Source organism: Pyrgilauda ruficollis, unplaced genomic scaffold (genome assembly GCF_017590135.1).
Source record: "Pyrgilauda ruficollis isolate IOZ18807 unplaced genomic scaffold, ASM1759013v1 scaffold130, whole genome shotgun sequence".
NCBI classification, from domain to species: domain Eukaryota; kingdom Metazoa; phylum Chordata; class Aves; order Passeriformes; family Passeridae; genus Pyrgilauda; species Pyrgilauda ruficollis.
This window is the reverse complement of record NW_024511433.1, coordinates 1242905-1304530: the sequence shown is the minus strand read 5'-3', so window position 1 is coordinate 1304530 and position 61626 is coordinate 1242905. Positions and strand designations below refer to the sequence as shown.

At 37.4% G+C, this 61626-nt stretch overlaps 1 protein-coding gene across 1 annotated transcript; it reads left to right on the top strand.

Moving 5' to 3' along the window:
- Positions 1 to 1908: 1908 nt before the first annotated feature.
- Positions 1909 to 57706, top strand: DTWD2 (DTW domain containing 2). Its single transcript, XM_041459106.1, has 7 exons — positions 1909 to 2197; positions 8400 to 8663; positions 19995 to 20104; positions 23444 to 23538; positions 31293 to 31479; positions 51912 to 52040; positions 54178 to 57706. The coding sequence occupies exons 1-7, from the start codon at positions 1909 to 1911 to the stop codon at positions 54346 to 54348; spliced, it is 1245 nt and encodes a 414-aa protein (XP_041315040.1). The 3' UTR covers positions 54349 to 57706.
- The last annotated feature ends 3920 nt before the right edge of the window (positions 57707 to 61626 follow it).

Here is a 61626-nt window from a genome sequence, read left to right as displayed (position 1 = left end):
CACGAATCACACCTATTTATCACAACACCCTCGCAGTCTGACATACTCAGCTGGTAGCATGGTCACTGTGTCATGTCACCATTGCTTACATCACAAAATTTTACATGCAGAATGGGTGAGATTGGCAGGGACCTCTTGAGATCATCTTGGGTCCAGACCCTTGCTGAAGCAGGATCAGCTAAACCAGGTTGCCCAGGATTGTGTCCAGCTGGGTTTTGAATATCTCCAAGGACAGAGATTCCACAACCACTCTAGGAATTTCTTCCAGTGTTTGACTCCATCTGTGTTCAGATGGAGTTTCATAGTTTACCTGTGTGTTTTGCCTCGTGCCCTGATAGTGGGTGCTGTTGAGAGGAGCCTGGCTTCATCTTCGTTCCCTCCCATCAGTCATTTCTGCACAGGGATAACGTCCTCCCTAGCCTTCTCTTTTCCATATCAAAGACTGAGTTCAATTTCTCAGCCTCTTCTTGTACAAAAACCTCCAGTCCCTTAGTCATCTTTAGCTGTGTGCTGGACCTACTCCAATAAGCTTGTTATGTTCTGGGAAGTCCAGATCTGACCCAACACTTCAGACATGTCCTTAGTAGTGCTGACTAGAGAGGAAGGATCACATCTCTTGATCTCCAGGCAGCAGCGTTAAATGCAGCCCAATTTGCTATTGATGGCCTTTGTATCAAGGGCAAGAACAGTTTGCTGGCTAATGATTAGCCTCTCTGCCAGTTTCTTCTCTACAGAGCTGTTTTCCAGCTAGCTCTTTGGTTCCAAAGGGTGTATTGGTGCCTGAGGCTGTTCTTTTTATGCAGGGCTTTGCATTTACCTGTGTTGAAATGTCATGAGGTTCCTTCTAGCTCATTCTCCAATCTGTAGAGGTCTGTCCTGCCAGAGGCCAATATCCCCAGATATCTTCTAGATGTGCACTGTCCATCCTAAGTTACCAGAAGGGAATGCATAGGTTGAACCCAGCTAAAACCCAAAGCTCTTTTTGAAGTTCATTTTGTGTTTGTTCAGTTTTTGTGCTATGCTAAGCCATGTACATACGTCTTCCATGCTGGTCTGGCTGTGTCAGAAAGATAATTGTCTCTATTGATTTTCTGGGGGTCAGGAAGATAATTATCTCTATTGATTTTCTTGGTGGAGGCCATTTACACAAACAGTTGATCCACAGAGAAGTTTATCTAAAGCAAAGGCCACCCTCCAGTCCCTTTGTATTGAAATAAGTCAAGCTTCCTTTGTGATAACCAGGGTGTCTTCCTACATTTTTTTCTGAACTTTTTCTTGAAAGGGTTTTTTTATCATCAGTCACACCTTTGGCTGCACTACCATGTATTAGCCACTCCTATCAGCTGTGAGCTTTTCTAAGGGCATGCTCTGTTCCAGCACACAGGTCAATGATGAAGAAGTTAAATGGTGTTAGCCCAGTATCAGTGTCTGGAGTACTCCACTAACAGCTTGTCTCCAGCTGGACTTTATTCCACTGGTCATTCCCTCAGCATCTGGCTTTTGAGCCAGTTCTTTTCACTGTCAGTTTATCCAGGTACTTTATCAGCTTGTCTAGGAGGGTGAGACACTGTCAGAACAATTATCAAAGCTGAGGTGAACAACATCTACTGCTTTCCTCTCCTCCTCACTCTAGAGGGCCATCAAGTTGATTAAATAGGATTTCCCCTTTGTAGATCCATCTGATTTCTCTCAATACCTTTTTTTCTTTTGTTTGTTTAGAGATGGTTTCCATGAGGAGTTTCTCTACTGTCTTCCCAGAGGTTGATGTAAGGTTGACTGACCCGTATTTTCCTGGACCTTCTTGCAGAGAGGAGTGACATTTGCTTTCTTTCAGACTTCAGCAACCTCTCTTGTTATCTGGAGATCATCAAAACTGTCCTTGTAATAGTGTCAACCAGCTCCCTTAACATGCAGGAATGCTCCAAGAAGGATCCATTGCATGGCAAGGCTGAGCGCAGCAGCGCCGCTGTGATTTCCCTGCAGCTCATGGTGAAGACCACTGTGAGGCAGGCTGTCCACCTGCAGCCCATGGAGATCTGTGGTGGAGCAGAGCTCAATCTTCAGCTCTTGGAGAACCCCACACCAGAGCAAGTGGATGCCCAAAGGAGGCCATGGTCCTGTGGGAAGCATGGCTGGAGTGGACTCCTGGCAGGATTTGTGGAACTGCAGGGCAAAGAATCTGCATGGGGGCAGCTTTGTTGGCAGGACTTCAGATCCTGTGGAAGGGACCCACACTGGTGCTAGTTCATGAAAAACTGTAGCCAGGGGAAGGAGTCATGTTGGAGACGTTAGTGGGGGACTGTCTCCTGTAGGAAGGGACCCTGGATCAGGGGAAGACTGTGAAGAGTCCTCCCCTTGCAGAGAAAGTGTGTGATGAAGTCACACTGCTGTTGAGGTGAGAAGAGAAGCTGGGAGTGAAGTTGAGCCTGGAAAGAAAGGAGGGGTGGGGGAAGATGCTTTTAGGATTTGTGTTTTGTTCTTGTTATCCTACTCTGATTAATAATAAACCCATTTCCCTAATTTGAGTCGTCACCTGCTATGGTAGTTGGGTGAGTGCTTTCTCCCTGTCCTTGTCTCATCCCATGAGCCTTTCGTTATATTTTCTCCCCCTGTTAAACTGAGGAGGAAAGTGCTAGAGGCTTTGGTGGGCATGTGGGTCAACCCACCACTGATAGTAAAGAGACAACGGTGAATGTGAGATCTGTCAGAAGAGCACAAGTACCTGGTAATAAACTTTCGTCCTGAGATGAGGCAGAAACTGCTAGAGACAGTAATCTTTCGTAAGCATGAATCTGGCTTTCCAGTTCTTAATCACACTCCAAGGTTATGTTAGGGAGATGCTGCATAGTGTAGTTTATGTGGCTATCTCTAGAGTGTCTGTAGCATCAGCATTTGCTGAGAAAGATATTTTGGTAAGTAGTAGTATTTTGCACATATGTCTAACAGAGCATGTGTGAAAAGTGATTATGTTGATAAAATTAAGTCTTATATTTGCTTTTAGATTTTTTGTAGAAGGACTTTGTAAGGGGCACAACTCCAGTTGAGGCCTGGGAAGAGGGGGTTGCCTAGAAGGGAAGAACTGGAGAGAGGAACCGGGATTTTTAAAGGGGTTGTTTTCAGCTGTTGCTTCTAATAGATGAGCGAGTAAATTGGTCTGTGTGTTTCAGTATAGCTGAAGGAATCAGAAATTACTTATCTCTTAACAGATTTTTGGCCTATGGAACCAAATTTTCTTTCTTGTAACTTTTTAATTCATTACTTTTCAAAAAATACAGTGCCTTTGCAATCCTATTGTATCCTTGTGTTGACCCAGTAATTGCTTGCACAGGTTTTCCAAAGTGTTGTCCCGACCCGGGGACGTAATAACTGGAATGAGGCTTTTGTAAGCTAATTATAAAACAGAAAAGCCTGATAAAATATTTGAGGCCTTCTCACTTATAAGTTGTATTTCTTAAAAAAATAGAAGTATTTGTCAAAGATTTCTTATCTCCTTACCATGAATGTATTGTATGTGTTTATTCCCAGCATTCAGTGAGTTGTATATAAATAGGGAATTCATTAGGGTAGACATGCAGATATATTTTTGTTTCCATAAGTGTAGGCATACAGGCAGCTGAGAACGTAAGAGAGACCTCGGTGCCAGTCCAGTGTCTGACCCTTCTCCAGGGCTTTGTCAGCCCTGTAGCCAGAATGAATCACAAGAACTCTGTTGCTGTGATTGTATTTTTTTGTTACTCGATGTGTGCTTTCTTAGCCAGCTTGGGGAAACGTGTATTTGCACTGAGAGATCTAGAGCACTGCACTTAGAAAGCTAGAAGGTGAGTTAAGTTCTTAAGCAAGAAGGTGCTAGTGCCCTCTTGCCCCCAGTCTTGGAGTTGGTAAATCTTCACTGACAAGAAGAGAATCCAGCCACAAGACCACAGAACAAATTATTGAGTTTTATGCTTGAAAGAGAAGAACATTTCTGAATGGTTTTACAGCAGATTGCAGATTATTTTATCAATAAGTGTCTATTTTTGCAACAGCAGAAAGTTATTTTACAAACTGAAAATTTATTTCAGCATTAAGTGGTTATGTTGATTTTCTTGCCACTGGAGAAGCAGAGATATTTGTGCCGTAATCTGTCAGCTCTTCTGAAGAGGCTAAGGAATTTGAACAGGACTGGGGGTGTGAAATCAAAAGTATACAAACTGAAAGTTTCTTCCATTCAATAATTACCCTTTTTGCTTGATAGACATAAATGTCTTTTAAGTTTTTTATTTATTTTCAATAGAAGATGCTCAAGGAGATTTGAGGAATGTTAAGAGGGGGTCTTGAACTTGCGTAATTGGTAGTAAAAAAGATGTGGAATTTACCAACTACAAATTAAGATGTTACTTTTTTTGAAATTGATCAACTACAATATATGTAATCTATACCACATTTCAAGAAGAATAGCTAAAGGTAAGTGGAAAAATTATCAAGCATTAGATTGGAAGTTCAGTGCCTTTTATAATCTTAACATACTTCTGGTAATGTTGCTTTAAATGACTGTAGTTTGCTCACTAAATTCTGTGTCTTCTTTTGGCTAGAATTATAAATATCAAGCTAAACATTGGGGTTTTTTCTTCTGTGTTTAGCAGTTACTTTATATGCAGTAGTTTCTCATACTGATGTTTCTTTGGTGTGTAATACCAATATTCAGTGGTTCCAGAGCTGTTGGTGAATTAAAGATTTTGTGACTTCACTGTTACTTATTTCTGCTGTACTAAATTTCAAAGGCATTTATTAATTTCATACTATATTGTGATCAGATTAATGAGTAGAGACCTTTTTAAGCTGGTGGTTTTGTGCCTCAGCTGACTTGGTTAGCATACTTTTTGATCTGTTGGTGTTAAAAAAGGAAGAAGTATATGTCAGGCTGGCCACATGTGGTGTGCAGATAACTATAGGTTATCCTATAACTATAGGATGTAGCAGCACACCCAAAGACAAGAACTGCATCAGAGAATAATCTTGTTAGTTAAAACAATGTAGTACATTTGATTGGCTTCTATTCTGTAATTACACCAAGTACACCTTTTCCTTGGGGATGGTAGTGTATTATAAAAGAGGTCAAAAATGTTTCAACATTGATCAAGTCTTCCCAGTTTAATTGTAAGGAATACTAAAAAATATGAATGGCTATTTTTCTTGATTTGCTTTTGATTTTTGTAAACATAGCACGAAGCAAAAACTGAAAAAAAGATTAATTTTGCTTTCCATTCTCTGGGGGCTACAAAAGTAGCTGAAGACTGTTATCCATATACCCAAATAAGAGCTGGTTTAAGTGACGCAAATCCAATGATTTTTCATGTAATTTTTGGGGTTTATGTCTGATAGTGGTATATATAAATTTCAGCTGCAGCATTATCTCTTTTGAGGAGAGCCAGCCCTGACATATCCCTGAGTTATTTATTACGTAATGTACTCTAGAGCTTGTTTGAGCATCCTGTGACTAATTGGTCTTAATTCAGTGAGATTCTTTTCCGTTACCTGTTGTCTGTTTTTTTCTTTTTTTTCTTTTTTTTACATTTTCCCTCAGTTTGACTTTTGTTTTTAAAAAGGCTTTCCTGTAATTTCAGGTGCATCATTCACTTCTTTTGTTGAAACAGTATGCGTAGAATTTATTAGAATTTATTTTTTCTTCTGAGTAGTCTGAGAATGATTTATCAGGGTCATCTGACTTCTTCCATCTGATTTTTTTCCTGATTTCTTTCATTGATGAAATTTTTTTTTGTTTGTTTTCCATTTTAGCTGTGATAATTGTTTGTTGGAATCTTCTCTCTGCCTTTTAATGACTATATGTCATTTTACCCCCTGATCTCCCATTCACATTTATCCCTTGCAATGCACCGTGTGTCCCTTTCTCACTTTTTTTAAAGCCAAATAATGTTCTGAACACTGGATTCAGTTTTCACTTGGCACTTTTATAGCTTTAACAGAATTGTACTTTTGCTTCACAAGCTCTGCTGAAATGTTTTCATCAAAATCTTTAATGCTTTTTGCTTGGAATAAACAATCCCAGTTCAGACTCCTGGATCTGTCGGCCTAGTACTAGTCTGTGCTGTATGCTAGAAGCATACCTGTCTTTTGGCTTGCAAGACATGGTCAATAGATTTTTTTTTTTTTCTCTCTGTCTTTCTCCATACAATTTCTGAGTTACACCAATTATGCCTATGATGTATGGTACAAATTTCTTTCTGAATTCTTGAACTCAATTGCTGAATCTATTTAGCATGTCAATATGGAAGACTGCAAACTGTCTCTAACATATGATTTTTATTTAATCTCAAATTTAGTTTCATGGAAATGTCCAGCTGTATTAGTTATGTGAAGGGGAATGTGTCCTTGCAGTACTTAATTTTTTGTTTTCCTGTGAACATGTAAAGAAAATGGGCCAAACGAGTCCTGGAACCCTCATCCTGTGGCTCTTCTGGCACAAAGTAGTAGGTCATCTATGTTGTAAAGTTAACATGAATTTTAACCTAGTGAATTGTCAAATACTTATTGTGGCTTATCTTTATTTCTTTCTACGTGTATTCCTACATGTATTAGTGTTTATGCATTAATAATTGATAGTACAATTTTCTGATAGCTTTTTCCTTTTTTTCCTTTTTTTCCTTTTTTTCCTTTTTTTCCTTTTTTTTCCTTTTTTTTCCTTTTTTCCCTTTTTTAAGCAGTCAATCTACTGTTGTCCAAAAGGAAAAAATATTAAATAAAATTGACTGTGCATGCATCCTACATTTGGAAGGAGCGCCTTTTAATGCAGACTTTTGTGTGAATTGACAGTATCAGCTTATTCAACCTTACAAGATTTATTATAAAATACTTTTATTTTCTTATGATACCATGGAATTGGCATTCTTGCCTGTATTTCTGTTTGACAATTTAGCATTTCTATTTATTCCCAAAGTCCAGTTTAATGAAATTGGAAGTAGGCAGGTTGTGCACTAGGAAGAGAATAAATGGGTTAAATTGGAATGAATATGAGATTTCAATATTTTGATGCTTTTGTCAGATAGTGGAAAGAAAATACCCCTTATCTAAAAATAACCTCGGGGTTTTGGGTTAATTACAGATGCCAAACAGTCTGAGGAAATCTACTGCCAGAAAAGTTAATTAGAGATAAGGCTAGTTTTGTTAACAATGGATTATATTAACAGCTGTAAAGCGGTAAATCAAGACAGTGGTATTTTATAAAAAAGGATGATTCAAAAAAAGGTGATTCAGAGGTTCTTATGGTTTGCTATGAATATGAAACAGTAGCTGTCCAATTCAGTGAGTTTTATATAAAACAGTCGCTGTCCAACTTGTTGGAACTTGTTTTTCCTGGTATTTTTGAATTCAGTACTACACTTAAGCAATTTAGGAATAAGCTGCCTTTCTCCTCCCGCCCTTGATTTATTAGAATTGTTGGTTAGAAATTCAGAAATTCTCTTTGTTAGAATTGTCAACAAATGAAGCTGTAAACTATAAAATCATTATAGTTTAAATTTATTTTGTTTTTAATAGAAGGGCTTGTTAATTGTACTTTCTAATAGCAAGTTTCTTCATTAAAATACCAAAGAAATAAAAATGAATTCCAATTGTGCTGATTCTTCTGGAGACCTATGTCTAATTCTCCTTGAGCACCAAAGTTTGTTTAAAAATCCTAATGCATGAAAAGCAGGCAGCTAATACAGTGCATTAAGTTGACTTTAAGTGACTTTTAGAATATGTCATCTCCAAGTAGGTTAAAAAATAACCCCTAGTGTACACCAAGCCTACTTACGCCTATAGCTGCTTCATGCCTTACAAAAGTGAGCAGGGATGCTGATGAATATGTGCTTTAAACTCAAGTGGTTTTAAAGATATCTAGGCACCCAAATATCATGGAGCTTAAGCCTTTAAAACTACTTCAGTGATGTCTTTGATGTTCATAATGGTACAGTGGATATAATCTGTCAAAATCTATTAAGTTGGTTATGCTTTATTATAATTCTGTTCTGAGCCACTGCTTTCATTTTGTATTCTGTTCACATTGGCAAATGCAGATTTTGTAACTATTGGGAGAGGGGTCGGGGAGGAATTTAGTAGGGGCCCTATCAGAGGGCTAATGAAGTCATGTACCAGTAAAACAAATGTGGGTAGGGGACAAAAGAAAGAGCAGCATGCCCTTCTGCGACAGACTGGTTAATGAATTTAACTGTATGTAACCAAGATGACTCTGGTTCTAGAGTAGGGGGTGGTTACCTTTGTCTGAATTTAAGAATATTAAAGGAGTATTTGAGAGCTTTCTACAAAATCAGGAAGATACAGACTAGATTATAGGTTTACAAAATAAACAAAATAAAGAGAACCTCCCAGACTGCTGAGCTTAAGCAATCTACACTTGAAAGTAGGAGAGGTCTTTGTGGAGGTTTATGCTTTGGGCAGAGCTATTGAACATGCTCCCCGTGCCCACGTGGAGGGAGCAAGTGCTGCACTGCAGGAGGTTAGAGCTGCCATTCAGAGAGACACTGACAGCTCTCTTGTCGTGAGGAACCTCAGGAAATTCAGCACATTTGAAGCTCAGTTCCCACGGCTAAACAAGCCCCGGTATCACTGTCAGCCTGCGTACTGGCCTGCAAGAGAACGACTCTGCAGCAGCAGTGGGCAGCAGGGTAAGCGTGGGCCAGCAGCATCCCCTGGTGGGAGAAGAGGCCCTCTCCTGACAGTTTCAATCGGAGTGTAGTTGTGTTTTGGCTTTACAAAAAACTAATTAAACTTTCTGAGAGTGGTTAAATGCTAGAGCTGGTTGCCTGATGAAACTCTGGTAGGCTAACATTAATTGGCTCAAGGCCTTTGAAATTATGTCTGCTTTGAGTCCAAAGCTGTCCAATTCTGAATTATTTTATGAGTCTGTTTATAGCTTTTTACTGCTGTGCTCTGTTTAAGTTAACGCCAGTGGCATCTCAGACCATGATACTTTTATGAGCGCAAGTTAACTGTTGTGATCCTTCTTATTCCTGTCAACTTCTTAATGAGGTACTCAAGTGCAGTCTAACCTTGTTTTTTTATTAACTTTTATTAGCATGCTTGCTAAATATATACTACACTAGTAATAAAACTAGTGTTTCCAAGTTACACAAGAAAGTGTCATCTATGTAACAGACTTCTAACTTTCTTATTTTAAAGGAAGCATTTATTGTGGGGTATTTTTTCCTAGGACCTGAAGCCTGCAAAGCACCTTGAGTGGTAAAAATCAATGTGGTTCTGAGATTTGATGTTGTGACTGCTGTATTAAGCATTAAAAAGCATTTGTACTGAATTGTTTACCTTATAAAAGCAGCATCTTCCAGTATCTGGAAAATGCTTTAGAATGGCTTAATGAATTTGATACCTGGTTAAGTAAAAGAGATATTCTGTATTCTGTAAAAATCAACATATTTTAAAGAAATAACATTTTACTGTTAAATAACAGGTACACTGTTTTAAAAATATAGTATTTTGTTGCATTATATCAGGAAAGTGACTGCTTTTTAATAAAATAGATGCTAAATCAGAATCAGTGTGTTTGACAGAAGGGCTGCTCTTCAGAAAAAGGACACTAGAGTGCAGTGTAGCATTTAAAGTGCTCTCACAGCTAAGTGGTCAGGAAGTCTGAACAGAGCATTGCACAGGGCCTTTTTGGTATTGTTTTATATTGTTGAGTTATGCTGAAGTTTTCTGAGTGTCTGAACACAATTCCATTCTTCTACCATCTATGGCAAAAATTAATATTATACTAGAATACTTTAACTGAATATTCTATTTCATATTTAACAATTTTCCCCATACAGGTTCTTTGTCATATACTCTGATAACTGTATTTTTGCTTGCATTCAGTTGAAGATAAACTGCAGAATCTTTTTTTTAACAGGAATGTGTATTCTTTAAAAGAGTTTTGTCTGATAGGCATTATCTACTTTCATGTTAATGCTAAATATAATTTAGGAAGGGAATACTGTTGTGTGCTCTGTTTTACCATAGTAAATTACAACAATACCTTCATTTAATAGGGTTTTTAAAAAGTTTTTGAAAGGAATAAAGCTTAAATTCATAGCTGTAAGTGACAGGATATAGCATTGTTGTGTGGATTGAGAGACATAAGAACTTAGCTCTTTTAACTTCTGAAATATGTGTGGACACTGATCTTGCTTTCATGAAAAATCAATGACAGAATTTCTTTGACTTCATTTAGTGCAGAAGTGAGCTTTTAATTTAACTCCCTTTTCTCATCTGCTTGTTTCAAACTAGGACTCAGACTTGGTTTTGCTATTAAAAAATAAAGTATATATTTCAATAGGTTCTGTGTTTAAAACACAGTATTAGATAAGATGAAGTTGCATGAGAGACCTAAATTTCTTATGTGAAATGATCTATTCCTTTTGTGGAGATAGAAAGGGCAGTTTTATTGAAACTTGGTCAATGTGTTTTGAAGATACTGTCTCTCATGTAATTCAAACTTAAAACTGAAAAAGCCCCATAAGCTGGGACTTAGAAATGTAGTGTTAGAAGTTTTTATTCTTGCCTGGATAGAGTTTTGCAGTGTTACCCTTAATGAAAAGTTGTAACCATCCTTTTTCATCAATAAACAAGAAATAACAAAACAACAGTGCAGGAAGATTTTAGGTAAATTTAACTTGAGATTTGTAGACTGCATTTACACAGTTTCAGTTGCTGTTTGAACCCCTCACTGCACCTGGAATGTTCTGTCAGTGCCTCCTGTTAACAGTGTCTTAATCTCAGCTTCCCTGTCTCACTGCAGTTTTAATTAGGAACCTTTATTATACATGGGGTGCTAAAGAACTTGTGTTCCTTAACACCAAGCTGCCAGACTGAGAAGAAGAGGGAGAGTCAGCCACAGTTTTTGAGAGTCATGTGTGGAGAGCCTTTTTGTGCAGTCATGCAAGGGACTACCAAGCCTACCAGACCCAAGATGATGGTATTGTATTATTGGAAATGTTTTCTTTTATTATTTTCAAAATTTTTTGCTCTTTCTTGCTTGGATTGGTGAGTTCCTCTCTTCTCTGGGAAATTCAGGACTTTTTCATGAAATGTTTTGGTTACACAGTCTTTCTGCTTTGTCTTCTCTTGTGGAAGCACCTGAGCTCGTGAAACAGATTGGGAATTATAAGCTGGCAATGTAAGACGAGTTTAACTTCTTAATGTCTCAGTGGCACGCTTTAAATGCCATTACTGCTTCATCTTCTTCAACAGATTTAAAGCTCTGCTAGCTGTCTGGCATCAAGCTTGTCAGGGTGCCAGGTATTTTGCCAGACTGTAGAGCCAAGATGCATGAAAATGTCAACAATCTCAGGCTCATTAGTTTTTGGCTTTCCTGGCCTTTCTGTAATGACTGCAGTGCTGCATAAGCTAAATACTATTTTATTTATTTACTCCTATTAGTTCCAGTGGAAACCACAGCCAACTTTAATGTAAACAGTTAAGCTGTTGAAAGAGTGTTCTCCTATTGATTTGTTGATTTAAGTTATTTACAAAGAAAGCTGCTTGCCAAAGTCTGCTTTTTTGTTAAAAGTTCAGAAACGGATACAGTGTTGATATTTTGTTATGTTCTTCTTTGCACCTTTTGTCTTCTAAAGCACTAGAAGGTACTTGTTGTATTGGATATGTTTTGATTAGGCTTGTAAAGCTACGGTGAATGTACCAGGCTGAAAAAAAAAATCCCCAAACTAACTTGTTTGTCCTTTATTTATGATTTAATTGGTCAGGCAAAAAGGTTATTTGCCTTGGGAAATGGACACATGAGAACAGTACAATTTAAAGGCCTTTAATAAGGTTCATGCTGCCTTTGTCCACATTTTTGAAATATATTGATTTTTGTCTGTATACTTTCAGCATAAAAATATGCAAAAGATTGCTCATTAAGGATAGCACACTCTTACAGGGTTCATACACATGCTGTACTGAAGAATCTACTGATTTTGTTGGGTAACCTGTTGATTCCTGTTGTAGTGTCAAAGTCTAAAGGAAATGTCCAAATTATCTTAAAATTCTTCCAGTAAATTGCAGGTCACTGTAGTGGTGTAAACTTCTCCATAAAAGCCACTTCACCCATAATTGGTAATTCTCTAGATACTATGTCTTCAGTATGTGCTGCTACTACTACTACTTATGATGAGGGTAAAATCTCTTGTACTGTTTACTTTGTGTTGAAAACCACTGTGAAAATAAGGTAATGCAAAATAGGAGAGAAGTTTAGAATGATACATAAGCTACCAGATACTTGGAAGGAAAAATACTTCATTAATTTTAGATTTTTTTTTTTACGAATACACATTTTCTAAAGAGAAATGTATCTATCTATTTATGTATGTATGTTTATTTGCCTAATTTTTGAAGAACTGCACTAACTAATGTAATTTTCAAAAAACAGGAAGGTTTTCTTTAATGAGAACTCACGGCTTGTCATGAACTAAGTGACTGCTTCTGTCTCTTACTTCTGGAAAGTTGCCCTTTTAGTCCAGTTTTAGTCTTAAATCTAGGGAAGTAAGATCTTGTAGTCTTTGTAAGTAGGGTTTTTCATAGTTGTTTCAATACAGACCATTTGAACTTTGACTGAAAATCATTACAAGCTGATTGTTGTTTGGTGCTGAATAAGAAATGAGTTAGTGGTGTCAATCTTGTTTCTAGTAGCTGTCTATCAGCTGCTGAAAACTTAGCTGGTTTTGAGATAGATTTGTTGCTTTTTTCCCCCCCAGTAAGTGCTTAGGACATAATCTGAAATATATTGGGTTGCTCTGAAAACAAATGCTAAAATGAAACCACATATAGTCTGCTCTTGTTTTCTTGTTTACCTTGCTGAGCTTTATGTTCTCCTGCTGAGTGTAGGAGCTGGATAATGGTCTATTCCTTCTTTTTTTTTTTTTTTTTTTTTTTTTTTTTTAATAGTGATTTCTGCCAGTAAACAATACTTAGAGCAAATGGGTCAAACATGAGGTTCTGTGGTGGAGAGCTAAATAATGAATAACACGTGCCTGGGGATCATTATAAATTCTGGGCACCTGTAGAATGATATTTGTGGCTGATAGAAATAGTGGTTTTGTGATTTTCTGAACTAAAATGCACATACTTTGGTAACTTTTGATAACGGACAGCTTTTTATTGCTGTGAATTTCTCCCCTGCCCATTATGTGATGCAACATAACTGTTCATGAAGCAGATGTAAATAGGTGTTTCTTTTTGCCCTTAGTCTCTGCTGGTATTCCTTGATGCCTCTGTGAATTAACTACCTTATTCTTTGTTCAGGTTTTCTGAACTCCAGTGCTTTGGGCAGAGGCCCAAGACTATTTCAAATTTACAAGAAAGCAAAGTTTTCAAATTGATTCACTATGATGGAAAATCAGTGTTTTGCACTGGTGGCTGTGGTTTGAGTGGGAAACAGAAGGCCAGTGGATATATCTTCTCACCATACCACGTAGGAGCAGGAGAACTGCTAAGAGTACCAACTTCCAGCAGTTCTCCTGCTCCTGCGTGGAATCTGAGAAATCTACAAGAAATCTAAGTGCTAGAGAATAGTTCTATGGTCTCCTAGCTGTTCACTAGTACTATGTGCTTTGTTGAGAGGCAGGGAGATGACTGTCTCCCTGTCCCCCTTCTGAACCTCTTTCTGTACCTTATCTCTGAAGTGTCTCTGACCCCATCCCACTGCCTTTTCCCACTGCTGTATCCCTTGACCCAGTTAGTTCCAGTGGGATTCTAGGTCAGTTCAAAGGCAGTTTTTGTCTAAAAGTACTGCATTGCTTTTTGAATGCCTCTTTATACTGCGACCAACTTTGCTGTGTTGATAGTACCTTGTGGCAAGAAGAACAGATGCTGTGTACAATTATGAGGAAAGTGCTATGGAAATGAACTTGTTGAATACAGTGGCAGCCTCTGTTTAATTGGTCAGTTTTATGGTCTTGTTGGTTTGGAAGTTTGTGATACTGCTTTAAATGTCTTCTGGTACAAAATGTTAATCTGGCATATTTTAATGAATTTAATATTTAGTACTGCAGTGGCTTTTCCTGGAACTAGATAGAAAAGTTCTGGAACCTGTACCAGAATGCATTACAGGTTTCAAGTGTAAAAGGAGCAAGATCTATAAGTTAAAAGAGATGAAATTAGGTTTAAATTAGATCTTAGGAATAAATTCTTTGCTATGAGGGTAGTGAGTCACTGGAACAGTTGTTCCAGAGGAGCTGTGGGTGACCCATCTCTGGAAGTGTTCAAGGCCAGAACAGGGCTTTGAGCAGCCTGATCCTGGAAGGTGTACCTGACTGTGTCTGGGGAGTTGGAATGGGATGATCTCAAAAATCTTATTCGCCTCAGGCCATTCTTCTGTCGATCCATTGATACTGTTGGTGTTTCTAGGAAGATGCTTTTTTGTTCTGGCTGGTACTCTGAAGCAGTAAAAGGAGGAAGCTGGTAGTGATATGGTATTATATGAAGTCCTGACATTCAAACTCCAGGGCCTCAAGCTTTTTAGCACAGTGAACCTTTGATATGCATTGGAAAAGGATCTGCAAAATGGAGAGACCCAAAGGACTCCACATGATAGCATGAGGAGCTATCTCAAAGCTCTCTCATGATAGCATGAGAGCTGTGGTAGACCTTTTCATATGAATTAGAACAATATCAACTGAGTTTGTTTATTTCTGTGTTCTGTTGCTTAAAGTTGCTGCCTTTATTGTATTGAAAAGGTTACAAAAGCTTTTGTGCAGGAAAACTAAATTTTCTTTAAATAGTTACCTTTTTACAACTGAAGGCAATTTGTTTGGAAAATAGATTATTCATATTGTTGGGTAACATAGAAACAAATTTTTTCCATTATTGTGTGTAATCTTTGAACAAAAGATTTTCACTGTGATTTGTATTAGATATTTTTCCTGTGCATACACATTTCTCTGTTGAGTGTATGTTTTTACTTCGGGAACAGAGGTATGTTCCATTAAATTCATTGGTTACACCATTAAAAAACTAAAATGCTAAACCAAAACCAACCCCATACACCTGTTTTATTTATTTATAACTTCTTATGGAAAGCAAAACTTTGGCAATATGCCTTTTTTATTTTTTTAAATTTCTTTTTCTTTTTTTCTTTGCCAGGAAGCTGGTGTTATACAGATTATCAAGTGGAAAAGGAAGTGCTCTATTATTGTTCTTGATACTCCCTCCACCTGTGTTTCTAATACTGTGTTTTATGTGGCTATTGACTCCTAATAAAGTTTGTAAGGATTTAATTTTACATTTTTACACCTCATGACCAGTGACTTTCTAAATATTTTGAAAGAGATGGGAAGAAGAAATGGAAGTTGGAATACAATAAAGTCAGAGTAATGTTCTGTGACTGATTTTTCTTGGGAAACCCCATTAAAAATAAGGCTTGAAGTTTTGCTTACATAAAGAATGTCCAAAATAGGCCTAGAAGAAACCCAGACAGTGCCGATGACATGAGAAACTACTGCAGGTATTTTTGATCTGGCTTCTCCAGCACTCAGAGTGCACACCAGAGGTTTGTGTAGTGTCATAAAAATGTTTTGTGTTTAATTATTAGTAACACTTTACAACTGATCTGCATTTTTGAAAACTGCCTGGAATTAAACTGGTGTTTTCACAGGATTATTTATTGAAGGTTTGTACTGTTGAATATTAATGTCATATTAACTTCAGACTGTGTTTTTCTTGTAAATGTTGGGTTAGGATTGTTTCTTCCTAAATGCATAAGTTTATACATATCTATGTATAAGATCTACTCTGTGTATAATCCGCTCTTTCTTTTATGTTCCCTTTATAGCTGTAGTGGTTAAGGTGGAGAAGGCAAAATGTTATCTTAAATAAATTTTTAGTTTTTGTTTGTCCTCTAACATAAAAGTAGGAAAAATAGCATTAGTTTCCAAATTTTAAAAAATAAATGGGCTTCTCCTTTTAAACTTCACCCCACTACCACCCCCCAGCTTTGTAAAACTCCTGAATGTTGTTTTAATGCATGGGAGTAATGGACTTGTGTCAGTATAAAACCTACATAATAGCATTAGTATAAAACAAACATATGGTAACATTGTGGCTTTTCTTCAAATTTCTCAGGTGGGTTTTGTCCTTGAAACCCTTGGTGTTTTGACAAAAAGAGTAGAGAAATCTAATTTACTTGAAGCAGCTATTTCTGTTTTGGCAGGCATGTTTTTTTAAAATACAGTCTGGGGCCTGACCTTGACAATATGTGTTGGAACATGAATATATTGCTACAAGTATTAGTAGTTAATAAACATCAGCTTCTTCTTTATTTAAATATTGGAAGCATCGTTTCTAGAACATGTGCTTGGTACACTTAACCTCTGTATGTTTCCATACAAATGTCTACAAATGCTGAGCATAAAACTGCAGCTTTGTTAGTTTTTGCTTACTTTGGGTTTAAATCCTTGAATAACTTAGCTGTAGTTTTCTGAGTATGGGTGTATGCAAACACTCACTTGCATTCACAGAATGGTGCTTGTTTTCAGAAGAAGACTTTGGACATGTAGCGAGGTAAAGTTCTGAAGCAAGTTGCAGTAAAATAATACAGAGACTTGGAAAGAATTCCAGAATTAGCTCACTGTTTTCCAGACTGTGGTATATTTAATTTTGGAGTATCTCTGCCCAGAAACTAGTAATCAACTAAACCTGGTACCTCAGTCTCCTGTCCAGATTCAGTTCTGCTGGGAAGATAGACTTAATGTTAGTCTGAGTATCATTAATTGAGATATAAGTAATGGAAAGAAAGCTATGAAGTCAGTACATGTACATGACTGTCTTTTTCATATGGAACATTCTTTCAAGCTGTGGAATGATGATTTTTTTTCTTTTAGTCATGCCATTGTGATAGGTTACTTCATCATAATTTTTTAGACTAGAAAAGCTGTATTGAAAAACAGGTGAGAATCCACTGGGTAGCTTTGAGCTGTACTGAAATTGCATACAGGAGAATAATACAACAAAAATTATCCTCTTTAAAATCCTAATCCCAACTCACAAACCTTTTCCTTAATATTCTGAATGCTACTGCTCCTGCCTAGAGCTGATTTCTGATAGCAATCAGAAATTTCCAGAAATGAGAAAAAGATGATGTTCAGTGTTAAAGAATTTCTTGGTGCTGCTTCTTTTCTGTAACATCAGTTGTGTATGTAGGGCAAGAGTAAAACAGCATCTTTAAACAAAAGAAAAAGACTAAATGCCTTTTCTGCCTAGGTGGCTTTTTTCAGAGCAAAGTCAGCTTTTGTGGGGGTGGAACAGAACTTTGTTTTGTAGTGCTTCCTGTCCCACAAATGTGGGCTGGTATGTTGGTTTCATGAAGAAATAATGTTGGGGGCTTTTTTTCTCACAAATAACTGTTAGGTTCCAAAGTAAAATTACAGAAGTAAGGCTTGTGCTCTCAAGATGGGGTTGTAAAAGTATGTATTTAACATAATTAGGTACCTAATTCGGTGGTTAAAGTTAAGTGATGTATATGCATATGTAAGTAATTAAATTATATTGGGAAATTCTTTATTTGTCATAGTCTGTGCTCTGCTCCCTACAGATCAAATTATAGGCAGAATCTATTTTGCAGTTATTTGAAAATAACGTACTTTCCACATAATTTCCTTATTTTTGATTGGGTTTGTTGATTTTTTTTTTTTTCTGTGAGATTAAAAAAGCTTAAAATATCTGTGAAAAATCCAAACCAGTGTGGAAAATACAAAAAGCATATACCAAAGGGAGACTTGAAATTTTTTATTATTAAACTAGTGAATTTTTTTATAATTAAACACCCTGAGGTCAGAAATCACTGGGAAGTTCTTTTGTGTACTTATGAGAGGTAATGAACAGTGTAGTTCATGGGATTGAAGTCAACAGCTAACTGTTTGGAAACAGCTTGCTTTACTAGATTTTCATGCCTTCATCTCTCTTCAGCAGAAAATTTCATAATGGGGAGACCTTTAACACCTTACCTTGTAAGTGGAACCAGCTGTTGGAGTGAACCAGCTATTGAGGAGAAACCAAGGAGTCACACTTTGTACACACACCTGAGTTTCTGATGAACCTGATGATCAAAAAGAGGATGAACTTTGACTTAACAATCAGGGCACAGGCAAAAAACAACCTCCACAGTATTTGCTACTTCTAGGTTGTTATCAAAACAGAGATTTCTGTTTAAATTGCTCATATCTGAGAACATTTGGGAAAATGATTAAGAGATTGCACTGGAGAACAACCCATCAGACCTGGAAGTGCGGTTGTTTTCAGCTGATTCACAATGAAGGTCCCTTGGGTAGCCCACTGAATAGTCAGGTTACTGAGTGCTTAATTTTAGGCCTGAGGCCTGGCCATTAGTGCATCAGAATGTGCCAAATTTATGCTACATTAGCAACAGGAAAATGCCAGTACTAGAAGGAAAAACAGGCAGCAGGCTACTGGATCAGTACACCAGAAGAGTGTATCAGATTAATTTCCAGTTTGCCATTAGGCTGATTTATTGTCTGTAAGCCTTTAAGTCTAAATATTTAACATTCGTTTTTCTGCTGCTTATTTTGAGAAGTATCAATTCCTTGTTTTGCATCAACATTCCCCGCATCTTCATTTTGTGTTGTGACTGGTGTTGGGTAACCTTTAACTGTATATCCTGTGAGAAGGGAATAGCCACTGTGCCTCCTTCAGTAGTTGGGGCTTGAAGTACAGCTTTTAAATTAGCACAGCCTGTCAAGTGATAAAGAGGAGCTTATCAGTTCTTACTGCCTTTTTATAATGCTGCCATTTACTATTAAATAGTAATGTTTGAATGGGGAATGCTTGTACTGGTGTGGATCACTGTAACATTACTTAGTCCACATGTTGGGGTGCATGCTCTTGTGAACAAGCAAACTCATTCTCTGTCAGGCTCATCATTAATTTAATCTGAACCTGTTTTCAGAATTCACTTATTTGAATCACATCTACAGTGATTCATTGCTTACTGTCTCTCCTGTGTGGTCAACGTATGAACTGTTAACAGTAAAGGTTATGAGGAGGGTGCAGGTGAAGTTCTGCTCCGAGTCCCTATCACTGCTGAAAATACTGACTTTGTATGTTTTAAGTGTATAGAGTTTTGTTTGTAGAGATGGTGTGACTTTAATTGATGAATACATATAGTAGTTGCACTGTTAAGAAAATTCATTTTCCTGAGTAGTTGAATAATCTATGCAAAGAGATGGAGTGACATCTGTCCATGTGTGTGCATGTGAATGTGTGTTTTTCTGGAGTGACAGTTCAATTTCTCTGTGAAAAACTTCAAGCTTGCTTCTTTGCTTCTGCTTATTCTTGATCATTCAGCAGATCAGTTTCATACTAAGCATAAGTTAATTTCTTTAGATACTGTTCTTCAGCTAGTCATTTCAACAGCTTGAAACAGTACACTAAAGAATTTTAATTTTTTTTTTTCTGACTTAGATTGGATGTTCCTGATAAGGATTTCCCTGTTTTCATTCTACATGTCTGCTACATATTTTGGCATAGATGGAATTATAGAAAATTAAAATACAGCATGTCTGAGTTTTCATGTGTGTATACTTCTAAAACATTATATTCTAATTAATCATTATAATATACATTGTAAATATTGTAAATATTGTATGTTCTGTTGTAGCTCATCATATTGTTGAAACGGACTTGTTAGGAAAGTGGTAACAGACTTGTCTAATAAGGGTATGGATACTAGTAAGCTGCTTGAAGCTGACAAAAGAATTTTTAGAGTGCTGTAACCGTAACAAAACCACAGGAAGTGTCTGAATACTTTTCTCAAAATGCTGCTTCAATGAAAGCCTTGCCTCTTTATTTTTAGAAGTGAAAGGAGTTTCAAATATAAAATTACATGATGTTTAATACAATGTTGTTAGGGGAAGTTCTTACGGAATGCGATATGTATTTGTGCAATGTAATTATATTTTCTTTCACAAACTGCTGATTGTTTTTATTGTTCTGTCACTCCCTTTTGCCATTTAGCCGTCCTCAGAAGGTGTGTTTGTGTCCTTTCCTGCCTGTACATCCACTAAAGGTCTCCACCTGCTTGTATATAATTCAGCATCCAGCAGAGGTGAGTAAGGCTGTGGTAACTATGGGACTTGAGCTCAGATCCTAAGGCAGCAAATGGTAGGCAAGAGGAAACAGCTGTGCTGTCAGCTAATTGTCGTGCTTCAACCCCAGCCATCAGCTGAGTACCATGCAGTACCACAGTACTTGCCCCTCTGGCAGGTGGGATGGGGATGAGAAGCAGAGGGAGAAAATGTAAAACTTTCTGTGAGAGAGATAAGAACAGTTTAATAAATTAAACAAACTGAAATACAGGAGTAGTAGTACTACTACTGCTGCTATTAATAATAATAATAGCAACTGATGCACGATACAGTGCTCAGCACCTGCTGGTGCCCAGCCCATCCCTGAGCAGCAATTGGCTCGTCCTGACCATCTCCAGTTTAAATACAGGGCGTGACATTCTATGTGTGAAATAACCATGTTTAGCCAGTTCAAGGCATCTGACCTGGACATGCTCCCTCAAGTTTTCTTGTGCAGCTTCTCACTGGCAGAGCATGAGACACTTGAGAAGTCCTTGGCTTAGGTAAACACTACTTAATGTACTGATGTTTTCATTGTTGCTATCAACATTATTCTCATCCTGGATCCAGAACACAGCATTGTATCAGCTACTGGGAAAAAAATTCATTATATCCCAGCCAAAACCAGGGCAATCATATAATGATTTTTCCTTTTAAACTTCATGACTGAATGCCAGTTCATCTGAGGTGCTACATTTGTTGTTCAGCTCTTCTGAATTATTGTACCTTCTGCAATCACACCTTATTTCTGTAATTCTATGCATGCAAGACATCTTAACTGTATAGTCCTACTGGAATTGAAATCTACTTGCCTTTGTACAAATTGTAAGAATGAAATAACATTATGATTAAGTAACATTAAATAAAATAAAGGCACATCGGTGTGGAGGCACATCTTGTACCAGGCCAAGAGTTGGACTCGATGATCCTCATGTGTCCCTTCCAACTCGGCGTATTCTGTGATTCTGTGAACACCATGTCTCACAGAGGTGCTCAGAGTTGATTCATGGAGAAATGTATTTTGATTACTGCATTGGTCTTTTATTGATGTTAATGTTCTGTTAAAAATGAGAATTAAGCTATTCATCTTAGTGATGACCTTATCTATTTCCCCAATGAAAAACTACAGTTCAGCTTCAGAACAGTATGTTTTGTTTTACCAAATAGGAGGACATACTGATGGTTTACTTTACTTTTGGTTTACTTTAGTAGGAGGACGTACATTGATGTTTTTCTCTTTGGCTGACAGTGGCCTATGGAGGTGGATCATTAGGTATTTAGAAATTGTGCCAGAGTTGCACAGATCTGGTAGATGGTGGGTCTGCAAATTAGTCAGTGGAATTCAGAAAACTGTACTCTCATGGTGCAGCTGTTTGCTTGACATTGCACAGTGGTTCAATCAACATGCAAAGAGTCATTTCCTGAAGGAATTTAAGCAAAACACAAAAAAAAATCCTATTTAAAATAAGTCTTCTCTCACAGGGAAATAAAACAGAAGCCATGACATGTTTGGACCCTAAATGGGAAAACTGATTTTTAATGGACTGTGTATAATAGAAATACTCCTCCATGTTACTTCCTATTTTAAAAGTACCTAAATATACACTGAAGTCACTTGCTGGGAAAAAGAAGTTTAAAAATATGCCAGAGATACTGAATTGGCATTTTAATTTTGTTGAATTCCCTGTTCATGGTGGAGAGCATTAGAAAAAGTCTGCAGATTTTTCTGGATTTATACAGTATTCCTGTGTCTGTCTGGAAGGCTGTCGACAGTTTTTTATTATTCAGCAATCAGAACGGCTGTCTGTTACAATGGGTTGCAAGTTTTCTGTTACTCTATATTGCATAATGATAATTCATAAAATAAACTATCGCTGGAAGACCACTATGGTAACTGTCAACTAAATGAGGGCCCTTGACTTATTAGAGATAAGTCCTATTAAATGGTGGGAAGCTAAGAACGTCGTACAGTGCTCTTTGGAAGTGGTCACAAGTGGTTTGCATTACTGCAGAGGTGTACATGACAAAAGGTAAGTTCCCTTTGCTTGTAGCTGCTCACACTCAAAACACAATCAGTCTTGAAGGCACATGAGCCTTGGACTGTATCTGATCCTTCAGTCTGCCATTGCATTACAGATACACTCTTAAGAGTGTTTCAAAAATAAGCCATTAAACTAACAAGGTAGAGAATATCTTTCCCCTGCTGCATGTCAGTCTTATCTGTCATTCCCAACGTGCTTCATTGTTGGCTTTGGAAGTCTGCTGTGGGTTGGATTGAGCCTTCAACTCTGGTCAAATTCTGCTATTGAGACTGGTACTGAGGGAAGATAGTAATGTACAAAGTCAGGAAAAACATTTCCTGTGTTCTGATTAACGTGACTAACATCTTCACATTCACACTATTGAGAGGCCAAGCTGCCAGATGATAGACCTGTGCATGTGTCAGGTGTTGTGAAAGGGAGAGGAATCACAGCAGATCATCTGTGAGAAATTGTACTGTCAAAATTCCATTTTGCATAATAGCTACATGAATTATTTAGATATTTATTTGTGGAGGAATCCAAGGATAATACAGCATTCCATGTCAAGGTGTAAATACTTGGTTTCAGATCAGTGTTATTGCACCATTGCTCATCATGAGACTAATTTAAAAACTAAAAATATAGAAATCCAGCATCAGGACTAGTACAAAGGTTGTGGAATTATTTGCTCCTTATGATTGCTTTTTTTTTACATATAGGTAAATATATATAAGTAAATATAATAATTTTGTCATTTTTCCTTCTTCATGCCTGCTGTTATGATCCATAGGTCAGTGGCATAGCTAGGTGTACAAACCCCTTATTGTCTTACCTTTGCCTTTGATTATTCTTGAAGTGATTCAAGTAGGATGTAGACCATTATGTACTTTTGAAAACCCAAGTGATGTGTGTAACTCAGGACAGAACTCTGAAGCATCTATTTGTAGAAATTGAGCCCTACCGTAGTTTTTTTCTGATCCTGATACTATTTCGGTAATGCTAATGCTATTTTTGCCCACTGTTTATTCAGTGATTTTCTCTGAAGTTTTGTTACTGTTTTTATATTGATAACCTAGTTCAAATTTATCATGATGATTGTAGATTATTTGAGACTGTGTTCAGTGTTGTCAATCAAAACAATACAATTTGAATCATCAAGACTGGGGTTTTTTTCCCAGTTACCTGCTATAATTTTTTCTCCGTCTGTAGTCAACAGAATTTGATAGAAAATGAAAACATTAACAATTCATAGAAGCCTTTCTTGATTTTATTCAAAAGCAACTTTTCTTTTTTTTACAGGAAAGTCGAGTGTTAAGAACGGTACCTTTGCTAGCAGCTTGTCTCCCTCCAGACAAATGCAAAATTTTGGTTGGTCGACGTTTTAACGAAGACAGGTGAGCAGGATTGCCTGTGCATTTTCTGGTTCTCTGTAAATAATAGGAATATGTCTTTCAGTGTCTTTTTAAACAGCCAGCAGTGTTCTTAATTTTTATTTCAAGTGAGCACACTCACTTTTGATACAAGCTTCTGATTTCCAAAGATAGTGAGAAACACTTGATATTCTTCCTTTAGGTGATAGTCTCAGTTCGGTGCTCTTGGAGTGTTCAGATGGCTACTTTCAAACTCTTATCTGTTTCCAGTTCTGTTTTGTCCTAGTACTAGGTCTGTCTTGCTATTCTGTTTTGTTCTTTTTTGATTTACTTTATCTGACTAATCATTTGGTGTCACTGAAGTAAAACTAATAGTTGTGGGAAATTGAGAAAGCAGCCTTGTTGTGAGAAACTCTTTAAAAACGGAAAAAAACTATATTCACTTTCTTCTTCCTCTTAAAATTTATCATAAGAAAGCATAGCTCTCAGAAATTTTAAATTATTTTTTTCTAATATTCTGAGACTTTGGAAAATATTGCTTTCCCAAATAGCATCTTTAATTTTCATTAGATGAAGCTAAATCTTAGAAACCAGGTCTTGGTATGAATGCCAGTGAAGCTTTACTGCATACATTTTTAATAAAGCAAATAGAAATTGTGAATACTTACAAAGAAGATTAATTCTCAAATTGAGTTGAATCCTCAATTTGAGGATAGAGCAACTTTTGTGAATTGTTAATATTTGCTGTTTTCCTTCAATAAAAATTGAATGTTAATGTTAATACACATGACATGGTGATCAAGGGCAGTTGAAATATACAAAAGCATAGGGAGAACAGAGGGGTAGCGAGGGCATCTGTTGTCTCAATTCAGTAAAGTGATTACTTACTCCTGAATACAAAGTTAAGATATAATTTATATAGCTAGATATACACTGTACAGTGTGGTTTTCTGAAACTGTAATTATAAAAGCCTTTACATTTGAAGGATGTCTATTAAAATGCTCTCTACAAAGACAGAAAACTTTAAAACAGTGGAATGTAGCAGGATGGGCAAAAAAAAAGTGCTAATGTCTTTTCCCTGAACTGTTCATAGACTTGTACAACTGCAGTATATTTGCTATTCACTATGGAAATGTTAGGGCAAAAAACAACTATTGTCTCTTATACATGAATAAAATGCAATTTATTGGATTAATGTTCTTTTTAGGCTACTAATAAAATTTTGTAGGCAATTGTTTTTGTATAATAATACTGTTGCACTCAGAAGTAATTTTGGGTGTATATTGACCAGAGATAACAACTGTATCTAATACTAACATGTCAAAAATTTGAATTATTTTGGTACCAGACTTTTCTAAACAACCTTGTCACTATAGTTTTTAAGTTTCATTTTATATTTTGTGACTATTTGGATGGGATGATTTTGCCTTTATTTTATTTTTCTGGAAAGGTAATCTAATCCTCAGTTGCAAATATTCACACTTTGGTGATTCTGGATGCTGTGATGAAATCATAGATTCTAATGAAGGAACACTTACAAGACACCAGATGCAAATATTTCTACATCCACCACCCTGTTACTTAGGACAGTGTGGGAACAATTACAAATTTATCAGCATTGCTCTCTGAAATCAAACCACACAAAGTGCTGGTTCTGTACCTGGGATGGGGCAACTCTGGCTGTGTGTGTAGACTGGGGAATGAGATACTCGAAAGCAGCGATGTGGAAAGGGACCTGGGGGTCCTGGCCGACAGTGAGCCAGCAGTGCCCTGGCAGCCAGGAGGGCCAGGCGTGTCCTGGGGGCATCAGGCACAGCATGGACAGCCAGGCAAGGGAGGGGATTGTTCTGATCTGCTCTGCACTGGGACAGCCTCACTTTGAATATTGTGTACAGTTTTGGTCACCACAATATAAAAGACATTGAGCTGTTAGAGAGTGTCCAAGGAGAGCAGTGGAGGTGGTGAAGGGCCTCAAGGTGAAGCCGTGTGAGGAGTGGCTGAGGTCACTTGGTCTGTTCAGCCTGGAGGAGACTGAAGGGAGACCTCACTGCAGTTACAACTTCTTGTGAGGGAAAGAGGAGGCACAGACACTGATCTCTTCTTTCTTGTGACCAGCAACAGACCGCAGGGGAATGGCCTGAAGTTCTGCCACGGAATATTTAGGTTAGATACCAGGTTTTTCACCCTGAGGGTGGTTGGGCACTGGAACAGGCTCCCAAGGGAAGTAGTCACAGCACTAAGTCTGTATAAGTTCAGTAAACATTTGGTCAATACTCCCAGGCACATGGTGTGACTCTTGGGGTGTCCTGAGCAGGGACAGGAATTGAGTCAATGATCCTTGTGGATCCCTTGCAATTCAGCTTATTCTATGATGTTATGGTTCTATGATTCTATGAAATCTCAGTTCAGTAGTTTAGATCAGAAATTAAGTGGACAACTTGGGAAAATTTGTAGCTTCACTTTAAAAGATACGATACTTTCTAGTGCTTGTTCATAAAGAAGAATTCTTATTATATCAGGTATCAACTAATTGGGTTTTGCCACTTACCAAATAATGTAAAACTGTTTACAGGTTGTAGTTCTTTATTCAGGTAACTTTTCTTTGTGAGCTTTTGTGTGCTTTGGTGTCATTATGCCATCAAACTAAATTAATGCATTTTTGCCCCTTACCACAATCAAGAATGACTAGATGCAGGCAGAGATCATCAGCCTGTCACAGCTTTTGTCATTCTTTGTGTGAAAGTAATTAGTGCTGGTTAACTGAACATGTGCTAATTTCCATCCAAAACTCTACTTTACTGAATCAAATTTCAGATTTCTCAATATAATTTAGATAACATTCTCTCTGGTATTTTTTCTTTGAGTACTATAGACTTCAGCTTTGCAGTAAGTCCAGAATATTTCCTTTCTGCTACTGCCTCCTCCTCGCGCTTTCCCTCTCCCTCAGTGTGTGTGCTCTCCCCAGGCTGCAGTGCCTTTCTGGACATATTCACAGGGAACACACAACGACTTTTGCAGCTTACTTACTACTAGAACCTTGACATGAGCCCAACACATTGTATGTCACATATGGGAAGACCTTCTCACTCTCTACAACTAACTGAAAAGAGGTTGTAGTGAGGTGGATTTTGGTTTCTTCTCTGAACTAACAAACAACAGACAGAACAAGAAAAAAATGGCTCTCAAGATGTGCTTCAGTGAGAGGTTTAGATTAGAAAATTCCCTCACCAAAAGGACTGTCAGGCAGTGGAACAGGCTGCCCAGCAAAGTAGTTGAGTCACTATCCCAGGAAGTACTTAAAGGACTTGTAGATAGGGAGTTTGGGGATACGGTTTAGTGGTGGTCATGGCAGTGTTAAGTGTCCAGTTGGACTTGATTGTCTTTGAGGTCCTTTCCAATGTGAACAGTTCTATGATGGTCCTTGTGCTAATGTTTCTGTTCTTAAAGATTATGCTTTACATACAAAGAAAGGAGATAAATAATAAAAAAGTAGATAAAACAAAAGCACTCTTGCTGGATATCTTTTATGCTTCAGTCCTGATCCTAAAGGCCTCTTTCTGAATATGGAAATGACAGAGGGTAGTTACCTTTTTTTTTAATCCATTTTATTACCTGATGGAAATTACTACCTTGTAGGAATTACAGCAGTCCACAGTCTTCCAAGCACAGGAGTACTGAGAAAGGCAGAGGCACGTGCCTATAACTAAGGTGAGATAGTAAAAATGATAAGAAAAACTGAGAAGTCGTCATTAACCTGATGGTTTTCTACAGATAATATGTTAGCATCTATTCTTTATTAGTAGTACTGTTTGCTACTAAATGGCAGTGTTATACTTTTAAAATTTGAATGCTTGCCTTTCACACTGGATCCATGTTGAATTAAAACCATCTAGAGAGTTTGAGAGCAACTGAGTAGATGTGTAATGAAAATGTATGTGGAACAAAAATGGGATTATGTTTAAATTACACATTTCAAGAGCATGCATCTCAGAAATGAAATGCTACTTAAGTGCAATCATGAGAATGTATAAATCTTCTGTGACAAAGTGGTTGGATATTCAGACATGAATGAAATATCTGAATAGTTCTGCTTAGCAGAGATTGTTGTTGTGCTAGATGGATTACAAAAGCCTGCAATACCTGCTACATACCAAAACTAAAGCTAATGTATAAGAGAAGCAAGTATTGTAAGTATTTCTCTTCTGGAGCTCAAGGCCACAGTTGTATCTTACAGCATAATGTTTAAGTTGTGTCATCTGTTTGAGCTTTATGTTAGCTGCTGGCCATGGCAAGCAGATAAAAAAAATTGTATTGATGTATTTATAGAAAGAGAAAATTAATTATCTTCAGATTGATCTTACTTTTCATTATTGCAATAAAAATCTTACCTGGATTGAAGTAAATTACTATAACTGTAAATGATACAAATTGCTTTTTCTTGGGAAATCCAACTTTTTCTGAAGTCTGAAATTCTGCAAGTACTGCAAAGTGCCAGTGAAAGTATTGGAAATGTCATGGTGTCTGTATAAAGGATTTTTTTTCTTCAGCATACTCTTTATAGAGGATATTCCTTCAATTACTTGAAATCATTCTGTTTTAAGGATAAGAGCAACTAAGGGCCATCATTGGCTGTCGATATTCATTACATATGTACTATAGAATTACAGAATACCAGCATGGAAGGGAACTTCAAGGATCATCTGGTCCAGACTTTTTTAGCAAAAACATGGTCTAGACAAGATGGTTAAACCTGTTCAGACAAATCTTAAGTGTCCAGTGTTGGGGAAGTCATGGAATTAGCACTTGGTGGAAATTAAAGGAGTAGAAGGACTAGGAAGAGGAGACTAGGAGAGTTGAGATTGTTCATCCTGGAAAGGAGATGAGCTAATTGCAGCCTTCTATACAAGAAGGGAGCCTGGATGGATGGAGAGAGATTATTTAGAAGGGCATTTAGTGACAGAACAAGGGGGAATGGATTCAAACTGAAAGAAAGTAGGTTTAGATTAAATATTAAGAAGAAATTATTTACTTTGGGCTGGTGAGGCACTGGGACAGATTGCCCAGAGAGGCTGTGGATGCCCTGTCTTGATATGTTTAAGGCCAGGTTGGATGGGGCTCTGAGCAGCCTGGTGTAGTGGCACGTGTCCCAGCTTGTGGCAAGGAGGTTGGAATGAGATGATGTTTCCAGGTGCCTTCCAACCCAAGCCATTCTATGATTTTGTCATGATTCTATGATCCTTGGATGAGTATGCATTGAAAACCATTGTTTTCAACTGAATTGTCAAATAAAACATCAGTTGTGGTGTTCATAATATGAACTTAAAGAGCTTCATAATCAATACAGATTTGGAATAGTTTTAAGAATGCATTTTTTTAAATCCTCTAAGAGGATTTAAAATCTCTTCTGTCTCAGAATTAGGATAGTTTGCTCTTTGAAGACTCAGTTCTCAAGGCAAACATGAAAACAATGACCAGTTTTAAGCCTTGCATACTAGATACCGTTTAATGAGATGGCCCCTTGCTTTTGATTAGTGTAACAAGATTATTGGTTAAGCTAAAATGACACCAAATTACTGTAAGTAAGGTTTAAAAAATAGTGGGCAGAAAAGTTTCCATGTACTTCTGTTTGCCACAGGCTTATCTTACAGATTTCCAGTTTCTATTTACAGTTATTTTCCTGTTCATTTTGGAAAGACAGATCATTATGTTTTGGTTTTGTTTGTTTGTTTGTTTGTTTGCGTGTTTGTTCTTTGTAGTAGATGATGTTGACAGGAGTGAAACACATAGTGTTGAATCAGTCTGGACGGTTTGCTGGAGGTAGGATGGCTGGCAGTGAGGGTGGTTAGATGGTGGAATACTATTTCCAGGCTTCTTGGTACACTGAATTCCATTCCACATTCATTTCATATACATCCTCTATGGTCCCATTTGAGTCTTAATCTCAGGATCTCAATGTCTTGCACTTCAATCCTATCTGAATTTAACATTCTTAAAATTGTTTTTTTCACGTGCCTCCTCAAAGTGATAATGAAGGTTTAAGTACAGCTTGTATATATCAATTCAAAATCCATTATGAACCATTTCTTTGTTCCCTAGTCCTCCCCACTCCTGCTACTGCTTCCCCCTACAAATCCATGTTATTCTTGCTTGATTTTTGGAGAAGTGGTGCAGGGCCTGGTTCCTGGAACTTAACAGCTCCAGGTGACAGTGACAATAGGAATTCCGCAGTGTGAACTTAGATATTTACAGTGTGCCTGTGTCTGTGATTTTGCACCTAGTGGATTTTGATAGGTATCATGAAGAGCCTACTTCATGTGCTGGCTATTGTTAATCCCATTCCGATACACCTAAGATGTTCTGGTTTCTCTTTCCACTTCACATGGTGTTTCAGCTGCATATAGCTCTTCTCATCCTACCAAATCATTTTACACCTTATAACCACTGAGGTACTATGTAGAATTAATTTCTTACTTGATGCCACATGCTTTGAACAGTCAACCCTTGCTTTGTATTTCTTCATGCTTTCTGATTGAGGCGAGACTGAAGACTGAGAAATGAGTTCCAGACAAGTAATGCAGTCTTTATTAGAAGACTACCCTTTTCTTGGATTCTCCCCTACCAGTCCGCTTGACTACTCCATTCTGGTGAGACCCCATCTGGAGTACTGTGGCCAGCTCTGGAGCCCTTTACACAGAAAAGATATGGACCATGGACATGTTGGAACAAGTCCAGAGGAAGGCCATGAAGATAATCAGAGGGCTGAACACATCTCTTATGGGAAAGGCTGAGAGTTAGAATTGTTCAGTTGGGAGAAGAGAAGGCTCCAAGGGAGACCTTATGGAAGCCTTTTGGTACCTAAAGGGGCCTTCAAGAAAGCTGGAGAGGGACTTCTGCAAGGTCTAAAACAAGGGAAATGGTTTTAAACTGGAAGAGAGTAGTAGGTTTAGATTAGATACTAGGAATAAATTCTTTACCCTTATGGGGGTGAGGCATGGAAAAACAGGTTGCTTACAGAAGCTGTGGCTGCCCCATCGTTGGAGTGTTCAGGCCAGACTAGTTTAAGCTTGGCTTTTGTGACGTGGAGTACTATTTAAATGACAATGTCTTTCACAGGTTTTTATAGGCTAAGACAGTGGTGTCCTTCAAAAACCTCAGGAGTTTCCACATACATTAACTGTACACTTAACAGGTAGTTTTTACTCCTGTGGTACCATTGACAAATGTAGAAGCCAACAGGAAGGAAGAAGAGAGTGTAAAAGTATGGGAACTATAACTCTACCAGTTAGTATTAGTAGTAATTAAAAAAAACCCAAACAAATGGAAATGATAACATTTTCAAAAGTGCCAAGGTATGGACCATGAATTGCTAATATTCTCTTCTATATATAGAAGGTTAAAATGGGATAATTGTGGTAATTTTATACCAAGTATTTGAACAAATTTTTCTAGAATACATGTATTAAATTTTGGTAAACAATTCAAAATGTCTTTGGCTCCAATACACATTAGAGTAGTTATTAAGCATTGGAAAAGATCTGATATATTGCTTTATTCAGCTTTCATCGGTCACTTTTGTGGTTGTTTTTTGACTGCGCCCACTTAGAAGCTGGGGTAAAACCAACAACTTCTGAGATGTTGGAAGGAGAAAGTGACTGATCAGAAAGGGACATTTTAAGTAAAATTTGGCTGAGATGAGTGGGAGCTAATATTTGAAAGTATATGTATGTCATGAAAACTTTCAATAATTACTTTAATTTTGTGTTTCTTTGCATTAAAGGTATCCTGAATTAGCATCTGTGTGCAGAAATCCCAATACTCTAATTTTGTATCCTGGAGCTGAAGCAACCAATTTGGAAGAAGTTGTAGTGTCTTCTAGTCCATCTGTTATGATTATTATCGATGGAACATGGAGTCAGGCTAAAGATATATTTTACAAAAATTCTCTCTTCCGCCTTCCCAAGCAGGTGAGTTATAAATTGTAAAATAAAAATTCAAAATTTGTCTAATGGATTCTTGCTTCTGATCAGTCAGAAGGGAGTGGTTTTCTGAGGATGTTACCAGCTAACAAGAGAAAGACAGCTTGAGCAATTATTTAAGCAATCTGTAAGATTGTAAGAAAGATGATTGTAAATATTGAGGGTTTCTACTTTCTCACTTGAAGTTTGCTTTTTTTGTTTTTGAGCTAGCGTATGTAACTTCACAGTGAATCATTGTTTTGCAAAATTGAAAACTAGTTTGTGTAGAAAATTCTAGTGTCTTGTTTAAGATTGTTGAAATAAGCGTTCCTTTTCCCCTGCATAAGTATCTTACTTTGCAGAAATAGGAAAGCTGAAAGTTGAATTTTCAGCCTCTTAGGAAAGGGTCACACTCTTCTCATATGTGTTCTCCACGTCTCAGGTAGCATGTTACAAATACTGTAGCATTTGACTGTATGAATGGAATAATTTTGTGTCTGTATCTTCAGTATTTTCATCAGACTAGGATTGTTTGTCTATATTTAATTTTTTGACAAAGCTGCCATTTTTATTCAGGGGCTGAATAAAGATAAAAAAATTTGTATTGATGTATTTTTGAAAGAGAAAATTATTATCTTCAGATTGATCTTTTCATTATTGCAATAATTGAAAGTGTATTTTAGAAAAAGTATTAATACCAACAGTTTTACTAATGGAAAAATAATTCCATTCATCATTGGATCATAATTAGTATCCCTGAGGCTGTTAAAATGTTTATTTTATTAAAATAATGGACAGCAAACTTATGGATCATTTTACATACAAGTAATGCTTTCAAAATTGTTAAATCCTGCCTAAGGCAAATTGGAGCTGATAAAGACTTTGAAGTGATAGAACAAGTAAAAATAATGTAAAGGAAATGTGTTAAGATACCACACCAAAAAACTCTTGGAAAATTGAGCATAGTGTTGACTATAATGCATGAAACCTTGTTTAACAAAATAAATAAATATAGAAATAATTTATGTTTAAAAAAATCCATAATACCCAGTTCGTTACTTTACTTTACATTTATTTTACTATTGCATTAGATTTCACCAAGACATTAAGATGTACCTGTGCACTACAAGAAATGAAAAAAACATTTCATGTTTACAAACGTGTTCCTATCATAGGAGGTTATTACACCACATACTAGATATAAATCATGTCTACATGTGATTTTATAGACACCTAATTTGCCCATAACTGTTTTCTGTATGTTAAGATGTTTTGTACAAAATTTTATAGCTATAGGAGCAAATGTAGATGTAGGGTGTTAATCTATAACCCTTTGTATGTGAACATGGATAAAAACATGTGAAGACATGACAGCCCAGAGAGATTTTCTGGATGAAAGTTGATAACTGGGTACTGTGTACCTTCCCTCCCTGCAAGTGGGCACCTCTGTACAGGGTGTAAGACTTTGCAGAAGTAACGACTGGGTATTGGTTTGTCACTGGGGTGAATCACAGACTTCCTTTCTGAGAAAGTTCAGAGGCATTAATTTATAAAAACAGTGATGCAAAGGATGATACTTCAAGCTCTAGGGAAAAACATCAGCAGACAGCTGGAATATAAAAAAAACATTCTTAGGAGATTTGCTTCTTTGTGCATGCTTGAATTCTATATTGTATCGATTGTAGTCTTTAACATTTGCAGCTATTCATCAACACTCTACTTTTTATCTAGCCCTTTTTTCAAGGAAAAGTATATTCTGCTATCCCTATCCTTCTTTTTTATTGGAATTACACTGCTGCTTTTGTTTCAAAGGGTTTAAATTCTTAGAGTAAATGAATACAGTGATACAGTGATTCTTGAAGTATTAAGTTAATAAAAGTATTAATTTTTTCTTAAACTATGGTAGATGGTTTAATCAGTCTGGTAAATATATCAGAGCTAAAATCAATATTTGGTTTGATTTTTATTTTATATGCTACTTGATACTTTCTGTTATTCAAATCACATGGATGTGTTATGATGACATTGTTGGAGTTCCCAAATGCAAAAACAGCTTCCTGCAGGAAAAACTGTTTTCCCATGTTGAAGTGTGACCTGGCTGACTTCAGTCTCTTAGCTCAGATTTAAAGGTTACATTTAGTAGTTTGACTGTTATTTTAGATTTATTTGTGCTGTGCTGTGCCAAGTTAGAGCTTGTGCTGTAGCTGCAAACAGTCACCTGTGAGACAGGTAAGGCTCAGTGAAGACAGCCACTGAGTGTGGAGCAGTGCAAAGGCTGTGTTGGAGCGCTGTGTACACACCTGTGTGTTAGACTAAGTTTGGTCACTTTGTGTTGGAATTAGCTTGAGGCACCTGTGCAGCCCCCTAGAAACTTCTTAATGGTTAAAATTAGCAGTTTTGTGGGAGAAGGTAGTTCTAAAACTGTCTGCAAGTAAACACCAGCATTGTTAGGGACTAAAGTTTGTTCAGCCTTTGGCTGTGTTCTGTTTCATCTTTCTCACTGAACTAGCTATCATGGCCAACAGTGTAGGGCTTTTCTGGCTTTTTACTATTTCTACATTATTTCTTGTGTTCTATGTCATAGTTCATATTTAAATGAACTATGTAAATGGTTCTCTATTTAAAAAAAGTTTTTGCTGATCATATCTTGAAACTTTGGGTTGATATTGCAATTTTCTGAGACAAAAGTGTGTAGAATATCCCCGTGTTTGAAATTCAAGAAGGCAGGCCCCAGAGAGAGGGTGAGGTGGATATGACAACAGCTATATAGAGGGGATATTAAAACTGATCATACCTGTAGGCATTATCTGTAATACAAAAAGAAACTAGACTTATTCAATAAATGGTGATTTGTGCTTTTAATCAATATTCTGGAGGTAGAAAAGAGCTATTTTAGTAATGAAGTTAGCAATTCTTAACTACAAAGACACAATAGATTGGAGGCATTGAAAGGAATATTTTATTGTATTACTTTACAGCTTTGCTGATTTTGGGTAATACAAACTGCTATGTTGAATGATTTTCAAGATACTGTGGGATATTTTAATAAACTTTGCTGCTGTTTTAAATTAGTATTAAAATCTTGAGATCTCCAATAAAAGCTCTATTAATTAACAGCTCAGTCAGCAGAGCATTTTTCCTTGAAAAAAATGATAAAAGAAATTTAAATTGCACTCTTCCAGAAAGCCCCAGAGGAAATATATATATATGAATCTAATACATTTAGCTTTCTCAGAAAAATGTAAATTTATGTCTTGATCCCGAGTCGTTCTTATTGTATGGAATTTTTTTCATAAATTACAAAGCATGAGCTTGGACAAACTTTTTAGCAAAAGCCTATGAGGCGCTGAATCACAGAATCAAGTAGATTGGAAAAGACCTTTGAGGTCATCAAGTTCAATCTAGGACCGAACACCACCTTGTCAACTTGTTGGCACTAATACCAAGCATCACATCCAGTATTTCCTTAAAAGTCTTTTCCCCTCCAGGGACAGTGACTCACTCCACTGCCTCTCTGACCAGCCCATTCCAGTGCCCAATCACCCTTTCTGTAAAAAACATTCTTCCTAATGTTCAGCCTAAATCTCCCCTAGGGCAGCTTTAGACTTGTCCTGTTTCCTCTTGTCCTGTTTTTAATTGTGTGGAAGAAGAAACAGAGCCCCACCTGGGTACAATCTCTTTTTCAGGGAGTTGAGAGTGATAAGGTCTCCCCTAAGCTGCCCTTCTCGAGGTTAAACACCCTGAGCTCTCTCAGCTGCTCCTCATGTGACTTTAATATGATTATTACATTGATTGCGTAGTGTGGCTGTGGGGTTTTGAAGATTATATGTTTAGTCTCTCTCTAAAGTTGTTTACCACCTGTCTTCCCACCTTTTCTCTGTGGCAGTTATGATAATTCCAGATTCTTCCCTGTCTATCCTCCAAAATTCTGTCCCTGCAGCCTGTCTGTCGTAATTTGCTACAACCATTTATCCAGAAGCTTTGGTGTCAGTTATGATATTTCCCTTCTCTCATTGGTACGTACCTTTCCCGTCCCCTTTTCTATTGGCATTATGTTTACATTTTTTCCCCATACCCCTCCTATCCAGCCCTTGACTTGTTAAATGGTCTCCTCCTGGGAAACTGCCCCCCCCAGTAAAAGCTGCTGTTTTTCTTTGTTTTGTGCTCTTTTGCTGCTGTCCCCCTTCGAGCTGCGCTGCTCCCGTGCAGCGCTGTGTCACCTGTGCCGCTCCCATGCAGTTCTGTGTCACCTGCACCGCTGCAGCCCTGGCACCACTCCCATCACGGGAAAGAATGAAGACGGCTTGGAGACGCAAGCAAAGAGTCTTTCCTTCTTCCTTCGCCTTGATCCTTAGACGTGGGTCCACATTTATCGGCCGCACCTATCGGTCTGGGACCTCAGCCAGTGGCCGAATGCGATCCTGCCTGATGGTGGCTAAGGTGGGACACGGACACTTCTGATGTGCATCAAAAGCAAAAGGGGATCGGAGCGTGCGGGTGACCGGTGCCACTGCTCCTCCCACCATTGGGATGCAATGTCAACATAGGGTACCCCTTGAACTAGCACCCTCTGGAGAAGCACATTATCCTGGGATATTTTGCATAGCCACAATTGAGGAAGAGGTCTGCAGGCTTTTGTGCAATAGCTGCTGTTGCAGAGGGGATACAGAGAAGGTATTCATTTACTTTGGACAAGTTGATGCAGTTAGTTGGAGAGAAGAACTAGCCATTTGGCACAGTTCATGTGGTGGTGTATTGTGTGAAGCAATCAAGGCCACTGTGGGTGAAGCTGCTTCTGTTTATGAGGAGATAAGCACAGCATAGTGGGAAGAGACGACTAAAGTCCTGCTTTTGGTGTTCTACTCCTTCAGCACCAAATAAGAATTGAAAAAGTTAACCTGAAAACTATATATATAACAAGTAGACAATCTATCCCAAGTGCTTATTGTTTCATCAGAAGTAGGTAATACAGAAATAATTTTTATTTGTGAATAAGTATTTTTGGATCACTGTTGTAAGTCCAGGAATCTATCCCAAACCTGAATGAATTATTTCTATCACCTGATATTGTTTTCCTTTTTTAAAAATGCAGTGAAAATCTTTTGGTCATCATACTTATGCTGGATAATTATAAAAAATACATAACCATCCCTTAAAGATTGGAAAACACTACACAGTGGTTGTTGGCTTTGCTGGCTGTTTTTTGGAAGGGATGGGAAATAATGAGAAGAAGTTTACAGGCACTTTCTGGATAGTGTGGTTTACTTATTTCTTATTATTTTTGCTATCTTCCTGGTCTTGTGGCTGCCTAAGGTGCAGCCAGCTCAGGACAGGAGGATCCCTGCGTGGCCTGCAGCTCCCTCCCTCCTCCCCCACTCTTGGGGTATTTTGAGGTTATCTTCCTGTGACATTGAGGCAGCAGCTCTGTGTTCCAGGGCTAAATGTGGTGGGATCTGAGGAACTGTGTTCGGAGGCTTTGATGGGCTTTGCACTGAGCTCTGTGCCCACTGGAGGGGAGATTTGTCATCTTTTAGATGAAGGCTTTGAATCCCTTGTTTACTGTATGTGTTTGTGCCTCACCCTGGACCTCCAAGATCCTCCAAGATCCGTCCCAGAGGTGCTGCTTTCTGTGTGAGGCCATGTCCGTGAGTCTTGCTGGCACACATCTGTCCTTGTTCACTTGTCATCTCATCTGGTTCACCCCTGGGGAGGGGACAATAGAGTCCTCCCCTTGCCTTGTCTGCCGTGCTGGCAGTGACTCAGCTCTGGGGGTGGCTCAGTGCCCTTCGGGGCACACTGGCTCTGATTCGGGGCTCAGCAGAGGTTTTGCACCTCTTGGATTCTGTTTTTTTCTGGTGCCCATCTGCTCCCTCCTCAGAGGAGAGGAGTTTTGGGTCAAGAGCAATGCATATCAGTGTGTGTGGTAAGACTGAACAGTGGAGGCACTGGGAGCTGCACCGTGCCATGCTAATGCCAAGGGGACTGTCTCTGCCCAGGTGGAGCAGCTCTCACCGCCTCAGTGTCATCACACTGTATTTTGAGAATATTGAGGAGTGGGAAGAAGAATTCATATTCTGGTATTCAGGTACAAATAACTAGTTTTAAGTGAATGTGGAATGGTGCATGGAAACTGTATTTCCCTATAATTATAAGGGCATCAGCATCAATCTAGCCAACAGTCAAGAAAAATTCAATTTTAGACAGTCAGGTATAGGGCATAAAGTGTAGTTCACTGTTAATTTTTTTTACTTTTTCTTCATATGTTGTTATGTGTAACATTTTTACCTAATAATCAGTAATGCTTTGACATTTTGTAGTGACAAGATATTTTGTAAATATCTTGTCACTACAATATTTTGTAAATACCATTTGCACAGATTATTTAACTTCTTGTTTCTGCCTTAACTCACTGTTAGTCTGAATGGTGTGTCTGTACATGAGTGGGCTCAGTTTAAAGTTGGAGGAAGCTTTATGCTCATTGTGACTTTTAATTATTTTTTTATGTACTCTTCTGCTACTTAATGCGCATAATAATGTCAGCAGTATTGTGCCAACAAATTATCCTATTTATGTATGCATTCATCACAGTATTGCTGCTATTCATATATTCAGTACCTCATTTTCTTTTCCCATCATGCCTTCACTATTTCTAACACATCTGTTTTGTTTCCCTTATACTTTCTTCGCTACATGAAGATTGGTATCATCATCTGAAATCTGGTTTCTTACAGCAAATTTTTAACCTTTGAGCTTTACTGCTTAGTTCAGCTTGCACTGTATGCTTAAATCTGCTTGACTAGTCATAAGCATTTGTAATGTATGCTTGTATTGTCAAGGGCTGGTTCTCAAGCAAGTTGATATTTTGATATCCAACTTCAGATTATGCTTGGGATCTCTCTTGCTCTTCCTCTCTCTCCGTTCTCACCTTCCCTTCCCTGAGGTGGAATTTATTTTCTAAGCAGCTTTCTTGGAGCCCAAGATGTCACTTTTAAAAGATCTGTCTGCAGTCTTGCTAGAGCTTTTTTAAAAAAAAGAGGTAGCCTTGAGATCAGGGAATCATCATTAAATCTGACTTACTGTAACTACTCTTTTGACATTAGAAAATAATTTGTATCTTTCTTCTCCTGCAAGAGAATTCAGATACCATATTGAGAATATATGGTAGAACCATCCAGAAATTGCAAGCACGTATGTGTAAAGACTAATTGTTATTCAGAAGTTTTCACAAACACTGCCTATACCATCATTTTAGTGGACATTTAGAGATATGGAAATGAGAGGTTTTTATCAATATAATCTATTTGCAGTAATCCTTGTAGAAAAACAACCTTTAATGGTCAGAAAGTATTTCAGCTGATGCAAAGCAGACTTTCTATATGATCATTTTTAGTAAGGGCCATGTAATTTAATATTGTAATTATAATTTTGTTAATGTATTAATGTATCTGCATCAGAAGAGTGCAGACTACATCATGTGTATATAAGGTCATGCATGACTTCTCTAAGGAGGAAATGTCACTCCTCCAATGCTCGAAACTTCCAGGACAATTGATACAAAGGAAGTTCTTGAAATAAGGATAAAGTATCCAGAATGATCTTTTGGCCACGAAATTTATGTTCAGCTCTAGAATTGTCAGTTTTCTGAGGAAGGTCATGTGTCAATGCTTTCTTACCCAGTCAACAGCGAAGACAAAGAAAGTCTTAACATCACAGTTTAAGGTTATCACAGTCCCTGATTATTGCATGAGTATTGCATATTGTTGGCTGTGTTTCACATATCTAGGTACACTGCAGTAATACCAATAACCTAGTGGAAAATATGATTAAGAACAGGATTAGGAGCTCCAGGGATGTATGTGCAGTATTGGTCTAGTTCAATGCAACTGTTGTAAATCGGTGACATATCTTACAAATTTACTGAAGCTGTTTACCCACATGCATCATGGCTTCTTCAGAAGCAATCTGACTGAATCAGTGTGCAGAGGTCACATTTTGCAAATCCCTCATCAAATACCCTCAATAGAACTAAGTGTCATATGATGAAATGCTGTCTTGTATAAAAAATACTAAACAAGGCATAAGTAACTGGTCTGTTTTCATAGTGATTGTAATTTTATTTTACAATTTGTAGAGAAATTGTTAGTGGAGCCTGCAGTGAATCCAGGTTGTTCAACATATTCTGAAGTAATACTGAAGGTATACTAGTCAAGTGGCAAAATGTTATCATGACAGTAAGTTATTGAAAGTGTTAATGATAACTCAGTGGAGAGTCCTATAAGGAGTATAAATTTCAGTAACTGGACATTAATACAGCACAGGAAATTCACTGTTGTTCCAGTACAGAAATTCCTTTAATTGTTAATTGGAACTGGGATTCCAATTTGCTGACCTTCTGTTTAGTAGTAGTAATCAAATATGATGTCTGATTAACTTTATGTAAGACTCTTACTGTGCAGTCTCTGTAGATTTACTTCCATCACTTGTAAAGTAATACCTGTAAAGCCCCAAAAAAATGGCTTGACAAGCCTCTTAAAGGGCCTCACAGTTTTTCATGTACTCAGAGTTAGATGCATGGGAGAAATGCTGGCAAGATATCCTCAAGCAGTCAAACAACAAAAAAAGCTTTAATGGCAACTTCAGAAAAGCAGAGAACTCTGGCAAGTTTAAAGCAACATACAATCAACATAAAACACTTCAAAAAACATTAACTTGATGCCCCATTCAACTTAGCAGGCTCCAAATCCATCCAGTTTTAAATGTCTCAAAACTCCAGGAAGAGGAAATGAGAAGAAGAGAGAAACACATAAAAGCTGTAGAAAAGAGCATACAATTCTGGTGTTCAGCTGATAGGAAGTACAGCAGGAAGTAGAGTCAAGATCTGTGCTTGCTTCATGTCCTGGCTAAATTACCCTTTGGTTTTCCTTCACCCTTTCCCCACGTGGGACTTCCCTCATCTGGCTGCTCTTGGGCAAGATGGGCCAGGTGTGGAGTATTGCCTCTGTTGTGCCAGGGACTGATGGCCACTGTAGGGCTGGGATACAGGCCAGGAGGGGCTGCGCAGTGCAAGGCATCGCCCCAACGAAGGCAAGGCCCAGCCTGCCCTTTATCCGCACATGTGCCTGAAATGTTCCAGCCAGCAATCCACCCAGTCTCTTGGATACCCTCTCCAGTATTTGTTTGTACCTGAGTTCATTGCAGGTCACCTTACTTGCTTTTTACTGCCTTGGCAATTAGTTCAAGGTCTTCTGTAGTGTATACAAAAATTTCTTTTGCAAACTGTAGAACCATAGAATGGTTTGGGTTGGAGGGGACCTTAAAAATTGTCTGGTTCCAGCCCTTTCTACAATGGAGGGATTACATCAGTGGACAGGGCTACAGGAAAGGTGTCATCTATCTGGACTCCTGTAGGGCTTTTGACAGGGTCCCCACAACCTCCTTTTCTCTAAATTGGAGAGAGATGGATTAGATAGGTAGACTGTTAGATGGATCAGGAAAACAGTCACATCCAGAATGTAGTGGCTTAGTGAGGGTCAATGGCTCAGTGTCCCAATGGGAATCAGTGGCAAGTGGTACCCTCAGTGGAAGCAGTGTTGAGTCTGACACAGACACAGACAAAGGGGTCAAGTGCACCCACAGCAGATTTGCAGATGACTACAAGCTGAATGGTGGTATGACACTCCTGAAGGATGGGATGTCATTCAGAGGGATATGAATGAGCTCAAGAAGTGCACCTGTGGAAGCCTCATGAGGTTCAACAAGGTCAGGTGGAGGGGGAGTGGTTAGGGAGCTTGACTAAACAACCCTTGGAAAGTCCCTTCCAATTAAAGTATTCTGTGATTCCGCGAAAATAAATAAATAAAAACCCTGAGATTTTTATGTCTTCCTATGTATGATGGACTTCAGTTCAGTTTTCCCCATTTTTCCTATTGAATTTAGGTATTCTTCATTATACAGTTTGATGGGCTTGAAATGAACTAGAAAAAATGTGATCTGCTAGTAGGTGAGGTAAATACTACCATATGCTTTCTTTCTTATATATATTTTTAAGCTGTTTGCTCATATTTATATGAGATCCTAGGAGTTCTGTGGTAAAATGCATCATCATAAAGCTGTTAAAATAGGTTGTACATTTGCTGCCTATTAAAGGTAAACATAATGGTGTTGAGGCAAGACCTTCAGGGTGATTTATGAACTTGTTTGTGGCAATAAACTGCAGAGTTTCAAGGTACCACACAAATGTTCTTACTCAGCACTGCATTTGTCAAAGGGTCTTTCCTGCTGAGTTTATTTACTCCCTTCTGTCTGACCTTTTTGTGACATTCTCTCTCTGTGCATAAGATGGGTACAGTCTGCTAAACATAATTCTATTTGCAAACAATATAATCAGGTTGTTAAGAACACTTACTGTTCAATTAAAATACCATAGTGCTACAAAAAAAAAACCCTCAAAATGCTTCACTGTCTTCAGTACAAAGGAAAAGTGTGCAAAAGGTGTTACCAGTGACAAGAAACTGTGTTCTTTGACCTCATAAACTAGTTAATTAAAAGCAATGATGCCACTTTATAGTTGATGTACTGTCTTCTGAAAAGGCCCTATAAATTTGAAAAGTCAAGGTTATATGCTGTCTAGAACTCCAGTCAGTGGAAGAGAACTTCAGCAATTTGTCAGGCAGGGGGAGCTTTTCTTATTCTCACCTTCTGAGAAACGTGGCCCAAATCTGTTACAGTTTGGAAGATGGTGTGATTAAATATTTATTAAACACAGGCATTTCTGTTTATTTTCAGTTGTTCACTGACCATCATGTAATATGCCTGAGTAGTTGTCAACACAAACTGGTCTTTGAGATGCCAGAGTTTTGATCTTTCACCTAAGTCAATCATATCAACATCTGTTTTAAGAATACTTTGCCAATTTACCTTGTTGCTCTTGTCCAAACTTCATGTTGTGCAAAGTGAGTAGCACTTACTGGATTGTGTTTGTGGTTTCTGTGTTGCCTCTGCTGGGTAAACATGGATTCACAGATGGTATGGGATGTCTGAGAGTAAGTCTTATGAAACAGCTTGCTTGAAACTCTGTCATCATAGGGATTCTTCGGGAGGGCATTCTTAACCCTCTTCTGTAGGAATCAGTGAATGAACATGCCAGCTATTCTCAAGACCTCACTGAGCACTAAGAATGAAAGAAAGGAACTGCTCATGGAAAGCAAGGGACAAACTCTTGCCACTCTTTATTTAAAAGAAAAGACATTAAAAAACCCCATTCCTCTAGGGGTCCACCTGCTTTTTGATTGAAGTGATGCTACTGGAGTTACTAGGTAGGAGTCCCATGGGCTTCCCCTGAAGGTTTTAAATTCTAGACAGGAAGTCATAAAATGCCACCTGGTTTAAAGCAAATTGTATGGCAGACGTGATGAAATGCTAAAGTGTCAAAAGGTGTTGGACGCTGAATTGTAGTTGGCTGTAGGGTCTTCCATCAGCAATTCAACCTGCAGCAATACCAGTACTATCAATGAATGCATAATTTAATTTGCTCAGCTATGCACTATGCATAGCTGAGCAAATGCTGAATTTAATTTTTTTATTTTTCTGTTAATGATGGGTAAAGTCATGAATGAGTTGGTGGAGAAACTGTAATGGTTTGAGGTTCATTGAATAGTTATATCATACTTTTTAACAGTAAGTGGGGTTTGTGGTCTAGTTCTCTGGTATATTCAGATAATAAAACTTTATTTGTGAATTTGCCATTTTCAAGCCTAGAGGATTAAGGAATGGGTAGCATTTTGTTTCTGAAAGCATGTTCAAAAATCAGAGGAATTTCATTGATGAAGCAAGTAGTTATTCTGAAGTGTACTCTGTCATTTACATAAATTCCTTCTAGAGAAAGTTAAAACTTCATTCTAGTTTAGTTAGTGCTCACAGACACAAGTGTAATGTAGTTTACGTATAGCACACAGTCTAACGCCTTGAGAGTGCATTGCAATTAATGTGAAGGAAATAATAAAACCATTTTCTCATCTTCACACAAAACACTCAGACAGAAGTAAAAGTAAAATATCAAGAGTCACTATTGTCATCTGGCTGTATCTTAATTGACTCTTATTCTGATTGCTCTCTGAATTTTTTATAAAATATCCTATTCAATGAGCTCAGGAGATGCAGAGAAAAATATTTTTTCTCATCTCCACAGTTACGAGACTTCAGCAAGTGATTTTATGAGGACTAAATAATAAATAGTGCCAAGAAGTAAATGAATTTTTTTACAGTCCTCTTTTATCTTTAGGCTTTCCTCTCTCTGTTTTTATTTGTTACAGTTTGCAATTTGCATGAGAGAAATTCAATACTAAATTTTGCCATATAACCTAAATAAATGAACAATGCGCAGTTTAATTCTGCAAGGGAAAGAAGTATGATCATGAATAAAGAGTGCAGGAGGCAAATCAGAACCCAAGGCAACAAAGGCCAGCCACAATGGTAGCAGCAGGGAAAACCGTAGTAAGGCTGGTCCTGGAAAGTATGGATTCAACCATCCATCTGTACTCATGGAAGAAAAACACTGCATTTTCACTGACTTGTTCCAAACACATTTTTTATCTATCTGCGTATGACACTGGTGATTTTACTAATAATCCTGCAGGGTAGCCTAGTTGTCCTTAGAGCGAAGGAGGCTCTGTGAGCCTTTATAGTAAATTTTTGTTTGTGCATTATATTTGTTTTTTTCCAACGGTGAAATTTTTGCTGTTTTCATTAAGTAAGTAGTTCATAACCTATTCTGTGTATGATGACTTGTAAGATAAACATAATCATTAACAGCTGTTACCTATTGTGAAATGTTTAAGTTTTTAGCTGCTGTCTTATTACAACCAAAACATTAAAAAAAATTTCAAACTCAAGACAACAAAATGTTTTATGCTAGGACTGTCAGAAATTGCTGTTTGAGAAAACTGAGATCAAAGAGAGAGAACTGGGAATTATCTTGGGTCAGGATTGGAGGCATAGTTGAGATATGATGCTGAGCAATCAACAGCATCCTGTCCTTGTGACATTTAGGTTAATTTGAATGACATTGGTCATTGACATTTTTCTGGTCATAAGTATGTATTTATTACCTCTCAATACAGTGAAATTTTCTTTGTGACTGAAAGGTGTGAGATGATTTTCCAGATGTCAGAAGTGTATACTTCTTTATTCTTGGTGTCATGTTCCACTGTGGGGAACAGGAGGAGTTCTTTTAATAATGATGATTGGGAACAAAATTAAGCCAAGCAAGACAAACATTGCATCTGAGAATCGTTTACTGGTAATGAGAGAGCAAGATAAAAAGGAGTTACTCTACCAAAGAGGGCTAGAGAAGACAGAGCAAGAGGAAGAAAAATGGGATAGAGGGAGAGGAGGCAGAGGGAAAGAGAGGGCATTACCACCAGAGGTCAGGGAGAGCTGTCGTTGTCCATGAGGTGTGGGCTGTGGATGGCTACTGTGGCAATGGGCCACCAGACACAGGTGAGGGGCGCTCAGGGAAAAGGTCCAGAAATCTGGACAGGATCACGGTGAGGATCACGGTTGTGGGCAGGCTCAGAGGCAGGCTGGGTTGGACACAGGTGGTTCAGGCAGAGACACAGAGATGAAGCAGGCAGGGTGCTGCTGGTCAAGGGCACAGGGAGGCAGGGTAGTTACAAAGGCGAGCAAGAGCCAGTGAGGACAGGAGAGCCAGAAGGCTGGGGCCAGGGCAAAAGTGTAAGGTTCAAAAAGCCTCAACTCAAAAGCAAGTTTAGGCAAGCAAGTCTCAAAAAAGCCCCTTGAATCACCAAGCCTCAAAAGCAAAAACACAGCCCCAAGCCAAAAGCTCACACTCATAAAGCATGTTTGAAAAGCCCCCCAAGAGTCAAAAGGCAAGGAACAGAACAGCCCCCCAGAGCTTCTTGTGCAGTTACTTTTTATGCCCTGACTCCTCCCAAAGTCCACCTGCTGACAGGAGACCATTGGCTCAATGTCCCTGGGAAGTGGAGAGTGTCTCTGGGGTACCGTGTCTGTGGTGTTCCCCTTCTGACTGCCTGTCCCATGCGAGACATGAAAAGGTTGCCAAGCAAAGTCTCCCCAGAGACAAGACTTTCCTCCATCTTCTCCTAGGTGCCTCCTGGACACGTGCAACCTCTCCCCCACATGCCTCTGACAACCATTGTTGAGGCATAACAAAACTGAATTGACTCTTCACACTTGGGCAGAAGCTTTGCTTTTATTTTTTTCCCTTTTTTTTCATAATTGTTGTCAAACCCTTCAACAAATGTCTGAATATCCAGGTGCTAGAACAATTCAGGAGCATTGGCAAATTTTGTACCGTTGTGCCCATGCTGATATTCTCATGGGATATGAACATTTTGTAAAAAGTAAACTGGAAATATATTTAATTTTGATTGAATTTGCTTTCAAATAGCTAGATGAATTGAAGACATTTTTATTCTTTTTTTTTTTCATGTTCCATTCTGCCCTTGCCAAAATTATTCTCAGGAGCTTCTTCTGCTGCTTTTCCCCTGTCCAAGGAAGTGCCTACTGCTTTTCACATACAGTAAGAAAACAAGAAATTGCACAAAGCAAAAATAATTAGTAGGTTCCAAAGAACAGTATCATTGCATTGATGCTACATTTTGACACTGAAGTATTTAATTTTCATTTTCAATTTTCTGATATTTGCAGGTAATTACAGTTAAATTGCTGTGACAATACAAGTAATTAATTTTTCTTTCTTCATTTCATGACCCCATTCTCTACGTTCATACTCTGCTCACTGACTGAATTTACTTGCCACACTTTCCTGTTTTATTAATTATTAAAAGAATAGTGCTGCATAAAATATTGAACTGTTGGCTGACATTAATTTTTTAAATGTAAGCAGAGCAAGAGAGATATTACCAGAAATAATTTCTAGTTTTTTTTCTTCTCTAAATACAAAAAAAAAAATACAATGCCTAGAAATTAACTGGAAATGCATAGTCATTTTACAAAGTGGCCTGAATAGCCTATATGACATGTACTTAAATATAATTATTTTTCCATAACTTAATGGCAGTATTAAATTATTTAATTCCTTAGTTATAGGTCAGATCATGCAATTTCAGAAACTGAGACCATAACCAGATGGTATTTCAATTATTTTTTGCAGAATATATAGTCCAGATATTCCTAGGTCAGTCCTATCTTCTCTAATGTCTTATTTGTGAATATTTGCCTTTTCTTACATTTTTCCTGTATGTTAGCTCTTAGTTTTATTGACATTTGGATCTTTCTTATGCTGTGTTCTTTTACAGGAGTTAAAACTGTTCCTTTTGGGTTAGAACTGCAGCTTGTGTGCACTTGGAATTTATTTCAGTTACCTGTTTTAACTGAAGACCAATCTAAAATCTAAAAACTGAAAGAACTAACCTTCTTAGGCAACCCGTTCCAGTGTCTCACCACCTTCTCAGTAAAAATTTCTTCCCAATCTTGTTTTTTCCATGTGTCTCAACACAGTTTCCAGGAGAATCTGCTTCATAAGTTTGCCTGGCAGATGAGACTTCTCCGTAGATCACTAGATCTTCTGCTTTCCATTTTTTTTCAAAAATGGGGTTTATGTTTCCCTTTTTCGAGTCATCAAAGTCTTTAAAGTCATGCCCTCATGGATGGAGGGTTTTGTGACAGGTATCTACATTTTCAGGCTGTCCACTTGTGACAGTTGCATGGCAGTTATTCCCTCCAGTATTTTAGAAAGAGAGTGCTCTTAAGTTGTCACTTTAAATTAAAGCCAAGATTTTGAACAAGATAATTTATTTATATTCTTGATTTAAATTTCAGTAGCATGCTGAGACTAAATTTACTCAGCCTGTCTTCTCCAGTACAAAGGTAATTTTACTTAACTGCATGAGATTTCTGTAGATACAGAAAGCTGTTTTGGCTTACAGGTAAAAGGTGCTTGTGCAAACTGGATACTGAGTGAAAGATCTTCCCCTGCCTGTCACCCATCTTCTGTCTGAGGTTGTTTTTGCAGTAGCTTCCAGAGAATGCTCTTACTGCCTTAAGCACCTTAAAAGCAATTTAGCTTCTAGAAGGATGGGAAAGATAGCAGGATATGGTTGTACTCTTCCTGAGGTTTTTTTTTTTGTGCCTTTTGAATTAGTTTAAAGAAATGTCTGGGTTTTTTTTTCTGAAGGATGTTTATTAAAGTAGTAGAACATATGACCTATGTTATATGCTATATACGACTATGTTATAGTGCCTGTGTTAAGCAGGAGGACAGATGGTACTTTCTTCCTTCATTCTTGAAAAGTTAGCAAATTAATTCCCAAGCTGACATTCAGATTTTCAAAAGACACTATCAACATAAAGAGGAAGGGATCTTAAGTATTAAGATTTTTAGAGAAACCACAGGAAAATATATTATGCCTCTGCCTTTTTTGAGATGCCTGTAGAACAGGCAAGAATTAGTTTAGTGTGTGCTGTGAGACAGATGTACTAACTTTTTTGAATTCTTGGTAGGGCATTATTTTCCAAGTATAATTTTGCATAATATTGGGTTCTCTTTGGAGAGTAAAGCTGGTGAGAATAAAGCTGGTAAGAGTAGTGATGAAGAAATTAACATAGAAAAGATAGAAAGATACTGATATTAAGGAGAGGACTTAGAGCTTTCTGCTAGACCTTCAGTACTATTATTTAAAATAAAAGCAGAAATCAGTTTCCTGTCTTTACTGACTTAAATTTTTAAAATTTCAAACAGCAGGTCTGTGACCCCATCAAGGCAACACTTTTCCTCCCATCAGTTTTGAACAGCTGAACAAGATCAGCTGGGTCTTCAGTTGCCTGGAACATGTCCAAGGAAGGCTCAGGAAGAAAAACGCTGCCCCAAGAAACACTGAAGGGTCACAATTTTTACTGTGGTTCAAATCCTTTGTCAATGCTCAAAGGCTGTAGCATTTGCTAAGGGAATGGTGCATTGGCAGATAAGCCAGTGTTAAGTTAGTCTAACAGTATGTGAGAATTAAGGCTGAAAATTCAGTCTGAAATTCAGGTTTTTGGAAGCAGGAGTCTTGAGTTACAGATAGAAATGAAACTTTATTTTATGTGTTGCTTCCTACTTCTGATGGCTTGAAAATTAAGTCCCCAAACTCCTTCGCACTTAGAGAGAATAGGTACACTAATTTCAGTGTCTTGGCTGAATTCCAGTGAGTAATTGCATTCAGATTATTTAAATTCCTCTCTGGTTTGAGATGATTGAGATAGTTTTTATCTTCTTTCTTGTTATTTTGGTGAGCAATATTAAACTGGCTGGTCTTTTTTCAACTTGTTATTTCTGTATTTTGTTAGAAACTGATATTATTCCATAGTATGCATATGATTTTCAAATTACTTTGAAGCAAAAACAAACAAGTTGTTGTATTGTGGTGTCTATCATTTTATGGAGAAGCGTTTCTAAAATATCATAATTTTTATTTTGAAATGTACTTAAACGGAGTATTTGTATATACTCATTTTGAACTGAGATTTTGAAATCTGGTGTAAGAGGTAGACAGTGTGATTTTGTTTAAATTAACTGTATTTCTGTTAATTTAAATTAACTGTATTTAAATTAACTGAATATTTCTGTAAATTTGAACAAATTTTGTTCAGCTGGATTTGAGATACAGAGGTGACAGATAAAGTATTTATGCACATAGGTAATGCAGGAACATGGATGAGATTGTTGCAATGTGGTGTCTGAAGCTATTAACTGCACAAAAGGCAATGCAAGTTTAGACCTCTTGGTCAAAAATGAAATTAGCCATCTTCCTACTCAATCAAGTCTGAGGGCAAGTAAATATTTCATATGTCTAGGCATTTTTTTTCCAAGAAAATGTCTTCCTGTGTCTGAAATATTTAGTAGCTGTACTAATTTGTTTTGGTTTCTGTATTGTTTCTGCTTTGTTTTACCATTCAGTTTATGCTCTGGGTAATTGGAGTATTTGTTTTTTTGGTTCAGTAAATGTATCTAGTTTCAGATGGGAGCTTTGGTGAGTCTGTCCAATTTGCAGTAGACAAAGACTACCCTGACTGTATTTCAGGTGACTAGGGATCATTTATTTAGATTGTGCCTGTTTTAAACAGTAGGATAAAATCATGCTGAAAGAAGCCTAAGAGACAAACTGTAGCTGGCAGTTGTCTTGATCAAGTATTCTTCCTCTGGTCTCCAACACTGTCTATGGTATTTTAATCTTATTTTAGGGAATATGTAATTTTTCAGAAAAAGTGGATGGGGACACTTGTTTCCATTCTTTTTCTTTCTTCTCATGAAAGAAGAAACTTAGTTGCTGCTGCTGTTGCTGTTAGTACTAGAAAGTTGCTCTTTTGTGCCTTGTCAGTTGTTTGAGAGCTGCAGTTAAGTTTTGGCTCCATGGTTGTGTGGCAGTGTGCAGGCCCCTTTTCATTATAGAAGTGTCTTGCAGTCATTGATAGGTTTTCTTTCTCTGGAATGTTGACTTTTTCAGCATGAGACCCAAGGAATGAAGTATAGAAACCAGCAGGCAGAACTATTCCTAACTCCTAGGAAAAAAAGCCTCAAGGTGCTGTCCAAGGAGGGGGCAGCCAGTGGGCCTGCAGGTGCTCCATCAGGTGGTTTTAGCCTCTGGAGAGTTACTCCATGAACAATGTAGCTGTCAGCTGTTGAGAAAAAGTGTGAATATTGTCTGCTTTTCTGCTCAGGATGTGTTGGAGGAGGGATGGACTGAGTTCACCCTGCTTTTTGATACCTAGGTAGAAGTTTCTAAGTAGGGACCACTTCTTCCAACATAGTTTTCTGTGTACTACAAGTAACTAGGCTTCCTACTCTGTTGTGGTGAAGATCTCTACATGGTCACAGACAGAAGGCATAAAACCAAAGAAATCCTTGAGGAGTAACAAATGAAAATACTATCTTCTTTTTCTTTTCATTACCTACACTGATATCTAAATTCTACATTTTTTTCCCTCCTAAGTAATTTTATGGTCTTCTGGGTTTTCCATACCAAATGGATGAAGGTAGGTTAGAAAGGCTTAATTTTTCTGAATTTTCCTATATTTCAGTAAATTGACTTTTTTAGCTAACTTGCTTGTCTTTTCCAGAATGCCTTTTGCTCTTTTCTTGTTTCCTTTTTTTTTTTTTTTTAATTTTTTTTTTTTTTTATTTTACTATTTTTAATTTCTTTTAAATTGGGATAAGTAAGGCAGTGGAATTTCATCTTACTTATTTATGTCTCTTCAGCAGTCTGGAGTTTTCCTTTTATAAATGGGATACCTTGAACTTTAAGGAATGGGTAATTACTTGTAAGAGAGATGAAGAAAAATGAAATATTTCAAATAAAAGGAAAAATGAGAAAAGTGAAGGAGGAAAGTATTGAATAAAGTGAGGAATAGTGAAAGACTTCTGGCATGCAAAATGGTAACAATATTATGGGCATGGGGATCACTCATTTTTTCGAGAAGAAGAAAAATAAAAGACAATTGATGGGCTGAGTTTAAAAAAAAGAAAATTAACATACTCTTTTATAAGGATGTGTCTGGGTTTTTTGTATTGCACTACAATATTGTTGGAAAAAGAACTGAGAATTTTTAGTTAAGAATACTGACAATGTTGCTAAAACATTATTTGGTTTGCATTCTGAAAAGTGCAAATTGCATTTTACATATATGTGGAGATGGAAATCTTAGGCATAAAAGAATAATATCTGAATTTTCACACAGAGTCAAGTAGTGTAAATTCTGTGTTGTTTCAACCACTGTTTAAAAACCTGGTAAAAGCTTTTGGAGCTTTTGGTTGAATTAAATTTCCTTTTCTTAACATCCTTTAATTTGCAAGATAGTGTAAAGTGTTTATCACTTCAGGCAGAGCCAGTAAATTATTTTCAGACATGATTTTGTTAAACAAATAGTTTTAATCAATCTAATAAACCTAATTCATTGTGTGAATAAATACAGTTTCTAGAAGTCTGAGATTCTTTGACAAATAATATTTTGACAAATAATAATTTGCCAAGATATAACTTCGACAAAAAATATTTTGCCAAGATATAAAGTGTTCATGACTATATGGCCATTGTAGCTTGAATGTTTGTGTGTGTTTAGAGTAATTTAAAAAAGCATCAGTGAATAAATCTGTTTTTGTTATAGCATGTCTATGGCAACTGAAATCAGTTGCTAAAATTTCACTTAGTCTTTCTCTAACAAAAAATTTTATTTCCTTTGCACATTCATACAGTAACAAATGTGCAGTTTTTGTTTGTGATGGTGGCTCATGTGTATTACACTGAACAGTTGCATGGCATTGGCTACTAGGAGACTAAACAGCAAAAAGAAAAGAAGACGAGTGAACACAGAGGGAAAGGGGATGTGTTTTGCTTGGTGTAGAGAACAGGTATCTCATGGGTTATCCTGGCCTGTTTATTTTACTAGAGTTTGCTATTTTTCAGGTGCAGTTAAAACCCAGTATTTCAAGTCAATATGTAATTCGTACGCAACCAACAAACACCTGTCTGTCTACTCTTGAATGTGCAGCTGTTGCTCTTTCCATCATGGAAAAAAATAAGAGTATACAAGAGGTATGTAAACTTAAATACCTGAGTTTTTCTTTTATGAATGGCAGAGGGGCAGTGAAGATACTTAGCTATTAATGTAAAACTTGACAGTTAAAGTCTTAATGACATTTGTAATAGTTTTGTGGCATAGTGAACTAAAACAAGAATGCAGCAATGGATACCATTTTCTGTTTATTAACTGTAGAGTGTTCAAATTACTGTGACTCTTTCATGTTGTGCTCCAAAAGCAAACACAACAAACTGACCTTTAACTCTGAAAAAACTAATTAATTATGTAATAGAAGATAAGGTATGTTACTGCATGGAAAGAAGTAAATTGTTTTCTCCAAAAACTAGACAGCAGAGATAATCTGAATACCCCCTCACAGCTATCTTGAAGATTAAATGTTTTTTAAAGCCAGGTCCTCTGATCTCCTGCACTCCTCAGCCATGGAATGTAACCCACTGGATTACATCTGCCTACCAGCCAGCTTGCAACTGTTACATGTCACTGGAGGAATTTGGGACTTAATAGTTCTTGAGTTTAAGTTTATCCTAGGTCAGAGAATACTAATTGGACATTAGCCTTTCCTTGCAAATTGTGATCCCACTAGTCTGTGATGGAAGAGGTCATTAAGAAAATGTCCTTCTTAATCTTTTTGTTGCTGACATTAGTAATATCAATTTAATAAGCCCTCTGAAAAACACCTACAAGTACTTCTACACCACAGAGCCAAGTCTGCAATTCAATTGTGTGCCCAGAATTTAGTAGTGAATGATCTGTGAAAAGAGATTTACAGCCCATCCATGTACCCCCTACATGCTAGTCTTCACCCTGGAGTGCTCATGCTGCTCTCCATCAGCTAGCTAATATTTTCATACTCAACATCTGCCTACTAAAAAAGGTGCCCAGGTCAAAAATTGCTCCTGTAGCTGGCATAATATATAGTATGCCACTTCTGTGTCTGCCTCTGTGACACTAGACTCACCTTAATATTAAATGAATTGGATATAAAACCCAGATTTGGACAAAGTGTGTGGACACACAAGAAAATAAGGCTCAGAAATTGGAACTCCAAGTAAAAATGGTTTCCAAGAAACTTGTGTATATATGCGGGGTTCTGTATTTACCTTTTCCTTTGTTGTGCTAGGACAACATATTTTTCCTTCACTAGGACTTCTGTCTTACAGTGAATGCGTAGTTAACATCTATAGTTACCAGTCTTATATTCTGATTCACCCTGAGAATTGGCCCAGCCTACTTTTCAAAGACAAAATTTCTGTTTTCTCTAAGCATTGCAGTAGCCAAGAGCTACATTCATGCATTTTTTATACCATCTCTGAACTGAGTCCTATTCCCAGCATATGAGACAGTGAACTGAAGTTGAGAGCCATGGAATGTAAAAATGTGCACTTGGTTTGATACCCAGTATGTCACTTGATTTTCCTGTATGCTCTTAAGAGTTATATTTTTCTCAATAGAATCTCAGCTCCTGCTGACTGCAGTTACACATGCAATTGCTTTACACCTTTACATCTGCACATGGGGCTCCCCTGACTTAGCCAGGCAACCAGAAAATGAAGAGTCTACAATTAGGAACCACTTGAGATAAATTTGGTTTGTGTGGCTTCATTAATCTTACACAATACCTCTGGGCAGAAGCATGGACACAGTTGTGTCTCCAGGATTGCAGTCCAGCTGCCTTGATTATAAGTCTCTCCTCTCTTCCTCAAATCCTGCCTCAAGGGATTTTTGTGCAAGCACAAACAGCTTAGTTATTGTGACTTATTTTATTGCAGCTTGTTGACTGAGCCACAGTAATTGATTGTAGTCCATTGCTGAGGTCAAGTCAAAGCCATAACTTACAGTAATGTGGCTGGGGCTGAAGTCAAGATTGAGTGGTTCCAAGGGAAGGAGTGAGGGATGGCACCATGCAGGTGGTGTATGACTGCTCTATGGTTCTTTTCAGTACATCTTCTATTCAGGTCTGCCTTTTGTGTCTCCAAAGGGTATATTTTAACAGCATTTATCATCCAAATTGTATTTTATTAGCATTTTAAAGTAGTTATTTAATAAAAAACTGGTAATAATTGATGTCTCTAAAATACCTTACTAAAAGCTTGGGGTTCTTTTGTCCCCCACCCCTTTATGTTTCTGCAGACTATACTCCATCCGCTTCAAGCTTTGTGCTCTTTCCAACTTCAGCATGGTGCCCAGATCCATCACAGCAAGGAACATCTTCTCAAAAATGGCTTATATGACAAGCCCATGCCAAAGAATAAACGCAAACTCAGAAGAATGGAGCTTCTGCTGAATAATGTTAAAATATAAGAAAACTGTACTGACTGTACAGTGGGATTTATTTGCAGCTAGCAAATGAATATTAATCTGGATTTGATCCAAACAGTTGACTGTACTCTAATAAAACAACTTTTAGGCCCTTCTTAGGCAAGATTTTATCTACCAGTGTGACAAACAGTAATGGACAAGCTTTTTCATTTATGCAGTAAGTCAGGTGCCTCTGTTCAGATGATGGAGGAGCATTCTCATTTCCTGTAGAGAAGGGGAAGAAAACCGAGCATAATTTAGACTTACGTTATCGCTTGGGTGTCAGATATGATCCTCAGTATGACTGGATGAATTTATTTTGGAGAGGCTTTTACCAGTACAAAAAGACAAGAAATATGAAAATGGATGTGATGGAATGGTAAGGCTTCAGTGGTTAGAATTATTTTGAATTACTACTGAGCTTTTTAGCTTCAGTATCTGACTACAGTAGACTTTCAAACCATAATTCCTGATATTCTTTAGTTCAGATGGACATAAGACATGTTATTTGGACAGTTCTTTCTAACTTTGAGATTTTTATTTCTTCTATAATTAGAGCTCCTTTTTGTAAATTTACATATGTTTTACAATGCAGTCATGTTTAAATTTTTAAATTAAGTCTGCATAAGTTTTTACAAGAAACTAAACAATTCTGACTTACAAAAAGAAAAGTAGAAATAGTGATTTTTGGAATTATAACTCAGGTGCATTGCTTTTACTTGAGCAAAAATTAGTCTTCCACAAATGGGGAGATGTTGTGGATATAAATACTTCATACCCATACTCTGACATACAATGATTATGCTACTAAAGTAATTAAACAAGCCCAGTGTAAACTGCTGTGTAAGAAGTATGATGCAATAGCAAATGATTATGTTTGGATACAACCAACTAACATAATTATAGATTCTCTAGGCTTCATGTGTTTAGTTTTTCACTTCTAACAGTGATATAAATGTACTTCTTTCTAATGGGAATTGCTAGAAGCAGAAGAATTGGGTATTTTTAGAGACTTTCTGAAATAATATTTTATGATCTGGAGGGAAAAGTAAAGTGAAGTAAAGGTTCTGATAGTCCTTTCTTCTACATAAAATGCCTCCTGCGTTTAAGAGATTAAAATGCTTAATGTTTGTCTTTACTGTTAGTTCCCCTCTAGGTAACAACATGGAGCTAATTGGGTACTAATTAGTCTTAGAAAAGATATTTTGTCTTTAATTTATGATCTGTAAGACAAGAAACTATAGAAGTGCGGTGGGGGTGGGGTAAGGGGATGTGTAAGCCCAACTAACCGATATTTTACTGAAAGCTTTTCTGCAATTAATAAGAGAGGTCAAAATTAGGTCAGAGATTAGCTAAGAAGTTTTAGTTAACCCTGAGCTAATAGTGACCTTTTGTTTAGGCATGGATAAACAATATGATTTGTCTGGCTATGCGAGCAAAGCTTATATAACCTTTTCCTCTTCTCCCAGTCCAGATATATCCCATATCTGTCACTAAATTCAGCAAAGCTGAATTAGTTTTGACAAATCTGAAGCAAACCAGTCTCATATGATTAATGATAGCATAGATGCACTTTTGTTCACATTGGAACAGAGAAAGGGCATGTTTATTCCTGTAGCACACCAATCTCCAGGCTAACTTGGAGTCTGAAGTTGCAGTCTTGAGCAATTTTTGTGCGCAGCCTTGTATGTGGTGCTGTGTCCAGTTACCTGCTGGACTGGTAATCTTCCTTTCCTGTGCCCTGGGACATGGTCAATAATTCCTTGAGGAAACATGGGTATCAATTAAGCTTTATTCTTAATGTCATATTTACATATATGAATGATGTTCACATTTAATGTTGTATACGTTAATTTAATTTACCTTATTTTAAATTTATCTCAAGCAGCAGTGTGTCTTTTGACCTACATTTGAAGTTTGTTTTCCTAGGCAGAAGATTAAATGTGTCTTTACATAATATGTGCGTTTATATTATAGAGGACAGAAGGAAATTCTTACTACAGCCTGGGATTCATAGCCATCTGAAAAATGCCTTAGAATTACAGGATCAGAGAAATAGTTGCCTTAATTGAGTTATAATCCTACATTAAATACTCTTCTACATGGAATCTGAGTTTTCATGTTTTTCAGCAATGGACAAATTCTGCACAGCCTACAAAAAGCAGTTTTTAGCTTTGTTGATTCTTCTTTTAATTTTGCTCCTGTGGATAACAGGATTTTGTAGGACCTCATGCTGGATGCATGGAAACCCTTAATTGCTAATTTCCTCTGTTGTACAATACAAGATCAGTCAATATGCAACAGTTACTGATGAAATTAAAAATAATGCATCACAACTGCAAACTCCAGGCATTTTATTTTTTTGCGGTTTTTTGTATGTCCCAGCTCAGCTATAATGTAATGAACATTTAGGTGCAGCACAGCAGTCACATGAAGTTCAGTTTCAGATTTGTTTGAAGCTATTAAACACAAAATACAGTACTTTTTAGGTGGAACTTGCATGATTTTAAAAATATGCACAGTGCAAGAGGAAGAATTTAGAAAGTTTGTTTTCATTGGATTCTTTTGGATTCAGAATTTGGCAATAAATACATTACCTCAAAGAAATTAATACTCTGAAGTCCAAACTCTCTTGACAGAAGCTGTGTGTGAGCACTCTTTGTAAGCAATTTCATTGGACTGAATTTAATTTGCAACTTTACTTTGCGTAATGGTAAATCCATTTCATTTTTCCCTTACCAAAAGATTAATGACTGAAACCCACCAGTCTAACAAGATATTGATTAAAAAGGAAGGAATGTGTTTGCTTCTCATGTTTGGTCCTTTGTCCTTGTCCACTTTGTACTTCCAAATATTGCTACCAAAATGAAATCTGCTTTCTATGTGCCGCAATCTCGTGTGTTGGGAAACTGGTGGCATGGATAGGGGGCTTTAGAACACATGCAAATATTTTTCAAAGGTGAACACTGTTAATTCACCGTATTTTCATAGTCCATATGAGTAAGTCTATGAAAAAATATGAGGATGGAAATGTTTTAAAATAAGAACACAAACCACACCTCCTGTTTTGTTTAGAATGCTTTCTTATTAAAGAGACACTCAGGACAAACATAAATGTATTTTTCTTCAACATTGTACTTTTGTTGCCTCATAACCCCATTCTGCCAATAAATTACTCTTAGTTTTTCTTGAGATGAAAAGGAAACTTTTCATGTGACTTCAAAAGAGGCAAAAATTATTTTAAGACTAAGGGTTTTCTTCTCAACTGCTACATTAGATAAAAAATTGCTTATGCTGCACTATTTTCTACAACTTCCCTGCTTGTTTTGAACTTTAATTAAAAACTGGACTTTTAAAAAGAGATAGTAGTTCATGCTTTTCTCTTGATGTTTCTGTGTTTTATGTCTATATACATGAATGCACATAAATTATATATGTGTTTGTGCCTCAAAGCAATAAAATATCTAATTTACTGTGGTATGTTCCACTGCATCTCTACAGAACTGAGTTTGTTCACATGTGCTGATATTACAAATCCTAGTCCTTTTTTTCTGTCTTTTTAATGCCACACAATCAGTTAATGAAGAGATGCGGCTTTGTGTATGTTATTTGAAGAAAAAGGATTCCTTTGTTGTCCAGTGAAACCTGCATGAAGACTAAATTGCTGTGGCAATTTCTCAAGCATTTCAGTTTCAGAGCCCTCCTCTCTCTTTCTGCAGTGGTGACTGACTCCTGTTTGGTACCACACAAATATGCATACCTTCCCACACTGAAACGCCACCCAAGTGCCGCGTCTCCACCTATTGTGCCCTAGTAGGTGCAATGAGGTAACCATTCTATTTCTCACCCACAGTTTCTTCTATCCCAAATTGCTATAAGATTGGGAAGAGAACTGGAAGAGTAAAAGTAAGAAAACTCATGGATTTAGGTAGAGACAGGTAAATAGGGAAAGCAAAAGTTGTGCACAACAGCAAAGCAAAATAAAGAGCTAATTCACTGAAAAAAAAAAAAAAAAAAAGACAAAAAAAAACAGGAAAAGAAAAGAAAAAAAGGAAAACCAAAATAACAGAACTGTTTCTATTCTTGTGCAGCCATTTCTTATCTCCCTTCTACAAAATGTACACTTCAGGGACTTAATTATTGCTTTGGTTACAGGATTTGTTCCTTGTGTTCCAATTCACAATCATTCCAGACTCCCAGCCCTGAGAGCTGCTGCTTTTGTCTCATAGGTACAGATAACAGACAAAAATAGAGGAGAGAAGAGTATGTGTTTTAAGAAGGATGAGAAACTATTGTGGTTCAACCCGAGCCAGCAGCCAAGCCCCAGGCAGCCACTTGTTTGCTACCCCACCAGCAGGATTGGGAAGAGAACTGGAAGAGTAAAAGTAAGAAAACTCATGGATTTAGGTAGAGACAGGTAAATAGGGAAAGCAAAAGTTGTGCACAACAGCAAAGCAAAATAAAGAGCTAATTCACTGCTTCCCATGGGAAGGCAGGTGTTCAGCCATCTCCAGGAGAGTAGGGCGCTATGACATGTAACAGACTTGGGAATACAAATGCCATCAGTTTGAACATCCCTCTCTTCCTTCTTCCACTAGCTTTATGTGTCAAGCAGGATGCCATGCAGCCTGGAATATCCCTTTGCCCGGTTGGGGTCACCTGTGCTGAGAGCCTGTGTCTCCTCCCAGCCTCCCATGCACCCCCAACTTCCTCGCCAGTGTGGCAGCACAAACAGCAGAAAAGGCGTTGGCTCTGTGTAAGCCCTGCTCAGCAATAACAAAACATCTCTGTGTTATCAACCCTGTGTCCAGCACAAATCCAAGACATGGGCCCATATTAGTCACTGTGGAAGGAAATTAACTCTACCACAACCAAAACACATACAGAGGTTTAGGTAAAAGTTGTTTCTGTTGTTAGGGTATGTCTGCTATAAAACTTGGTACTTGTCACTGTGGCTTGGTGTTCCACGTAATACCGGGATTGTCCTGTTTATGAAGTATATCTTAGGTGAGCTGCATTGGTTTAGTGGTTTATCATTTACTAAATATTTCTTTGAATCCCATTGAATTGCCTAAAATAATGCTAACTACTTTTGTGTGTGAGAAGGTACATCTGTCACTAAGCAGCAGAAGATTTGCTCTGCCTATGGGAACCATGGAAGCAGTAACAGAGAGCCTCTGTAGCTGTAACTGAAAGATTCTTTTGGACTTGAATGCTAAGATTTGCTCTCAGTAAAGAGAGATGTTAAAGAGTATATACAAATTACTTAAAGCACATGAAGACATACCAACTTCATGTGTTAGTGGAAGAGAACTACAAAAATATTTTGCAAATTAATAATGTATAAACCATTTGCTCCTTATATACATGAATGGAAATACAGATAATGTATTTACAAAATGCATTTTATTGTTAGAAGTTTTTCACCATTTTAAAATACATTTTTAAAGGAAAATTAAATTTCTATGAAACAAAACATCTTGCTTCTAGTTGCTTGTTTTCCTTTTATTGACTCATATATATATATATATATATGTATATAAAATGGATAGATAAAAGTAAAAATAAATTTCTAGTGGGATTTTGATACGTTCTTTTTAAAGATATTTTAAGATGGATGTACTGAGAAATGGGTCATATACTTGTCGTGATTAAGCATTTGCAGAATGGAGGTCACGTACATTACGTTTGAATTTTTTCCATAATTACCAGCAGAAGGTAATGAGGAAAAAATTATACTGTTCTATATTAATGTTTCAGCTTATGGTGCTTCATTATACTTGAAGTAGTCCTCTAAGGGATTTTAAGTTCATACAAAATCAAGTTCCTTATTTTTTTCAGGGATTAGATAGGATGTCTTCAGTCACTGCTAGATGTGCTGGTGTGTACCAAGTATGGAGTCAGTATTGTGGGAAATACTAGGTTTAGATGAAAAGTTCATTCATATAATTTTCCCTAGAAAGATTATGTGGATTTTCTTTTTCACAGCAAATGAAATTCCATACAGTAGTGCCTGGTTTGCTTTTTTGATGTTTTTTTCATGAGAGTTTAATAGAGCTATACATAACTGGAATCTTACTGGTCATTCTGTTTCATTCTGAAATGTATCAGTAATGGATTAGTTAATGAAAGGTGCTAGTAGTCAGGTATTTGCCAAAACCGAACAGTTGTGGTCTGTGACCTTTGCCTTATCCAAAGACATTTTCTCTCAGTTCTTTGAGCAGGAATTGGTAGTAGATAGAATATGTACTCCATTTATTTTGAAATTGTTGTGAGATTATCATTCTCTTGGCTTCGTTCACCTGCGTCCTGCCAGACAGACAACAGTTCTCCCCTCTGGGGAGCACTTACCTCCCTGTGATCAGTGAGAGTTTCTTTAGCCCAGCAAGCTGAACCTACATCTCAGCCTGCAGAACTAAATCCTCCCTGCCTGTTCAGACAGCAGTCGTGTTTCCTTTTGACCCTGTTGTCACTGTGGGATCACAGAAGATATTTTGCAGAGCTGTTCTGGTACTGTTGGGGCATTATGTGCTTTTGATATGAGAAAGGTGAACATCAGTTTCTGTTGCAGTTACTGTTTACTGATTTATCCAAAATGGAAAAAATAAAATGTCAGTATTTTCTGATAATAACAGAAAAAATATGAAAGCAAACTTTTAAGGGCCAGATTTTACACTTTACCTAGGACCTCCTAACAGATCCTTGCTTGTATGCCCTTCTCAAGATGCATGGAAAATCACAGCCTTTCTGTTGCAGAGAATAGAAAAACAGTTCTGTCTTTCTATCTCTAGAGGCGTGTATCACTTCAAAGACAGGGGAAAGGGTCATGACTATAGTGTAGCTCAAAAATGTAATGCTGAATATCACAGCTTTAAAAGTGAATCTGTGCATGGATGCAGCCTCTTCTTTAGGATATGTACTCTTTAAGGTGTTTAAAGACATCAAGAGAAATGTAAGTGTACTTAATAATCAAGCAAGAAACATTCACTTACCTGTCATCATTGTTGACTTCAGACATAAATTGCTCTAAATTATTGCTGTTGTTTTCATAATGTGTGTATGAGAAGATGGTACTAAGTCAAAGTGATAATGAAGTTTGAGGAGAGGGAATTGAGTATTTCTGGTTATTTTTTTAAAGGTAGTTCTAAAATTCAGAAGCACAGGACAAATTGTTAAAGGAGTTGAATTAGATGTGGAGAGCTGTATGAGTTATAGAATAAGAGAGTTTCTGAATCATAATTTGCATCTGCTCTTCCTAGCACCTTGAAATCAGAAAAAATT

What these genes read in the sequence shown, in the direction of transcription:
- DTWD2 (XM_041459106.1), top strand. Translation starts at nt 1,909, where the DNA reads ATGCAGGAATGCTCCAAGAAGGATCCATTGCATGGCAAGGCTGAGCGC. An exon ending in TCTTCCGCCTTCCCAAGCAG is followed by an intron (nt 31,480 to 51,911) that starts GTGAGTTATAAA and finishes GCTATTTTTCAG; the next exon opens with GTGCAGTTAAAACCCAGTAT. An exon ending in AAAATAAGAGTATACAAGAG is followed by an intron (nt 52,041 to 54,177) that starts GTATGTAAACTT and finishes ATGTTTCTGCAG; the next exon opens with ACTATACTCCATCCGCTTCA.